This window comes from Paramisgurnus dabryanus, chromosome 19, assembly GCF_030506205.2.
Source record: "Paramisgurnus dabryanus chromosome 19, PD_genome_1.1, whole genome shotgun sequence".
In the NCBI taxonomy this organism is placed as follows: domain Eukaryota; kingdom Metazoa; phylum Chordata; class Actinopteri; order Cypriniformes; family Cobitidae; genus Paramisgurnus; species Paramisgurnus dabryanus.
In genome coordinates this window covers 3,859,763-3,931,851 of record NC_133355.1, presented here as the reverse complement: position 1 = coordinate 3,931,851, position 72,089 = coordinate 3,859,763, and the positions used below count along the sequence as shown (strand labels likewise).

At 39.4% G+C, this 72,089-nt stretch overlaps 5 protein-coding genes across 9 annotated transcripts in view; 4 read left to right on the top strand and 1 right to left on the bottom strand.

Moving 5' to 3' along the window:
* LOC135773731 (adhesion G protein-coupled receptor B1-like) overlaps positions 1-2,879 on the top strand; it is a 13,601-nt gene extending 10,722 nt beyond the window's left edge. For both annotated transcript variants that reach the window (XM_065283490.2, XM_065283481.2), the window contains exons 28-32: positions 1-617; positions 704-739; positions 933-1,037; positions 1,127-1,177; positions 1,266-2,879. The exon at positions 1-617 is cut by the window's left edge and continues 18 nt beyond it. In XM_065283490.2, the coding sequence (XP_065139562.1) occupies positions 1-617; positions 704-739; positions 933-1,037; positions 1,127-1,177; positions 1,266-1,463 (1,007 nt within the window). In that variant the 3' untranslated portion in view covers positions 1,464-2,879. The remainder of the gene's footprint in view (positions 618-703; positions 740-932; positions 1,038-1,126; positions 1,178-1,265) is intronic.
* An 11,675-nt stretch (positions 2,880-14,554) lies between these two features.
* Positions 14,555-15,945, top strand: atp5if1a (ATP synthase inhibitory factor subunit 1a). The gene is made up of 3 exons (XM_065281451.1): positions 14,555-14,715; positions 14,966-15,078; positions 15,562-15,945. Exons 1-3 carry the CDS (start codon positions 14,644-14,646, stop codon positions 15,701-15,703), a joined length of 327 nt encoding a protein of 108 aa, XP_065137523.1. The 5' UTR covers positions 14,555-14,643; the 3' UTR covers positions 15,704-15,945.
* A 1,689-nt stretch (positions 15,946-17,634) lies between these two features.
* hnrnpr (heterogeneous nuclear ribonucleoprotein R) lies at positions 17,635-23,098 on the top strand. Of its 2 annotated transcripts, none has more exons than XM_065283536.1 (11): positions 17,635-17,735; positions 18,774-18,929; positions 19,524-19,642; positions 19,785-19,892; positions 20,030-20,143; positions 20,219-20,395; positions 20,510-20,645; positions 20,734-20,939; positions 21,031-21,180; positions 21,441-21,562; positions 21,689-23,098. In XM_065283536.1, the coding sequence occupies exons 2-11, from the start codon at positions 18,776-18,778 to the stop codon at positions 22,296-22,298; spliced, it is 1,896 nt and encodes a 631-aa protein (XP_065139608.1). In that variant the 5' UTR covers positions 17,635-17,735; positions 18,774-18,775; the 3' UTR covers positions 22,299-23,098. The 2 variants fall into 2 exon arrangements, with proteins under 2 accessions (XP_065139608.1, XP_065139603.1); XM_065283531.1 differs by having other exon boundaries at positions 17,677-17,811.
* A 1,434-nt stretch (positions 23,099-24,532) lies between these two features.
* Positions 24,533-28,050, top strand: dnajc8 (DnaJ (Hsp40) homolog, subfamily C, member 8). Its single transcript, XM_065283544.1, has 9 exons — positions 24,533-24,624; positions 24,912-25,013; positions 25,965-26,021; positions 26,143-26,209; positions 26,898-26,992; positions 27,066-27,137; positions 27,359-27,450; positions 27,522-27,597; positions 27,715-28,050. Exons 1-9 carry the CDS (start codon positions 24,556-24,558, stop codon positions 27,835-27,837), a joined length of 753 nt encoding a protein of 250 aa, XP_065139616.1. The 5' UTR covers positions 24,533-24,555; the 3' UTR covers positions 27,838-28,050.
* A 333-nt stretch (positions 28,051-28,383) lies between these two features.
* LOC135773742 (collagen alpha-1(XIV) chain) lies at positions 28,384-67,930 on the bottom strand. 3 transcript variants are annotated; one of them, XM_065283502.2, is made up of 48 exons: positions 67,793-67,930; positions 65,709-65,777; positions 59,021-59,137; positions 57,920-58,063; positions 57,544-57,621; positions 51,247-51,402; positions 50,905-51,024; positions 50,610-50,774; positions 50,378-50,539; positions 49,977-50,140; positions 49,755-49,884; positions 49,468-49,613; positions 49,160-49,289; positions 48,888-49,027; positions 48,679-48,805; positions 47,492-47,631; positions 47,252-47,384; positions 47,103-47,153; positions 46,653-46,795; positions 44,639-44,768; positions 44,260-44,382; positions 44,017-44,166; positions 43,786-43,902; positions 42,102-42,248; positions 41,927-42,001; positions 41,715-41,854; positions 40,346-40,469; positions 39,664-39,807; positions 39,419-39,583; positions 39,300-39,338; positions 39,017-39,155; positions 38,064-38,206; positions 37,866-37,975; positions 37,548-37,706; positions 37,332-37,409; positions 36,954-37,040; positions 36,803-36,856; positions 36,399-36,494; positions 36,231-36,284; positions 33,896-33,949; positions 33,764-33,817; positions 33,404-33,475; positions 33,292-33,327; positions 32,757-32,823; positions 32,468-32,656; positions 32,271-32,348; positions 31,984-32,139; positions 28,384-30,750 (listed from the first exon to the last, which is right to left on the bottom strand). In XM_065283502.2, exons 2-48 carry the CDS (start codon positions 65,767-65,769, stop codon positions 30,485-30,487), a joined length of 5,553 nt encoding a protein of 1,850 aa, XP_065139574.1. In that variant the 5' UTR covers positions 65,770-65,777; positions 67,793-67,930; the 3' UTR covers positions 28,384-30,484. The 3 variants fall into 3 exon arrangements, with proteins under 3 accessions (XP_065139574.1, XP_065139583.1, XP_065139592.1); XM_065283511.2 differs by having other exon boundaries at positions 28,384-30,705; XM_065283520.2 differs by lacking the exons at positions 57,544-57,621; positions 57,920-58,063; positions 59,021-59,137.
* Positions 67,931-72,089: the final 4,159 nt, after the last annotated feature.

Sequence of the window (72,089 nt, the reverse complement as noted above, 5' to 3'; positions counted from 1 at the left end):
CAGAGGAAAAGATGCCCCCGCCTCAGCTTCCTCTGCCCCTCGGTCCAAACTTCCACACGCTTCCGTCTAACCCCGGCAGTAAGAGCCACATTCCCCCCGTTCCCGAATACTCCAGCCACACTCTTACTCTGCGCAGGGAGAAGGGGCGCGGGGTGGACCCGACCTGCGGCAAACCCGTGTACGTGTGTGACAGTGAGCTCTTCAAGCAGCTAGATGCGGACCTGGCCCGGGTTCAGGCCGAGAGCGTCTGTCCGGACGGCAGCGGTTACGTGCTCTTGCCGAACACCACCTCCACGCTGCGCTCCAAACCCAAAGACGACTCCAGCGGCTCCGGCAAGTACAGCGTGAGCACCGAGCTGCCGCAGGCCCGTCTCATGCACCTGAGCGGAACCTTCGCCGAACCGCAGGCTGCATACGCCGTCAAAACTCTGCCTGCCGACCGCGTCAGCGTGTCCTACTCCGAGCGCGACTCGCCCATTCAGAACATTCACAACATCTCTAGCGAGAGTCACGTGACCAGCAGCTTGGGCGACACCTTTGACTCGATGAACTCCATGATGTCCAAGAGCGAAACCATTTCCACGCTGTCCATGAGCTCTCTGGAGGTCAGCGAGGGGGTAAGATATTTGACCCATACACTTAGACGATAATGAAATGATTGAACAGATTAACTTGACACTCGTCTTTTCTCTCTCTTTCACAGAGACAGAAGTCTCGCTATGCAGAACTGGACTTTGAGGTAATTGTTGTTATTCACGTAAAATACGGCTCAGCTAGTAGCTTGATTAACAGCAGACAGGAGAACACTGTAAACCTTATTTAATAACACATGCACAGCGCTTCGAACATTAAAGTTAAATGACAAAACAGAAATGAATTGGATGCTGATGTGAGAGAGTAACATTTCTCATCTGTTTCTTTTACTCATGTAGAAGATCATGCACACGAGAAAACGCCATCAGAATATGTTTCAGGATCTCAACAGAAAGATGCATCATGCCGAGAAAGACCGAGAATCGCCAGCCTCCGACAGTAAGGTATGTAAAGTGAAGCGATGTGTCAGGATTGGATGCGGTGGAGTGACATCATCAGAAATTGAGTTAATCATTCTCTCTTCTCTCTCCAGTCAATGAGATGGAGCGTTTCCTCAGCGGGAAGCGACAAAACAAACCACAGCGTAAGTGTACCAGTCACTTATTAAAGTATTAGTTTTCTCATCCGTGGAAAACCCTTTAACTCTCTTCTCGATGTCTCTCGATGTCCAGGATAAGCAGCAGGGTCCGATGGATCGATCATGGGAGACCATGAGCAGGTCGCAGGCGTCCCCTCCCGGCTGGGTCAGGAAAGACATGGAGCCGCTACAGGCGTCTCCTCTCGACCTCCAGGGCGTGGAATGGGAAAAGGCCGGAGCAAGCATCCCTCTCGTGGGCCAAGACATTATCGATCTGCAGACGGAGGTGTGAGGGCTTTATTTCAGACCCCAAACATCTCATCTGCCGTTGATTTGGAAAGAGAGCCGTGCAGAAGAAGCGAGGGCAGAGGGGGACGTGCCGTACCCGTCTGTCTTTTGAATCTGTGTCTCTCTGGCTCCAGTAGCAGCTCTCGGCTCAAGATGAGTCGGTATAGGGCATCTAAACAGAGCAGAAGCTTTTCCAAACTGTTTTAGGTGCTCCGTGTGAGGAGAAATTCCAGTTGGTTGATCGAGAGCTTTACCCGACGCTCTTCCATCTGCTCCAGGAGGGGTGTGGATGCCCGCCTGAGCCCTTTCGTTTTTGTGACTCCAGCTGGGAATGGCGAAGCTTTCCTGAGGAGGGTCGACCGATTCCTCGGCCGTCGGGAAGCAGACGTTTCCTGCAAGCCTCCGAGGGTTTTCTTTAGGCTGTGCCAAATGGACACGCGTGAACTGAAATCGCTGTGGGTTTCGTTGATTTGCGTGGGGAACTTCCGGACACTTCCGTTAAACTGTTAGGGGATATGTTTGTACTGTAAAACGAGCTGAGCGTTTACTTTTCTGTTAGTATTATTATGATTCATTTAATGTTATTTGTTCTTGTTATCAACGACATGATCTGTTCAACAACCTCGTTTTTAAGTGCGTGTGAAATAATTAATTCATCCCCATATCAGTAGCAGAAAGAAGCAACTTGAGCGCGTCTGACAGTGAAGAATATCAAACAGAATTTTTGCTGAACGGCATTCTGGGCGATGTAGGCTGAGCAACATGACTGTCAGTGTTGTTTTCCTCTTCTGCTTCATTCCCACCATCAGCTCTGTCTCCGGTCTCGTGAAGGAAAATCCCCAGCACAGACTGTATGGATTTCCCATCTGTGAACTTCCACAGTGCCGGCGTGAGACTCCTGGTAGAATCGATAGCGTGGCATCAATATGAAACAAGGACAGATACTTGATATCTGAGTATATTTTCTTGATATCTGATATATTTTCTATCATGTTTATAGAGCATATAGACACTTTGTCAACATTGACTATATTAGCAATTCAATGAGATGGGAACATAATGGACAACAGAAGGCCTTGCTGCTAACAGAAATGTCAGGAAAGCAAAAGATGACATCTCTAAAGACAGAGTTATAGCATAGAGATTTATGAACTGTGCCCTTCAGATTTTCTACTTGATCTCATCATATTGTTGAGACACTGAATCCTTGTTCACCTGTATGATCTCTTGTTTTATAAACGTGTGTGTGTGCGCGCGTGTGTGTGTTTATATTTTTGATCACATCTGAATTAGCGTTAGCTTCCTGAAGTCTGAATCTCCAGTATGTCTCTGTGGATTTGACATCCTGTTGTGATTGAAAGTTTAATGAACTATAGGTGAAAGTGTCTGGTTTCTAATAAAATAAATTACAGTAAAATTACACTGTGTCCATTTTTCATTTACCAGATTATGCTGGGAGGTGTTAATCCAACACAACTACAAGAAATAAATTAACATTTCATCTGCATAGTCCCACCTCAACTTCCTGACATGGGTCTTAACCAGAACTTGACATGTCAGACGTCTAAACATAAAGAACAACATTCTGAGTGACTAGTTATGGTTGACTCTAAACATTAAACTGAGAAGACATTTTAACATACAAAAATTCTAATTGTTCTTAATTGCCCAGTATTAAAGGTAGACAAGCTTTAAACATTGTATAAATTGTTAAGAGCAAAATGATAAGACAATAGAAAGTGAAGCCAAAATCATTAACATTTTGAGGGCTAGATTTTAAATCACACCAAAATTAAAGTAAGAATTTAAAAATATTGGCTATTCCAACTCACAGCAAACCAAACTCGTAGGCCCCGTACAAACTGCAAAGTTCGAGGATTAATATTCAGGAGTGAATCCCCTAAATGATCGTTTTATGTGTACAGAACAAGACTGGCTCCTGAAACTGTGATGATTGACACAGCGGTAACCATATCAACGTTCTGTCATATAGTGCGTTTAGATTTCACTATTTTGACCAAAGTAAAATTGCAGTATTTCATCCTCTTGTGTGAGCATTTAAAAAAGCTTTCAAATTGGGACAGCCATCCTCACGCTACAGTGACATCATTGGCCTTCAGAGGACACAGCCTCCAAATTGGGATGCACCTGACGGCTCCTTCACATTAAAAGAAAAGAGCACATTTTGCAGATAAAGGTTCCTTGTCACTGTTATTATTGTTATAAATGTGGTTTTGAAATAAAAATATTTCTGCAATACTGTGCATGCTGCGTTTTACTTTTGTATAGTTATTCATATTAAGATTGGATAGATTTGATATAATTTTGGATAGTTTACCGTTTTTCTGAATTGCTATAACATATTTTTTGAAACCATCACTTATTTTCTCAAAACTTTAAATACAAATACAAATTGTCATACTAAATTTACAGAACCCCTGACTCTTCTAGCAAAACTCAACAATTCCTTCAAAACCATTTCACTTGTGCTCAAAATCAAACTAAGCTATCAAATCATGCACACATAAAGTCTAGAATAAAAAAACACTAGAGAGCATTCATTACCTTAAAACATGTAAAACACAACATACAGAACATCTGCTTACAGAAAAATACATGTTTATAACAACACACTTGACAAATACTGTTTAATATCTCTATTACTGTAATCACAAGTCTAGTTCACTGAATATAGTGAATACTTTAAGTACTGCAAGTAAAATATTACTGTAAGCAGCACTTGTATTTTGTAAAAAGTCAGCAGTCCAACTGCAAATTTTGCCAGTTGCATCGTCTGTGGTGTCCTGCTCTTCCTCATACTCTTCATCTGAATCTCAGACTGTTTCCAACCAACACAATTGGTAAAAGTTTTTGGGTTTAGGCCAATATGAATTTGGTTCAGAGATTGTGGTTTAGTGTTTTAGCAATTCAGAAAAGCTGTAATCTACATCAGTGTTTCTGCTGCTGTGGTCCACTGACAGGCACGGTGGGCGGGAACAGCAGGCATCTCGCAAAACAGCAACTAACACCATTCATTAATCTGTTTTGCCAACCATTTTCACTGAAAAAAACATCTAATAATGCAGCATAAGAAAAATGACAGTCTGAACGACATCTTAATTGTAATTTTAAAAAACAAGAGCCATAAAACTACTCATTATGTCTCAAAGGGTTCAAAGCATATCCAATACGTTTTTTCTTGTTGTTTCTACCTTTTCACCCCTTAAAGACTTTTCAACACAAGTTTGATCTTTAAGGACTGTAATCATAAAAATGCCTTGCAGTTGGCCAATTCTACATCACATCTCTTAATCTCAGATTTACTAAATATTCACTAACATGAGTTTTTCATAAATAAGTAGTTTTACGATACAAATTAATTAAAAGAAAATTTTAACATTTACATATTTTCGATGCAGAACAAGTGATTATTGATTTAATTGTACTGAGTCAACAGCAACCCTTTAATTACAAAGAAGGATGATAACTAATCTGCTGCAAGGAAAATCTGACTTTTTCCATTTTTAATTGGGTCCCCAGTGCCTCTATCAACCTAGAAAATGTGAAAAAGATCAACCCAGTAACTTAGTTTTAGTAAACCATTCTCTGTAAGCATGTGAAAAATAACTCATTGAAATTTGGCTCCCCTTGTGATGTCAGAAAGGGAACAACTTATAATAACAATAATAATGCCCCTTAAACTGAACTATCCAACCACAGCACTGCCAGAGATCAGCTCATTTGCATTCACAGGACACAGCCAAAAAACGGCACATTTTTGCTTGCACCTACAAAGTGGTCATTTTATCATCTTATAATAAATTATCTATATGGTAAAACTTAACATACGTACTCTGAGGACACCAAAGATTTATTTAACATCTTTAAAAAGTCTTGGGAAATGTGTTAACCCATCCAGAAAACTGAGTTTGATCCCGCTCCATTAGAAACTGGACTTCAACCTAGAGTTTAGGGAATGTTTCAAATCCAATCACTATATTTCTGCTCATGTCCAAATGAGAAAGATAACTTTATATTTCCAAAAAGATCAAAGTTCTTTATGAACACAAAATTTGGAGCTAATGGACTGCATATTGCCACTCAAACATTAAAAATTTTTGTCAAAACAAACTTAATCATCTCATCTTCAACGGGTTAATAGGCATTCTTTGTGATGATGATGATGATGTGTTGTTTTTCAGATCTGGCCTGATGATATTCAATGATAATGGCGAGTTAACTCTTTAGGGTCACAGACGTCAGAGCAGCGCTCACTCACTGCTGAATCTTTCTGTGAGTTTGTGTTATAACTGCACTGTTGAAAATTGAGTCATGTGATCTTTCTGTTTAATGTTAAAGTGGCTCTCGGGGGAATACAGCTGTGAATTTACGTCAGAGAGAAATGCCAGCACAGTTCAGACATTAGAGGAGAGAGCTTGCTACAGCCAACATACAACATCAGGAGTGAAATTTCAAATATAAGAATTATATATCTGCTGAATCGAATGTCACACATGCCTGATCAACTTTTTAATTTTGGAAGGTACACAGAACTGAACACACACTCATGTGGTTTACAGGGTATTCCCCTAACCTACAGTCCCTAACCCCATCACATAAACCGTCTTTAATCTATGATAAACTATCATTTAGTATGATTATTAGGATGTTCAGTTTACAGGGACACTTCCTAAACATGTCATTATAAACTATTCATGTCACACACACACACACACACTGCAGTCTTTAATGACGCTGTCCTGCTGGTCTTTACTTACATTAATCATGCTGAACTTACAAATGAGTTCAAATTATTTGTATGACTGCATTTCCTTTCATTAGAGAGCAGAGCTTTTATTTCTTCTGGTTTTATGTAAAGACTATGGATTGATTGTGAGAATGACCTCACTACATCATCTCTGCAGACTGTTGCCAGGATACCATTGCCATTGGCAACAGTAGAAGTGGAGCGGCGAGAAGAAAAGAGAACAAATCATCTTCCGGAAGTCCATATAAAGAGTCCGGATGCTCTCCGAGTTCAGCTATATTACACAGTTACTCATCAGGTTAGATCTTTGGAGCATCTCTGATGTTTTACTGGATGTGTTTGATGTTTACTCTATGCAAATGATGTGTGTGAGTGAAAATAATGTTTGTGTGCATGCATGTGTCTGGCATGATCTTTTATTATAGTTTTTCTGGATTGTTAACACAATATAACTGATTCAGTCCCATAGCAATAATTCAGTTCCAAATGCCTTTATTTTGCACAGGTTTAACCATGTTTTCATTCAGAAATACAAATATACAATATAATTGATTCAAGTCATCACAAACTCAACACAATCAACACACAATTATGAACGTGTTAAAAAAGCTACATAGCAAAATGAATGACAAATCCATCAGAATCTCAAGTAAAATATAAAGGACCACAGGTGAATAACAATGGTTAAAGAGCTGAAAGGAAACAGATCAAATACACTAGTTGATAGTGTGCATAGATGAACATCAAGAGAAGCGGTCAATGAGTTCAGACAAATCTGAACCTTTTCACAGTCACATCATTTAAACATTTAAATACGAATACAAGAACCTGAAATTAACCAAAGACACTACAATACTTAGATATTGAAATTTAGATGAGAAAACCTTCATTCGTCTTTCTATGTAGATTCATGATGTGTGAATCAAAACAAAAATGTTTTTTCAACTTTTTTACAGTATTATACAGTAGTCTAGAGATTTCTACTGCAGTAACGCGTTTGATTGAACACTTCATTGTTCTTGGTGCTATATCACTATGGTGCTATACAGCACTACTGTAAAGATGTGTGCATTTAGCATCATTACTTTTTTCTTAACCCTTTCTGGTAAAATTTGAGTCCTTTTTAGGCATATTTTTAGACTTCCTCACAAATGCTAAGGGGTTAAACAAGTTTAAGTAGTTATACACTGTTTGCAAAACTCTAAACACAAACTTCTCACTAAAACACATTTTACACTGCAATACACTTGTTTTCCAAAATGCTAAACACATGCGAGCAAAAGTTGAACACAACTAACACAGTTATCATTAAGTAAACACAACAACTTAAATTGTTCACACATTTTTATACAAATTATGTGGATAAAAAACAGTCCGAGAGGCAGAGGAAGAGTATGATGAAGAGCAGGACACCAGAGACGATGCAACTGGCAAACTTGTGCAGTTGAATTGCTGAATTTTTACAAAATACAAGTGCTGCATATAAAGACATTGAACAAACACTTACTTTTTTTACAATAAAGTATTCACTTCACTGAACTAAACTTGTGATTACAGTAATAGAGATTTTTAACAGTATTTGTCAAGTGTGTGTTGCACTATTCATGTATTTTTCTGTAACCAGATGTCCTGGGTGTTGTTTTTACAATGTAAAATCTTTGCTGTAATTTTGCAGCTGGTTGCCAGTAACTTACTGTATAGATTAGGGTACTGTAGAAGACTGAAAATGTTTCATGTTCATTTAACTTTGAACAAACTGTTGCCAGTAAATAACATCAATGTATAATCTACAGTAATTTACTGGCAGCTAGTAATACTGTAATTTTTACAGATTTTTTTTCCGGGTACCCTTTGTCAAATCATTTTCTTTTTTTGCAAAACTCTAAACACAAACTTCTCACTAAAACACATTTTACACTGCAATGCACTTATTTTATAAATGCTAAACACATGCAAAGTTGAACACAACTAAAAGTTGTCATCAAGAAAACACAACAACTCAAAATTCTACACACTTGTTTTCTAATGTTTTTTTTTCAATTGTGTGGATTGGAAACAGTCTGAGAGGCAGATGAAGAGTATGATGAAGAGCAGGACATCAGAGACGATGCAACTGCTTATAATTGAATTGCTGACATTACAGTTTTTCGCGATTGCTAAAACACTAAATCCTATTTTCTGCACCAAATGTTTAGTTGCCTGAACCCACTGATTGAATCAGTCACTCTTTTAGCAAGCACTTTTCACCTGTTTAGACACAACTTGTCAACACATTTTCATTGTGATGCACTCTTGCTGCATAATGGTGAGCACAGGTGACAAAAGTCAAACACAATTACAGCACAAGTGTCACCACTTGAACACAAAAACTCAAACTTGATCACACTTGTGTCTAAAGATGTGAGTGAACATATACAGTAAGACAGTTCAGAGAGCACTGGTCTATGAGGGCCTACAATGAATAGAAATCTGTGTGGAAGAGTTTGTGTGAGAGGAGGTCGAGGTGTTCAGCCAAGATAAAGAACAGTAATATCTGATGAAATCATGTTCTGCATAAGATTTCTGTTTTGTTTTTTTTGTACAAGTGCTAAATGCACAGTTTTTTGTTTTGCAACATGCATTTAGCCTACAGTGAACAATAAACATTTATTTCTCAAGCTTCATGTCCTGAGCATTGTGTTTTCTATTTTTCTACGTAGTGTTTAGTGACTGTTCCGTAGTGTTTTTAATTTTGATTGACTCGAGGCACGATTTGACAACACAGTTCAGTTTTGAGCACAGATTGAACTGTTTCGAAGTGAAAGTTTGGTTTTGCAAGAAGAATCTGAGGTTTTGTGAATGTAGCTTGAAAATTGGGTTATGTGTTCACAGTTTAGACAAAAGGAGAGTAGCATTCAAGAAATGTGTCTTAGCAATCGTGAAAAACTGTATTAGACACAAGTGTGATCAATTTTGAGTTGTTGTGTTCAAGTGGTGACACTTGTGCTGTAATTGTGTTTGACTTGTCACCTGTGTTCACCATTATGCAGCATGGGTGCATCACAATGAAAATGTGTTGGCAAGTTGTGTCTAAACAGGTGAAAAGTGCTTATGGTTTTGCCAAAAGAGTGACTGATTCAATCAGTGGGTTCAGGTCACTGAGCATTTGCTTCAGACAATAAGGTTTAGTGTTTTAGCAATTGAGAAAAACTGTACACAAAATACAAATGGTGCTTACAGTAATATTGAAAACTGACTATTACTTGCAGTACTTACAATAAAGTATTCACTATATTCACTCAACTAAACTTGTGATTACAGTTATAGAGATATTATTTGTCAAGTGTGTTGTTATAAACATGTATTTGTCTGTAAGCAGATCTGTATGTTGTGTTTTCCATGTTTTAAGGTAATGAATGCTCTGTAGTGTTTTTTTATTCTAGACTCATGTGTGTATGATTTGAAAGCTTAGTTTGAATGTGAGAACAGGTGAAATGGTTTTGGAGGAATTGTAGAGTTTTGCTAGTCAGGGATTCTGTGAATTTAGTTTGACAATTTGGACTTGTGTTTAAGGTTTTGAGAAAATGATTGATGGTTTCAAAAAATTAGTAGTGTTTTAGCAATTCAAAGAAACTGTGTAAAGGTTTCATGGTATTTTTTAGAGAACATTGCCCCCTTCTGAACACATAAAGAAGCCTCCTCAGATATCTGTTTCATTGCTGTGAGTACAATATGCAAACAAAATCAGCCTACAGTAGATCAAACAAATACAGTTTACAAAGTTATCAAAGCATAGATGTATAGCATTGAAAGTGAAAGCAAGAAATGTTACTATTAAAAACACTAACAGTGAGCAGAACTGTAGTCTGTACTGAATTCTGATATAGAAAGAAGAATGAATCAGAATATGAAGTGCAGGTGAACATTGTGGGAATTGAATGGCATTACAGCCGTCCGATGACGTCACAGCCGGGTCATTATCTCTGATGATGCCGATAGATGTCGAGGTCAACTGCTTCCGGAACGCGTTGCCATGGCAACCTGTTTCATATTGTGAATGAGTAATACAAGCACGAAAACTCTGAGCACAAGCTGCACTGAACTGTCGTGAACTTTTACATTTTTTATAATTTAGTTTATTCGTTTCTGTCATAACGGCTGCTTTCACAGATAAAATGACATAAAAGTATTTATTTCTGAGTAACTGCTTGACTTTCAAATAACAACTTGATTCATTTGATGAATCCTGACAGGTGATTAAGCGTACCTGACAACTTTTCAAAAAACTTTGGAGTGAGATTTTGTCAGGGGTGATCAAAATAATGCCGCACACGCAGCCATCTGAGTTAGTGTTCAGAGAATTGGAATGAATTTGATGTTGTACCCTGCATTCTTGTGGTTTGTGGGGAGGCCTAAAGCTGTTGATAGGAGCGGCCTACTGGAGATGGACAATATACTTCTTAAATTAGCTGAAGGTCAACCCCAATGAAATTTAGGATTAAGTAGATGATTTCCTGCATTCTAGTGGATTTTTGGGTGGTCTGCTAAAGATGTGCAATAGCTGAACTTATTCTGATTCATGTTTGGCATCATGACTTGTTGGGCCTTCTGGACTTGAGCTAAACATTCAACCAGAAAACTATTGTTGTGCCCCAAATGACTGCCTATGTACCACAATAAAGCTTTATTTATAGACCAGTGTTTAAGATTTTACCTAGGTAGGTTAATTGAATTTTTTTTAGAATGGTAAAAGCTGTCAGCTGAGTTTTAAAATTTAGAATATATGAGTGAGTACTAAATTGGAGGACATTTCATTGTTACATACTTATTAGTAAATGTTACAGGTCCAGATTTATTAAATGGGCAAATTAGCACGAGAGGGAAATTCCCAAAAAAAGCGCCAATAGGAGTGATAATATCTGCGGGGTTATTTTCTAAAAATGTGCAAATTAAATAACACAGGCGCAACAGCGGATTTCAATAATGACCAACAATCTAAGAGCAGTGGAAATTAGTCACAAATAAGTAGAGCTGATGAGGTGCGGGTGATCTTACACCTGATGAGCTTGAGTTCAGCACCACTGACATCTTAGCTAAAATTTGGGGTGAAATCCCAGCTAATAAAACCATAAAAAAATTATGGGTTACAAGAAGTTTTGAAACACCTGCTGTTGTGTGACTTCTCCTAGTCACTCCTCTTTTATTTCCTCCAGCAAATAAAAAATAACATGGCTTGGCAAACAATATTTGGTAACACTTTATTTTACGACCCGCAAAGTACCGCGTAATTAAACCGAATTTACAGCGTACCTATTTGTAACAACAGGGTAGGTAACCTGTAGGTATAAGGGAATAATATTTTAAGTTTGGGGTAATAAGGGGGTAAGAATATGAAGAATTATAAATTATTTATACTCTAAGTATTTTATAACAACAGGGTACCTATTGTAATATTACGTGGTATGTATGACTTAGTCAAGTCTATGGGGAAATTATGTTTTATTTATTTTTTATTGTGAATTTTTCATATTGACTACTGAATGTTGTATACAGTCAATGTCTACGAGCCACATCGGCAAATAAATATAACAGCACATCACTTTTATTTTAGTAGCCTATTACTTGCTTTTAATAACAAAAGTCCAGCTGATTTAATGTGGTTATCTTTTTTTTAAGGTAAGTACAATAAAAATAGCAACTTATTCCCTATTTACCAGGAAACTCCTACATTTGCGGACATATTTGAAGTGGTGCTTTGCAATTTATTTACTGTAAACACAAGTATTTTAGCCAAATATAATTTATGCAATGGTAAACCAGAATGAAACAACAGCAGATATCAGCTCCCGCTAAAGCAAAAGACGACTACATGCGTAGGTTAGTGCGCAGGTGTAGAGCGCGCGGCCGTCTGCTGGAGGTTTGCCTGCTGGAACGCGATCCTGAGGTGAAATTTCTTTAAGAGGTTTTAAAAACGTTCTACACTGTGGAGTACGGCTGCGAGTGATGTGAGCAGGATCCGCATGCTGGATAAGGTGACTGGTTTTGTTAATACATGACTCACGCATTTCAAACAATGTTTTTCAAGAAAGTTGCTAGCTAACGGTAGCCGGTTAGCTAGCACATAAGTAAGCCTAAAGTTATTAACGTAACTGGCTCAGAAAACTCTGTTTCTGTCAAGGCACAGTGAAGAAACATTTACTGAAGGCTTTCATTTATGTTTTTTATATGTAATGCAGAACAGCATTTGTGAGACGATATCAACTCATCATCCGAGTGGACAAGAACACCATCAGAGGAAGCCAAGCCGCAAAAACAATGAAAAATTGTCATGACTTTTTATTTTAAATAAAAGTTATGTGATAATAAACATTAAGTGTTGGCTTAATTATAGTGTTTTAAAGATGTTTTGAAATAAGTTGTTTTAAAATAAAAATAACAATATTCTGTATGTTTATGGTATTTACCCTATAACATTTATAACAAGAGGTGAACAAAGCACCACTTTAGTTTACAGCCCGCAAATATGTGAGTTACCTGGTACATAAACATAACAATCGGGGAATAAGCCCCACTTCAATTTACAGCCCGCAAATATAAGAGTTACCTGGTAACTCCTGTATACATATACAGATCAAAGAGGTACAAGTTGCTATTATTTTTATTGTGTGTTATATTTTATTTGCCGACGTGGCTTGTAGACATCAACTGTAGGCTATACAAAACACTTCATCAGGTAAGTAGCAAATATGAAAAAAAAAAAAACATATTACACATAGACCATATTACCCATAGACGTAAGTCATACATACCACGTAATATTACAATAGGTACCCTGTAGTTATGAAATACTTAGAGAATAATTTTCCATATATTCTTACCCCCTTATTACCCCAAACTTAAAATATTGTTCCCTTATAACTACAAGTACGTACTGTAGAGGTACTCTGTTGTTACAAATAGGTACGCTGTAAATTCGGTTTAATTACGCGGTACTTTGCGGGTCGTAAAATAAAGTGTTACCCTAGAGATAGTTTGTCAAGTGTAGAGATGTCAGTGACAGTTAGGGTTAGGTATTACAGGTGTGATGGTCTGCAGGTACACTGCTAGTGCTAACTGATGTCAGTGTGTTAAACAGACTGAATTGTGGGTGACTGGGGTCAGCTGTGATTTTGTTAGCCTTGGACTGGGGAAGGATGGAAAACTTCTTGAGTCTCTGTATGAAGTGGAGCTGCTGATGGGCAGATTCATCAGTGATGTGAAAACCAAGGAACTTAATGACTCCTGACTCTTAACACAGCAGTGGATGTGTAATGAGGGGTGTGTGTTCGTGTGATTTCTTTCTAAAGTCCTCGATCATATTCTTGGTTTCACTGATGTTTAGGTTTCTATCTTTGCACCATTGTGATAGCGCCTAACCTGATCTTTGTAAACTGTCCCATCTCTGTCTGTGATGGGGCCCAGGATGGTGGAGTCATCAGCAAGTTTAAAGATGATGTAATCATGCATTGACAGGGAGTACAGGAGGGTGCTGAAAACCCAACCCTAGGTTGTGGAGCTCTTGTGCTGACCAATTCTCACCACTTGGGGTCTGCCCGGCAGAAAGTCCAAGATCCAAATCCAAAGATGAGTGCTGTTCACTAACAAACACAGTTCAGCAATCGAAAGCAGCAGGTCATCCCTACATTTCAACATTCATATCAACTTTAAAATACACGTTTCATCAATGTTGTGCAAATAATATAATAAACAAAGACAAAACGTAAGAATTATAAAGGACCAGAAATATTGATAAGAGGGACTTCTTTCCGAGAAATTTCCATTTGTGGATAAAGAATTTGCCGAATAAAATAAAAAGTTTTATAATATACTCAATACAATGTTTTGAACTGTGATAAAAGAAAATAATATTAAAAGTGTTGATGCATATTTTAACATGTGAATTTTTTCTGAGAGATAGGTACATAAATCATTCCAAAAAAACTTTGTACAAACAAAAGATGTGCAATTGTCTCTTACAAAATGTACATTTTTTCAATGCTTTGAATCTACTTATTGAGAACACCATTACAAGAGTAACATCTATATAATATTTTAAAGGTGAATTAATCTTGTTTGAGCATAAATATTTGTGTGAAATGACCAAACCCTCGTCCAATCAATGTCATATAGCATCATCCATCTAAATTAAGATGCTGGAATAGATTTTTTATTTATGAGTCTAAGAACAAAAAAAATTATCATCAAATTGCAGCCTCCAGTCCGGAGGCAGAACGTGGTCTGATAGCAGTGATGTTATTTGTCTCCGGTCCTGTAGAGGGCAGCAGTTGTTTGATGTTGCGCACTTTTGTGCTTTCTGTTTCTTCACTGGTTCCTCTATTTCCGTGGTCCGCACAAGGACAAATTTACCATAAGCACCGTCCGTCAGGCTTCATCGGACATGGCCCGACTGCTGTTGAGAAGTGGTTTGAGAGGATATTTCACCCCTCAGATCCGGATGGGATCCGACCAGGTACTGAGTGTGTTACCGGTCTGATTTTCAATCATGACTCGAGTCTGATCAATAACAGAACTGAATGAATGAACCACAAACATTTGGCAGCGTCGATGTCATCATAAATACTTAAACACCACCAACACCATTTCACCAAACACACAACAGAAGCAGTGATCAGAAACAATAACAGTGCTGGTTGACTCCTAACTTTACTGTTAAGTAAATGTGTGTGCGCGCGCGTGCGTCTTTGTTTGTTTGTGTGTAGTTGGGTGAACTGGGTGCAGGTGCTGGTAAAGGAGGAGGTGCTGGTGGATCTGTGAGGGAGGCCGGAGGAGCGTTTGGAAAAAAGGGGGCGGCAGAAGAAGAGCGATATTTTAGGTAAGTTACAACTTCATTTATTTTTTTCATTTCTACTGTCTGGATTTAAAACATTTTTGAGTCAAGAACTTTGTGTAATAAACTCTGGTGTGTTGATGTCTGGTGTCATGATTTAAGCATGTTTCCATTTAAACTACTTTAATGATACAATGTATGTTTGTATTTTGTGAGAGTCAAATTTAGCGAAATAAGTACAGAATGTGATGAAATAAAAATGACTTTAAAACAAGTTTATGAGCTTTATACTTTAACAGGGTTTTTTTCACTCTTTTATTGGTATGTTTTGAGAAACTTGCACATCTGTCTATATTCCAGAAGTATTTTTGTTATCCATGTTGAATTAAAACTCTTTGTTATAGTACAAATGAGAATTATAGGTAAAGGTTTGGATGTGACATTGCATCTTGAATTTGCTTCTAATGTTGGTACTGTGGGTGATAAATGTGTGGGTTAGAGTGATGATGACACAGTGTTGATTGACAGGCAGAAGGAGAAAGAGCAGCTGGCAGCCCTGAGGAATCATCATGAGGAAGAGATCGACCATCATAAGAAAGAGATTGAGCGTTTGCAGAGAGAGATCGACAGACACAAGGGCAAAATCAGAAAACTGAAACACGACGACTGAAGCACTACCATCACTATCACATGAGAAATATATCTCTCCATCTCTGATCTCTGTAGGGCCTGAGGATCTCTTTCTTTTCTTACTGACTCCAGTCCATCGTGATTAGATGGTTTATGAATAAATGTTTGCAAAAAACCTGCTGTCTTCTGTCATGTTGAAGTAAACCTTTATCCTGTTTTTTGCTGAACAAAAAAAATGTTGTGTGCAAGCACCCTTGGCAATAAAGCTCCTCTGATTCCTCATTAATGAGAGCCAGGTTCATTACTGATGTAATACAGGGTTCCCCAAATCTTACCCTGGAGGGCCGGAGCACTGCAGAGTTTAGGTCCCACCCTAATCAAACCTACCCATCTGTGATTGTCAAGTGACCAAGAAGACTTTGATTAGGTTTCTCGGGTGTGTTTGATCAGGGTTGGCGCTAAACTCTGCAGTGCTCCAGGGTAAGATTTGGGGAACCCTGCTGTAGGTCTATGACAAATTTGTTATTCGTAAATGTTTATTGTTAAAAAAATTCTAACACACTTACTTTTTGTAATAAAGTCATGAAAAAGGTTGAAGTTATTTTTTAGTTATTATTACTTGGCTCTCTAAAATGCTTGATTCTGATTGGCTAGTCACAACATTCCACCATTCGTTCTTTTCAGATAACCATCGTTCAAAACTAATAACACACGGTAACCTGATGTTGCAAATAATTTTGTCAGGTACAGTTTAATATTACACAAAACTAAATATAAATATGTATTTTAATAACATCTGGCATTATATTTACAAATGATTAAGTCAAATAGTGTGTTCGTGCCTTTGATATCTTGTCTCATCTTAAACCCGAAAGTAAAGTGTTCCTTCCAGAAGGTCTGTATTCGTTAAAGGGGTCATAGCATGAAAATCTGATATTTTCCATGTTAATATAATATCATTTTCCAGTGCTATAATTGGATCCCCAGTGCTTTTATCAATCTAGAAAACATAAAAAAGAACAACCCAGTAACTTTGTTTTAGTAAAGCATTCTCTGCAAGCCTGTTTTGTGACGTGGGTAGTTCAATTAAAATAATACCGCCCCTTAATCTGCACTATCCAACATTGGCACTGCGGGCTAGGGTTAGTTGCGGCAGTTGGCAAACCTAGTAGTTAAGTGGACTGCAAGTGTGGGTATTTGGACAAAGCCAATTATCGCAGCATAAAGCAAGTATGTTATAGGCCAATCGGTCTGCGAAGTGCAGAATAAAGTCGAACACACTTCGTGGCTGCCTTTGTATTTTGTTTAAAGAGAACAAAACTTTAATGGCCAGGTGTTTAAGAACGAAAATGTTTATCATATTAATGAAATTAAAAATTACATTTATTTAAAACACACATTTTTAAATTTTGATTTGAAAATGAATTTAAAGGGATAGTTCACCCAAAAATGAAAATTCTGTCATCATTTACTCACTCTCATGTTGTTACAAACCTGTATAAAAATCTTTATTCTGATGAACACGAAGGAAGATATTTTGAGAAATGTTTGTTACCAAACCATTTGTGGACCCCATTTACTTCCATAGTATTCTTTTTTCCTACTATAGAAGTGAATGGGGTCCACGAACGGTTTGGTTACAAACATTTCTCCAAATATCTTCCTTTGTGTTCATCAGAATAAAATAATTTATGCGGGTTTGTAACAACATGAAAGTGAGTAAATGATGACAGAATTTTCTTTTTTGGGTGAACTATCCCTTTAAAACATTTCTCAATGATCTGATTTTCTCAGTTATGAGATAACTGAATAAAAAATATAATTTCACTGATCAAAAATCAATGATAATCAATAATTTCCTTGGTGTAAATCACACATCTTTTCATCAGTCCGCTGCAGTCGTGCACGAGCATCCCGATCCTGCCTATTAGCAGTCTGTGCGTGCGCGCTCCAGGGTCCCGTGCGCCGTGACGCAGCCGGTCTGCCGCGCGAGGAAGTGGCGCTGTTGTTTGAGCGACGGGACTGTCTCGGGCTGTCTCGTGGGTTCATCTGAGGAGATTTTACGTGTTTCGGTGAGTTCTGCTGTTCATGAACCGAGACTGAGCGCGCTCAACCGTTCTCTCGTGCCGTCCGGTGAACATAATCGCGGTAAGTGCGCACAATGGGCGGGTTTGTGGTGCATGAATTGTGTATGTCTGGAATTGCTGTGGCTGTAGGCCGCGCGCACGGCGCGGGAATCTCCGTCTCTCTGATTCGATCGTTTAATGGGATTTTTGTGTGAGCAGCGCGAGGTGTGAGATGTTACAGAGGTCAATATGAGCTAGAAAAAAAGAGTAACGTGTCCAAATGAGCGCGAATAAAAATATACAAGTGTAATAGCATCGCGCACTCCTAGCTTCATGCGCGAGGGGGGCGGGACGCTGCGTGCGCGTGTGTGTGAAAGAGAGCGACGTTGTATGTTTTTGTTTATGCCTGTGTGTGTCCATGAATCTGTGTGCATGTGTGTGTGTTATTGTGTCTTCATAAAGGTGTGTGCGCGTCCATGAATCTGTGTGTGTGTGTGTGTGTGTGTGTGTCTTCATAAAGGGGTTTGTGTGTGTGTGTGTGTGTGTGTGTGTGTGTGTGTGTGTGTGTGTGTGTGTTCATGAAGGTATGTGTTTATGGGTGTGTGTTTATGCAGTGTATATGAATGTGTGTTTTTATGAATTAGTGTGTGCAGGTGTTTGTTTATGAAGTGTGTGTGTGTGTGTGTGTGTGTGTGTGTGTGTGTGTGTGTGTGTGTGTGTGTGTGTGTGTGTGTGTGTGTGTGTGTGTGTTCATGAAGGTATGTGTTTATGGGTGTGTGTTTATGCAGTGTATATGAATGTGTGTTTTTATGAATTAGTGTGTGCAGGTGTTTGTTTATGAAGTGTGTGTGTGTGTGTGTGTGTGTGCGCGCGTTTATACATTTTTGTGTTTATGAATTTGTGTGTTTATGCCATGAATGTATGTATGTTTGCATGCGTGTGTAATATTCATTTATAAAAAATACAAAAGTGTTTTTTTATTAATATCAATAAATTATATTATAAATAAATATATGTGACCTCTTGTCTGTCTGTTTGTCATAGTAATGGCTGCTGAGGTGAATGGCAGCTCTGGTGTGTTGAAGGAGGAAGAGGAGCCCATGGAGGTATCGGGCACACACTCGGAGAACTATCAGACGCTGCTGGACGCTGGATTGCCACAGAAGGTTGCCGAAAGTCTGGACAACATTTTTCAGACAGGTGAACACTTCTGGAGTCTCACATATTATCTGTTAGTCGATAGATAAGCATCAATATGCTGTCTTTTTTCATACATATTCACATCTTCAACCCTTCAGATCAGCTGTCTGTTGACATATTAAGCTGTAGGGAGCTGTTTGTAAAGTGTCAGCTCAAATATCCCGCAGATCATTTATTATATTGCATGTTAAAAATGCTCATATTTAGGTAGGCACTTTAGTGCACAGTGATTGGATATTTTTTTCTCCTGGATAGGTGTTTATTAATCTCTTATGGACCTTGGGCAGTGTGATCGACTTTATGCGGCACCGCAAGAACCGTCAGGCAGATGGCATCAAAGAAAAGCAGACTTAACCGTAACATTTCTTCAGTCGAAGTACTTTGATGTCTTCTGCCTGTTGATTCTTATGCCGTCGCTTAATTTATGAGAGCCTTCAGGTTTTATGGGGATTAAAATAAAAGTTTGGGTGTTTTTTGTATCTTTTGTGTATTTTGTATCACATTTGTTTTCAGACACCACATTAAAGTGACTTTTGCATGATAGGTCCCCTTTAAAATGGCACTTTTGGCTGAATGTTTGCCCCTGTGTTTCAGGTCTGGTGGCGTACGCTGATTTAGACGAGCGAGCGCTCGATGCACTGCGGGAGTTTAATGAGGAGGGGGCACTGTCGGTCCTGCAGCAGTTTAAAGAGTCTGACCTCTCCCATGTGCAGGTGAGCCACGGTTTGGAAATGATTTGAAATTTTTTATGTTCTCCTCAAGCTTGTGTTTTATTTACTCATCCTGCAAACTTTCCTATAGTGCTCTCCTGTGATTGGGTACAGAATAAAAGTGCTTTCCTGTGATTGGTTACAGAATAAGAGTGCTTTCCTGTGTGGTGTGATGAAGACTTACAGACAGAGAGAAAAACAGGGCAACAAAGTTCAGGAGTCGACAAAAGGCCCTGATGAGTCCAAGATAAAGGTGAGATCTTGTTATTTTATTTATTAATGTTTTGCAGCAAATCTGCCAGCCGTTGTTACCGAGATGTCAATATAAAATCAGTGCATTACCGCTCACATTCTCTGGTCTCGTGTTGATGTCATTTGTCGGATCCCCAGGCGCTGCTGGAGAGGACGGGATACACTCTAGATGTCACAACTGGACAGAGGAAGTACGGCGGACCCCCTCCAGATGAAGTGTTCGCGGGTCCGCAGCCGGGCATCGGCACTGAGGTTACTCCCTTACTCTAAATTGAACACGTGAGGTACAGTTCTGTAGCAGGTCTGAAGAGTCTTTAAATCCTGCAGGTGTTTGTGGGCAAGATCCCTCGGGACCTGTATGAGGACGAGCTGGTTCCTCTCTTCGAGAACGCTGGTCCTATCTGGGATCTGAGGTTAATGATGGACCCGCTTACGGGTCAGAATCGTGGCTACGCCTTCATCACGTTCTGCAGTAAAGATGCTGCGCAGGAAGCTGTCAAACTGGTCTGTGTTTGTTTCACATCTCATTCTGTCACTGTTCATCCAGCTAAAAAACCTGATGCCCTTCAAAGCTTTGGCTGTTTTTGTGTATCTTATGTCGTGTGCATCTCTCCTCAGTGTGACAACTATGAGATCCGTTCTGGAAAATATCTGGGCGTATGCATCTCTGTGGCCAACAATCGTCTCTTTGTCGGATCTATTCCAAAGAATAAGACGAGAGAAAGTATCCTGGAAGATTTCGGCAAGGTGACAGGTCAGGACCACAGAAGGCAGAAGTGATGCCGCTGGTGTACTGTAATGACGGACACTGACCTGTGTGTGTGTTTGTGTTTGTGTGTCAGAGGGTTTACAGGAGGTGATCTTGTACACTCAGCCAGATGATAAAAAGAAGAATCGCGGTTTTTGTTTTCTGGAGTATGAAGATCATAAATCGGCAGCTCAAGCTCGCCGCAGGCTCATGAGCGGGAAGGTAAAGGTTTGGGGGAACCCTGTTACAGTGGAATGGGCCGATCCCGTTGCTGAGCCCGACCCGGAGGTCATGGCAAAGGTGAGTGACTGACGATGAGACTTTTACGTTGTGTTGTTGCGTTTGATGATTACTGATGGATGCTGGTAATTCCATGTGTGCGTCCCATCAGGTAAAGGTTCTGTTTGTTCGTAAACTGGCAAGCCCCGTCACAGAGGAGCTACTGGAGAAAACCTTCTCGCAGTTTGGTAAACTGGAGCGTGTCAAGAAGCTGAAAGACTATGCGTTTGTTCACTTCGAGGAGCGAGACGCTGCCGTCAAGGTCAGATTCTCAGCAACAAATCACAACCACCCCTGACATCAGGCCGGTTTAGATTGGGGGAAAAGTTGTTGTGAACTCCCGATGAAATATTTAATCTGAAATTTCTCTTGTGAGTAAACGACAACGAATAACCAAGCAAAACAAAAACAACTCTTTAAAGTGTGATCAAAATGTATACCTTGAATGTACCATAAGTGGCGTCGGGTTAAAGGTCATGCCTAATGCATGAATGTAAATTTGTGTGCTTGTTTGTTTTCCAGGCAATGGATGAAATGAACAGAAAGGAGCTCTGCGGGGAGGAGATTGAGATTGTTCTGGCAAAGCCTCCGGATAAGAAGAGGAAAGAACGACAAGCAGCGAGACAAACCACCAGAAACACAGGGTGAGACTTGCAGTTGTTGATTGAACATAACGTTTTTGTGTTTAAGAAACTGTCCAGAAACATCTCTGTCTGTCACAAATGTTTATTAAAGTGCTTAACGAAAGTGTTCTGTCTCCACCTGTGCAGGTATGACGACTATTATTACTACCCTCCCCCTCGCATGCCTCCCCCGGGGCGCGCCCGTGGCCGTGGAGGACGGGGGGCCTACACCTATCCTCCTGATTACTACGGTTACGAGGATTACTACGATGATTACTACGGTTACGACTATCACGACTACCGAGGCGGCTACGACGACCCTTATTACGGTTACGACGACGGTTACTCCATGAGGGGGCGGGGAAGTCGCGGCAGCCGTGGAGCTCCGCCTCCACCCCGTGCGCGTGCCGCTCCGCCGGCTCGTGGCCGTGGCGGCTATCCTCCGAGAGGAGGGGCTCCTATGGGAGCGGGTCGTGGGGGGCGCGGGGGACGCGGCGGGCCCTTTCAGCCTCCGAGGGGCCGTGGCACTCGAGGCGCCCGGGGGAACCGCGGCGGTAACGTCGGCGGGAAGAGGAAGGCGGACGTATTTAACCAGCCGGACTCTAAACGACGCCAGACCACCAACCAGCAAAACTGGGGCTCGCAACCCATCGCTCAACAACCCCTGCAGCAGGGCTCCGATTACTCCGGTATGTACGGTTACAGCAACGACACGCTCGAGTTCTCCCAAGATTCCTACGGCCAGCAGTGGAAGTAGATGCTCGACGTCTGTGAAAGGTATTCGAGAGTAAAAACGACGCATCCAGACACCTTCCTACCTTCCTCCCAAGAAACGAGACCTGCGATTGGCCGGCAGTGTTTGTTTGACTTTTCTATTCCCCAGTCCCCGTGTTGATTCTGTCTGTGGCCCACAACTGACTTCTCACGCATCCCGATTGGCTAAAGAGCAGAATGTATTTGACGTCCCTGAGCTCTGCCCTTGCGCTCTGAACTGAGCGGGACTTTTGTCTTAGATCACTTTTATTCCTTCTTTTTTTTTCTTGTTTTAAAATCAACAACGAACGTTTTAAAGAAGATACTGATTTGCGTACGTGTGAGAGGACATTAAAATCATGAAATGCTCTTCAGAAAGATGGTGTCCTACTTCCCACAGTCCTCCATTTTCTCTCTCTCTCTCTCTTTCTCTCTCTCTCTCTCTTTCTTTCTCTCAGTACTAGTGGCGTTAGGGACTCGCTGTAAATACTGGCTGTTGACTAGAGCTTGATTTTCATCTTTGTTTTTTGGGGTTTTTTGCAAAAGTGGAGAAAAGAATCCACAAGAAGGAAAAAAAAGTTTTGTAGCAGGAGTGCTGTTCAATGTGTCTGTTAGCATTTCTAGAAGTAGTTGAATTGTGTTTTTTAAAAACTGATATACTGATATTATAACTTCAGATGTTTTCTTTTTATTTTGGGGTTTGGTCTGGCTTACCTTAAGAGCTGCGGCCGGCTGGTCTGATGTTTGTATTTATAACTTTTTTTTTGTTGGTTCAGTTTCAATAAAACTCAATCGAGCAACTTCCACTGGTTAAATTAGCTTTAGATTCAGTGTATAATAATGAATGTTGATATTGTGTTTTATTTCACGGGTATCAGCCCGTTCTCTGCATTAACATTAAAGGTTGAAGTGTGTAACACAACAGAATCAATCAGTAGGATTTAACCGGTGGGGAGAGTTTAGGGTGGCTTTGGGTCAGTGATTAAAACTGGTTCGAAATTATTTAATTTTTATCTGCGTGGTGTTGAAATTACAAACTTCACTTTAAACAAAACGTGCAGTCACAGAAATGTACCAACAAATGAATCAGAGGTCATTCAGAGGTGTTTTTTTTTTATTAGAAATAAGGGGGAGAACGTGGGGCTAGTTGTCACAATATCTGAAACTCAGTAAGGTAACTTAACTTGACATAATACACAAATGTGCTGCCTGTTACTTTAATGCATCAGAGACTTTCTTTTCACCTGTGATTATTCATTCAGTTTGATTCCTCATACTTTACTCTTAGTGTTTGACATCTCTACATCTGGACCTAATGATGCTTTAAATGAAACTGCTCAGCAAGGATTTTTCAACTCTAAAGGGATAGTTCACCTAAAAATGAAAAGTCTGTCATCATTTATTCTCGCTCATGTTGTTACAAACCTGTATACATTTCTTTGTTCTGATGAAAAATAATATGAATATATGTTTGTAACCAAACCAATCATGAGCCCCATTCACTACCATAGTATTCTTTTGTCCTACTATGGAAGTGAATGGGGCTTGTAAACGGTTTGGTTACAAATATTTCTCAAAATATCTTTCTGTATGATCATCAGAACAAAGACATTTAAACAGGTTTGTAACAACATGATGACAGATCTCTCTATTGTTTATTACAGATAACATTTAGGGATGTATTTGTTAACAATTAGTCAATACATTAGCAGTGAACAATACTTAGTACTGAATTAATGCTAAGCAATGAATTAATACTTCAGCATTTATTCATCTTAATTAACATTAAAGTTAATGCACCACGAACTAACATGAACAATTGCTTTGACAACAAAAGAATAATAAATTCTAATAAACTGTACTGTTCATTATTAGTTGATGTTAGTTCATTACTGATGTTATGGTAAAGTGATACACGTGCTGTAGGGAGATCATCAAGTAAAGAAATCTGTCACACAAAAATAGGGATTTAAATAATAATTAATATGCACATATTCTGGAATACAAAGAAGTTCGTCTGTCAATCTACTTTGAAACCAAAGCTCTTTAGAACACATTGACTTTCATTCCCATTAAAAGTTTTTAATTGTGTTTATTTGACACAGTTTGATGTGTGCTGCAGTAGTTTTCACCTTATTTGGTTTCGGGTTTTATGAAAGCGAACAATAGTAAAATTAGATGCGTTATTTGGACAGTTGTGACGTGAAAGACTTTAATTTTGTGCAGCGATGACGCGTATCCTGTGACGTCACTGTGGCAAGATGGCGGCTGTAGGCGGAGGCGCGCCGAGCGGTAGCGGCGACGACGCGTTTCTAACCTATTATTCAGAGGTAAGAATAAAAGAAACACATCACAGATAAACAAGACTCGATGCGATACAGCGGACTACAAATCTACACAAAGTTTCTATCCAGAGCATTAAAACTGAGACCTAAACAGAATGTGTGAGCGCGCGCGCGCGTACGTGCATGCATGTGTGTGAGGGAGACATGAATCCACACACACACACTGATCTCAGGACAAAAGTGATGGAATTGGATCTCTGTGACCGTGTGTATCTTGGGTAATGGCTGATCTCAGAACAGAAGTGATGCTATATCTGCTGTGTGTTTTACAGGTGAAACAGATCGAGAAGAGAGATTCAGTTTTAACATCGAAACAGCAGATCGAGAGATTACTGAGACCCGGATCTTCATACTTTAACCTGAACCCGTTTGAAGTGAGCACAGAACTTCATGTTGTTTACATTTCATCTCTGATGTCCATCTGAACAATAATCACACAACCCTGAAGAGTAACACAACTCAACTCGTGTGTTCATTGGCAATTTGTGCAGAACAGATTTGTATAATGTTGTATATACTAAGCTTATTTTGTAAGTTTATACATTGTTTTGTCGATATTTAGTTTGGTAACTTAAAACATGTTTATTATTATGTTATCGTGTTTATTGTGCTACTTGGCTTTATTCACTGAAAAGCACAATAAAAACAAATTATATCTGGTTTTGGAAGCAAACTCTTTATATTGTCCTACATTTCAGTATGTTATGGTGTCTATGTAGTGCTGTATAATCTGTTATAACATCCATATGTCCTGTTGTGCACACATACGGTCCTGAACAAAAATATTAGCACCCTTGGTAAAATGAGCAAAGAAAGCTGGAAAAATAAATCTGCAGTGTTTCTCCTTTTTAGCTTTTATTTTAAGAAATTCACAAAAATCCAATGTTTTATTGATGAAAAGTATTTGAAAGTAGGGGGAAATCACATCATAAGAAAAAACTTCTCTAGTGAACACTATTATTCAATTGTATCCTCTTTACTACCTCTGTTTAAGGATACCAGCGGTGAGTCTTGTATTATATATTATTATAATATCTGATGAGGTTGAAGTGATGTTTGATTATTTCTTCATATGTTGCTCTCTTTTCTCTCCTCTTCAGTTATTTTCTGTAAGAGATCTGGGACGGCTGTGGCTAAACCTTCATTTTGTGCTCAGTGACCCACTCATTGTATTTTTGTGATTTGATTTTCATTAAAGCTCAAAAGAAGAAACATTGTAGATTTATCTTCACATAAATTGCTCATATTTACCAAGGGTGCCAATATTTTTGTCCACAACTGTATGTTTGGTATTTGTGTGAAGTAAACTTTGACTTTATGTGCAGGTGCTTCAGATCGACCCTGAAGCCACAGATGAGGAACTAAAGAAACGATTTCGACAGGTAGTTGCTAAAAAGAAACTTTTTATTTATTTATAAGTGTTTTACTTTAAGTGTGTTTGTGTGTTTTCAATAAACGGTGTTTGTTACTGGGAATGTCTCACGGCTGTCTGTCTGTTTTCAGTTGTCTATCCTGGTCCATCCAGACAAGAATCAGGATGATCCTGATCGGGCACAACTGGCGTTTGAAGGTAAGCTGTCATGAGTGATGTCATTCACAATGACTTCAGTAATCAATATTCAGGACTAAAAGTTAACTTGGCACTGGTGCTCCCAAATGTAAGAGTTATAGGAGCATCAGCACAAATGTAAGAGCATCCATTGAAAATTATAGGAGCACCACAACTTTATCCTTAAGATTAAAAGCTTGAACAATCAAAATTCATCTTAAATTATTTGCCACAGACTTGACTTGTGCTTGGTTTATTTTTGAAAAAGCCTTGAAAAGTAGATTTATGGGGCCCTATAAAACATTTAATGTTATTTTAAATAATTTATTTTAAATTAAGCTTTTTATTTCCACCAATTTTGACAATTGCATTTCTCAATAAAAATCTATGTGAACCCTTAAAACTTCATGTATTCGTTTCCTCAGATGCTAAAAACAGCACGAAACTGAGTCATCTGTGTTAAGTTTCATTGGTCTCTATGAGACGTTTGCTAATTATTTCACAGTATATGCAAGTGTTTCATAAAAATACGTTAAGGTCACATCACAACAATCTTTTGCACTCACACAAACGCTTCAAAATAAATTTCAATGGCATGTGTGAACAAAATGGTCTCAATTTTGAGCCCTGAATATGCAGCTGGTATTTGTGATATGTAATAAAGTAATACAATCATTGTTCAGGACTGTTTGTTTGTGTGTTTGTACAGCGGTTGATAAAGCTTATAAGATGCTGCTGGAGCCCGAGCATAAGAAGAAAGCTTTAGATGTGATTCACGCAGGGAAGGAGTACGTGGAGCACATGGTGAGAGAAACATCAGACAGCTTCTGCTTTGAGTGGGTTTATTATCGTACTCATGTGACGTTTGACTGCTCAGATGGCCCAGAAGAGGAAACAGTTGAAGAAGGACGGGAAGCCCACAGACGTGGAGGAGGACGACCCTGAACTGGTATGCAAACCTGACCCGTTGTGTATACACTTCAGGACTGTTTGTATTTAAAGTCTCTGGAATACTTGATTCTGATTGGTCGGTTGCGTCATACAGTAGTCTGATATACGTTGTATCAGATCAGCAGCTCATATAAACAGCCCGAGGACTCGTTTCAAATATGATGTTAGATTTAAAGATACAATAGCAGCTGAGCTGATGTTTGTTGTGTGTGTTTGCAGTTCAGACAGGCAGTTTATAAACAAACCATGAAACTCTTCGCCGAGCTGGAAATTAAGAGAAAAGAACGAGACGCAAAGGACATGCATGAAAGGTAACGCACACATACAGAGGATCTGTAACACCCAATGATCTGCTGTGATTTAAACTGATTTCCGATTCCAGAAAGAGACAGCGAGAGGAGGAGATCGAGACGCAGGAAAAAGCAAAGAGAGAGCGAGAATGGCAGAAGAACTTTGAGGTTCAGCTCATTTTCTACTTTAACACATTTTTGTTTTTGTCAGTCTGACTCGAGCTCTTATGAAAAACCTGCCGCTTTTATTTCATCTCAAACTCTTGTTTTTTTTGTCTCGTTCAGGAGACTCGTGACGGACGCGTGGACAGCTGGAGAAACTTCCAGGCCAAAGGAAAGACTAAGAAAGAAAAGAAGAACCGAACTTTCCTAAAGCCGCCTAAGGTGAAGATGGAGCAGCGAGAATAACAAACACACACACACACAGACTTCATTTTGTACATATTTATGAATAATTGTGATTCTCATGTAGTATGAAACAGACTTTGATCCCATCACAGTTTGCTGTTGTTGTTTTTTCTGTTGTTTTATGTTTCCTCTACAAATAAACCTTTGTTTGTAGATATTTGCCGTTGCTAGTTTTTAATATTGTACATAATTAAACTTCTGTTTCTGATCTGATTTTGAGTTTATGTTCATTTAACTAATGGGAGTAATTGTAATCTCATGGTTATGGGTTTACTATCACATTATCATCATTTGAACTTTCAAGTGTTTAGCTGACATCAAAGCAACCTGATGAGAAAATCAATCAAGTGTTTTAAAGTGAAGAAGGCAATAAAGTGCTAAACAGTTTTAATAAATGCTAGAGATCGAAACTTTTTGATGGAAGAAGAGATTTTTTTTTATTCCTGTCGAGCATTCATGGCAAACTTTTTTGTAAATGTTTTTTTTTTCTATATTGTGAGGGGCGAGACTGACCTGATTGGGCCTGGACATCATTTTACCGTTAAGAAAGAGTGAAGGGGAATGAACAGAAGACTGATGCTCATGTACTGACCACAGGGTTCAGATGAGGTGTAGATTAATCCAGAATATGACCAAACTGAAAAGAAAGATTTCTAGATAAAAGTAGCCAAAAACGTCAAATAACACAATAACTAAATGAAACCTGAATTCTTTGAATGATGTGATGCTGTTTGTCCTGCAGGTGGTGCTGTGACATCACAGACAAGATCTTAAAAATCACATCTGTCTTTATACAGTTTGTGTTTAGATTCAATCGGATGACTTTCAAATCTGAAGTCCTGTGTGTGCCAGCACTAAATCATCACAGCTTTATTATTGACAGCTATTCTAATGAAGTGTTGTGTGAGGCCAAACATTTGCACTTCATGCTTTAATTCTCTGATTCATCTGGTTCAGATAACTGTCTGTAAAAACTCAGCTTAATGCGCCAAACCCTCACAAACCTAAAAGACGACAACATTAGACTTTAAAACATCAGTTTCTCAATCCATGTGTGTATGAGCTTTTCTCTTACATCAAGTATTTAAGGACATAAACACACTCACAGATTTCAAAAATGTATAATAAACACTTTTAATTGATAAAAAAAAGTTTGGCATTGGCCACATAAAGCCCTTCTGTGATCTCTTTAACACCACAGATAATGTTTAACTCTTTAACATCTCAAATACTGCACAATAATTCATCAAACTTAATACAATCATCCATTGTAAACCTATAGCAATATTTTATACGTCATGACAATGAGACTTTGAGACAAATGATTGTAAACCGTAAGATCTGCATTTAAAAAAACATGCTTAATATGACTTAAATAAATTATTCTGAAGGTAAACAAAGATGCCAAAAACTTCAGAGATCAACTGAAAAGATTATGGTGGTAAACTGGGCACATTGCGTTTATAAATACAATACAACAATGTATTTACCTTCATATTCAGTCAAAACTAATCTGCATATTTTAAAGTGTTATGATGACATTAAACCCTTAAAATAATCTCAGGGAAATAAAGAGATATTAACTCTCTTATTCATGTTTTCAGAGAAATTATATTTATCATAAAACAAATCACTGTAGCCAAGCAGATTTAAAATGTTTGATGTAAGAAATAAAACAAAATTAAAATCATCAAGGCATCCATGTTTCATTAATAATGTTAATATGTTTAATATAAAAAAAGTTTCTTAAAAAACATTTGGAGTCATTTTCAAATCACTTTGAGTGATTTTGAAGCATTTAAAATGTGATTTTGATGACATTTTTCACTCTTAGTTCTCTAAACTTATTCAGACCGATCTCTGAAATCGTTTTCATCGAGTCTTTGAGGAAAAAGCGTCATCTCAAAAGAGCTGAGATTCATAAACAGTCTTTATAAAACTATAAAACACATTATTATTATTATTATTAGGTATATATGATATTTAACTCTTTCCCCACCACTGAGGAGTTACCAATTAAGAGAAAATGTTTTCCTCCCAATGAAGCTTCCTTGAGTTCCTCTATTATCCACTAGGTGTCGCTCTTACACAACTTATAAAACACTGAAGCATCCACTGATCCAAAAACAGTAAAAACTCTGTGTATGTTTTGATCGTTGTCAATCTCTGTTCTGACAAAAGTCCTTTACAAAAATCCAATTCTACCCATATTTGAGAGAACAGATGAAGGTAGGATGAAATGTTTTTTTTTTTAAAGAAGAGGGTCTGTTCTTTCTTTTTTGATATTTTTGTATGTTTATATATTTATAAAAGAACATTTTCCTGGAAGGCATTTTGTGAAACTTTTATGTAAAAGACAAAAAAATGCTGCCGTGCAGCTTTTTAAAATAACACTAGTGGGGAAAGAGCAAATATATTTCATATACATCACCAGCCCAGGTCACATCTGACTGAAGTACAGAAAACTGTAGATTGTGAAGTCTCATCAGAGATTGTTTGTCATCATCTTATATTCTGTTGTTATGTGAAAGTCAGCTGGGATGTCCTCGTTCTCTCTCTCTCTCTCTCTCTCTCTCGCTCTCTCTCTCTCTCTCTCGCTCTCTCTCTCTCTCTCTCTCTCTATCTCTCTCTGTCTCGGTCGCCATGGTTACGACAGGTCAGCCTCTCGTATTTCGGGCTGCCGTCTGCGTCGGCCTGCGAGGCTGCGTGCGTGCCGCTGTATCCCGGGCGAGCGCAGCTCTTCCTCGTCTATGATGGGATCGTCGGGCTGTACGGGGCGAGGCACGGGGTAGTTTGGCTGGTAGTAGGAGCCGTAGCTGCCGTACGGGTCGTCCTCTTCGCCGTCACCCTCGCTCGGTGGCAGTTGAACTACAGGAACATCTCTGTCAGTCAGCTCGCTGTCATAGGTCGATTCTGACCCGCACACCGCGCACAAGCAGCACGTACAGGACACACAGTTAATGATGCACCACAGCACAAAGCTCAAAGCAGAGGTCACCCAAATATTATAAACCAGGAGTTTGATTTAGACATCAAGGGGTGGTTTCCCAGACAGGGATTAGTTTAAGACAGGACTAGGAAATATAACTAGTTTGAACAAACATGCCTTACTAAAACATTACTTGTGTGCATTTTGAGGCAAAACAAAGGTTACTGATGTATTTTAAGATATGTCAGTGCAAGTTGTTTTTTAGTTTGGACGGCTCTTATATACTTTAGTCTAGGACTAGTCTAATCCTTGTTCAGAAAACCGCCCCCAATTGCAAAGGATTTGACTCCTATGAGCCAGAAACAAACAAACACTTGAATTTACTGATCAGTTTCATTTTTGGGTGAATCATTAATGGCACTTTCCACAAACAGGGTACAAAAGGGCCAGAAAAAACCTTAACCTGTTTAACCTATCTTTACTTTCAGTTTTAATAGCAGTTAAGTTGACTCACGTTCATGTGACATCACATTTGACCTTTACACCCAAACATAAATCATACTGTACCCTATTCATGGAAAATACTTTGTTAATTAAAACCATTAACAAACAAACACACAAAATAGTTGCACAAGACTGAACAATGTGTGTAATGATTTCATGCAGCACATGCACAACTCAACATGAGTGTAACACATAACCCCTATCAGCATAATGTAGGTTAGTGAGCACACACACACACGTACACACATACACACACAAACACACATACACACACACACACACGCACGCACACATGCGTATATGCACACACACGTGCACACAGTGTATCCATATAGAAATCATTCATGAATACACACACACACACACACACACACACACACACACACTACTGTAAATAAATGCAGCATGAAGTTAAAACAACTTGGTTTTGCAAGTCATTTCAACTTCCTATTTGAAGTTTTGGTTTGTGAGTAGTTGACATATTTTAACTTATAAAAACAAGTTAAATTTTTTGTATTTATTTTTATTTTATTGTAATTCCAAAGATTATGTTGATTTGACAAAACTGCTGCATATTTTTTACAATGTTTAGTAAATGATTGACAAGCGTTCTTCACATGCAGCCCTCATGCATCTGTAATATTTAAGATCATTGTTGTGTTGTGTTTGTTAGGTGGTCATAAAGATTTATAATGCAGATACGTAAGGCTCACCTCCACCATTGTATCCTAGGCAGGAATTCTGGTCGCAATATCCGGGCGGTCCGGGCGGACCCACGGGTCCTGGAGTTCCAGGTCTGCCAGGACTACCAGGGTTACCGGGGCGACCGGAAGGTCCTGTACTTCCTGTTCTCCCTTCACCAGGGGGTCCTGTGGAGTGAGATTACAGAGGTCAGAACGCATACAGGACACAAAACACGTCAACACACAGAAACACATTTAACTCTCCAGCAGAATCTAATCTCAGTGACTGAGCGCGTGTCATATGCAGATGTGTTTACCTGGAGGACCGGCAGCTCCTCTGGGTCCCTGTACTCCCACACCTGGACTTCCTTTATCTCCTTTCTCACCTGGAGGACCTGATGATGAAGACAAACAATCATCAACACACACACACAGATGAATCTGTCAGTTTCCTGTTTGAATGGAGTCAGTGGTGATATATAAATCATTTAATGTCATGTAGTTTTCCTCAGACCTCTGGCTCCGGGCTGCCCGTTCTCTCCATTACTGCCGGGAAATCCCGATCGCCCGGGTGGGCCCTGCTCTCCTTGAGGTCCCGGGGATCCCTGTCGTCCGGGCTCTCCGGGTGGGCCGGGCACAGTGCGGATTGATACCGGCTGACTGGGAATGTGGTTGAGAATGGAATTGTAACGTGCCATGTGACCTGAGAGACCACAGAGAATGACACGTAAAGATTCATGGGTCATGTTCAGTGTGTGTGCGTGTGTGCGTGCATGCGTGTGTGTGTGTGTGTTTAGACTCACTCTGAATGAGTTGCTCACACACTTGTCTTGCGATGGCCTGAACAGATGCTGAAGACTGAAGATCACCCTGTTTAAGATCAACACTTGTTTGACACAGTAAAGTCTTTCTTCACTTTAAATGCAGGCCTGAGATTGTGTAAAGTTTCTCATCCCTGTCCTGTCACCCCATCAGCACAACATTATCTTTATCATAACACACTGAAGTTTATTATCCAGATGTTTATGCAGCGCTGCCCAACACAGTGTTGTGAATCACAGCATTATTATATAATGAGAAGTGTTAACTCATGGATCTCTATTAATGTTCCTGGAGAGCTCCTGTCGTGCAGATTTCAAACACAACCCTAACCTGCTAATCAAGTTGTTCAGGGATCCCTAAATATTACAGGCAGGTGTGTTGGGGTAGTGTAGAAACTGAAATATGCAGGACTGATGCCCTCCAGGAACAATGTTGGAGACCCATGTTTTATAAAAAAAGAAGAAATAATCAGTTCATGTCAAATCTATCAGTGAGGAATGATAAATGAGAACTCACCCGCTCACCCCTCTCTCCTTTAGATCCTGGGATTCCCTGAGAAACATTTAAAGAGAGTTTTAACATGATTTTACTCGTATGTGTACTCATACAGACACACAGTGAGACGTACCGGAGGTCCCTGGTGTCCTGTGGGACCCGGAGGGCCGTTTTCACCTGGAGCGCCGGGAGCTCCTGGACCTCCCTGACAAAGAGACCAATCAAAGTCAAGCAAAAGAGGTTTCGATGGATTTATACGTGTTCTTATATTTGTGATTACTGGAATAAATGATTTCCATGACTTCTCCAGGTCTGAAAAACCCAATTCCCTGATATTTTAACACTGACTGAAATACTGAAGTACAGTAAAGAAATTCTGTTGCTTTTGTTGATCTACAGACGTGACAACTGTATTTTTAATGCATAGGTGAACTGTAAAGTGGTGACATCACAGCCCGTAAGTCAAACGTGTGATGGATATTTCTGGACTCACTATAGATCCTGGAGGTCCTTCTCTTCCCTGAGGACCGTCTTTACCTAGCAGGCCCTGTGGAGGATGAGAACAAGTCGTCATATAATCACAAAGTAAACCTTGCTGTAGTATCAGTTGTGTTAAGTATCTTACCCGGGGTCCTGGGGGTCCCTCACGTCCCGGTGACCCTGGAGTGCCTGGAACACCCTACAGGAACACATCACAGAGATTTAGAGAAACACATCAATGGACACATGGATTAAAGTGAAAAAAATTCTTCTGACTGAAATTTTTTTCAGGCCAAGTCATATTCCTTGTAAATAGGCGATACCAATAGCATTCTAAGGGGAGATGTTTTTTGCCATTAATGCCATATTAAAGTCTACTGTGGCATTTATAGGGTTGCCAACTGTCACTATGAAATACAGCAGCAGTGCGAGTATGTTTTTTGTGAATAAACAGTGTTAACACTTAATTACAACATATGATATAGGTTTATTAATAGTTTGTTAATTTACAGCTTTACTTTTAACACAGTTCTTTAATTGAACCATTATCTTTAATATCTGCCTAAAACAAAACACTTGTGACTCCTGCATTAAGGGTTAAAAACGTTATCCCGTCATGTTAATCTACTTGTTGTGACAAACTAAAAAAAATTATTCTGTAAGATGTAGTTTGCAGGGCATTTCAGATTAAGGTGAAACAGCTAAATAACTCCCTATATAAAAAGAAATATGAATATCACCACCTTTAATGAATCTTAATTATTTATTCATTGTAAATCTTAGTAATTTTGGCATTTACTTATACATTTTTTTAAATCAAGGTTGAAACTGTTAACATTAGTTAATGCACCATACTGCATTACTTTAATCATCTAACTAACATCAATTACTTTAATGACATAAACATGAATTAATAAATGCTTGTATACTCTATATAACATGAACAAACTATGGAAAATATAATGCATTTAAAAATGTGAACAAATACAACTTTTTCATATCATATTATTCAGTACACATAAACGAATAATCCAGGGTCTGTTCTGTTCACAAAACAGCTTACAGTCACAGCTCTAATACAGTAACGTTATGTATGAATATAAACCCTGAACGAGTAACTCAAATAAAACTTGTGTACAATTCGCACAGGATGCCTGTAATCAGTGACAGTTGTACATTGAATGATTGTACCCTTTATCAACAAATTATTATTTTACAATAGAGGCAGAGCTGAGGTGCTATTTTATGCGCAATGTTATGCACTTAAAACAACGCATTGTGCGCAACGTGCGTATATTACACAAGAACAAAATTCAAGCTCACGGATAAACAGTCAGTGATGAAATAAGGATAATAAACAATAATGTATATATCTTAGTAAATTGATTTAGTCAAGAGCAGTGAGAGATTAATTGTCTGATCAACATTAGTGACAGATAAGCAAAAAAGGTAACTTTTTTCTGCTGTTTACTTTCTCCTAAGCCCTAAGTGGTCGCGTTTGAGGATTCTTGCAAAGACGGGATTTTTGACGCATAACCTTATGTGTATTTAAGGACAATAAAGCGGCAAAAATACTCACAAGCTCAAAGAGAAGCGAATGCGCGACTTGCTTATTCCCCTCATACAGAAACAGCGCATTTAACACTGTTGTTATTGTTTCAATTTAAAATCACTTGTTTTTAAATGCGGATACATGTACAAACGTCAACATTTCTTGACCATGTGCACATGCAACTGCAATAACTGACAGGTGGATGACATCAAAGTACTGCGAGAGCATTTCGGAAGCAGTCTCGTCTAATGAGTTCTCGGTTCGCTCTCACGGGATTTTGATGTCATCTGACTGCCTCTTGATTCTTGTGGCGCCAAGTGAAGTTTACCCATGAGATTAACAAACTCGTTGTATCAGCCACTGGTTAGATCAGCGTAGCATTCAAAAACGATCATGTACGAGACAAATCAATTACCCCCAAAATACAGGACCCTAGGCTTACTGTGCAAAGACACGTAAATTACCTGGCTGTTTGATTTTCTTAGCCCACGAACTGAAAGGGTTGCCGATCTTCCTCATTTCGCTAAATCAAGTTAATCTCCATTGGTCTTATACACCTTTATCGATGTCCAAAACATCGGATCCTTCCTGCATTACAAGTATGTCCATGCTAGCAGAAAAGTTTTACCTCAGCTTAACGTGATACAGTCAGAAAACCCGGAGTGGATCTGGTGCGTATGATTACAGAACGCTTACAGTGGAGAGAGGAACGTGATTTCGCTCCACTCCAGGCTTTGATCACATTCCACTTAACAAGGTGGATACACTGCGTCTTTATGAAAAGTTAATTTAATAATTTTGCAGCTGACGGAAATCCGTCGTAGACTCGCTGCAATCGACGGAAATCCGTCGCTACGACGGAGAACTTTAATCCATGTGGACATTTAAAAGATGATCTTTTCTATAAAGGTAAGTGAAGTGAACTAACCTGACCACCTGGAGGGCCTGCATCACCTTTCAGTCCAGGCTCACCTGGTGCCCCCTAAAAACAAACAATGAGTCAGTCTTGAAAGAGCATCGCATCAGAAACTGTAAACAACACAGACAGATCAAATGTAAAGCTTGAATGCAGTGTGAAATGAGTAAATATAGTTACCGGTGGTCCTCTGATGGAACGACCGCTGGGTCCAGGAGGACCTGGAGGACCCTGAGGACCTGGAACGCCAGCATCACCTACTGGACCACCAGGACCCTACAAAACACACAATCATCCTATCTAGTCACTAATAATATAAACTGATATTTCACAACACACACAAATATCTGTGATGTTATGTCAGGGAAGTGATTTTCTGCTGGTCATATTTCACTTCATTCTCTTCTCATAGATTGGTGTTTAATTCTGATCTCCTGTGTTCGTTTGCTCAACAGTCAAGTAATAAATTACATTTATATGAAGCAGGTTATTATCAGCTTCACTTCAGGGTTATGGTTTGGTTTATACTGTCCACTTACTCATACTCATGTAATATTAACTGGAGATTATGAGTAATACAGTACCACAGCTCCGGGTTCTCCTCGATCTCCTCTAGCTCCTCTGATACCAGGACCTCCCTATAAAGACAGACAGACAGACACAGACGTTTAAATGTTGTCCATCATCTGTAAGTTATTTTAGGATACATCTCTATGTCTCTATAAGCTTTCATACAGGGGCTCCAGGGGGGCCGGGTGGGCCCTTACTGTCCTGTGTACAGGTGCAGGCACGGGGAAGAGCGGGGCAGTCTGATTCCTTCCTCTGAAAACACACAAAAACAATGACATTAATCATCACCTGTTTGACAAATGAGATTTTGACCCTTCACATAAAACTAAACGCTCCACCTGTCATAGCAAAATAACAAATGTCAATCACAAATCAGTTCCTGTGGCGTCCCTCCGGCTGTCTGGAGACACGACTGCTAAATGTTGCCCTCTTGTGTTGAACATCAGACTAACAGACGGACTTACTAACTAAATGTTGTGACACACACACACATATGCATGCACGTACACATGCACACAAACACACACACTCAAACACACTCACCAGACTGGGCAGCTCGCAGCATTTGTCCCGTCGGGCCCACGATGTGCTGCACACAATATCAAACGACTGCAGCTGAAACTGAACACACACAAACACACAACTGTTTTTATTACAACACTAAACTCACTGTATGCAGAAAACTGACTTCCCAAAAACAACACAAATAAACACAGAAAGCATCACACAGACAGACAGAGAGAGACACAGATTCAGTACCGGTGCAGAGTTGTCCTTAGAGCCTCTGGATCGAACCGTTCTCCCCAACACCTCCACACCATCAGTGCTGATGTTACTGGCAGCGTTAATGGATTTCTCACCCACTGACTGACAGTCAACCATCACAAGAGCTGAGGTCTTACTCACGGCGATATTCAGCTGTGTACACAAACACACACACAAACACACACACACACCAGCAGAGATCAGATCCACATACAATTATAGCTGCAGCACAAACTACTTTAATCCTTAAATCACTTAATGCTTTCATGTTAAACTGTTTTGTTATTAATACATTTATGTGTGAACTCAAACCTTGTGAAAACTGCCGTAAAAAAGTTTTTGGATTTCTGTCCCCTCAAAAGTCACCGCCTGGAAGTCCCCTTTATAGTCCATGTTAAAGAAGGTCAAAGTCTTTCCTGCATCTGTGAAGTGAGGAGACAATTAAAGTTAGGAGTGACATGACATTAAAACATTTTCGGGTCTCTTAGGGTTTAGATAATCTTTACTCACTGTCCAGAATCACTCCCACTAATGGCTCATTGTTGCTGTTGAGGATTTCCCACAATGCAAAAGGCTCCTTTGGAGTTTCTGGAAGCAACCGGAAAACCATTGTGATGGTGTAGTCTGATGGCAGACCCTCCGGATGGATAAACCTGAGGAATTCATTATATTGTGTATGTGAGGAATAACTGACGACGGGCCGTTGAATTATTAGAAAATATACTGTAAGTATGATTATGGCTACATACTTGCTTAAATGAGTTTAAAATGTTAGTTTCTATCGTTGTTGTTATTGCTTGGATTAGTGATAAATGATGTCATTGTTTAAACTCTTAATTTACTGTCAGAGAGTCACGTTAGCAAACGGCTAACGCATGCTCACTTTTGGTTTTGCTATGTCCCAGTTAGTTTACATAAATGCTTAAATGAGTTTAAAATGTTAGTTTCTATCGTTGTTTTTATTGCTTGGATTAATGATGAATGATATGTATTGATGTCGATAATGTCTTGTCAGTAAATCATGTTAGCACTAGGTCAATACATGTTGCACTATTGTTGGTCTGTGCCACTGATCTGTGGTCTGTGCGGAGACTCTGTCAGTTGACCAATCAGAGCAGAGTAGGCTACTGAAAGGTGGGGTTTAGGCAGACTGAGTCGTTGAACGGCTTCACACGAATCGTTTGGGGATCTTTGAGAAATGGGGTAACCCTTTTAAATTTATATTTTGAGAAAATCACAGTGTTTTTGACCTTCATGCATTTAAACCTGTTGTCCAGGACTTATAAACAGTGATAGGACGCTTAAAATTGTCATCTTACTGGCTCTTTAAGATTTAGGGTTACAGTGCAGCACAGACATAACAGCACCTGACCACTGCAAAACTGAGACAACACAAATCATGATCTTCACTGAAGAAACCAATCTTTATAATCTCATGTCTGTCAGTGTGTGTGTGTGTTCACCTGGTGGGTTGTGTTATTGGATTGTCACTGCTTAGTCTGTAGCTGCTGTAACTGTTGAAGGTTCCAGGCTTCATGGAGACACCATTGACACTGCTGTACATATGATCCACCAACCCAAACATCTCCATCATCCTGAAGCCTGTGTGTGTGTGTGTGTTTGAACAGATAAAGTTTGTTACATGGATGAAGGTCAATGGCGTATGCAGGAATTTTCTCATATTTTGAAGCATATTAATATTTTTCATCAAATTTCAGGTTTGAATAAATGTGTGACATCATATACCTGGTAATGTGCTGCCACTCATGGGTACAGATGGACACGCTGTAAAAAAAACACACAAACACTTAGTCATTCACTAACAAAAGACACAAATATACAGGTGCACACACACACACACTTACTTGCTGATGCCGCCTCACAGACAAAGGTGACGAGTTTCTCTTCTATTTTTTTGAAGGCATCGAGATCGTCCACGAAGAACACGTGCCTCTCGCTGGGTTTACTGGCAATACTCACTAACTCGCTGTAATCCGCATCAGAAAACCCAATGGCAAACACAATATAACCTGTGCAGAAACAACACAACAGATTACATGTGCTGATCTCTGGATCACAGGAACTAATTCAGTTCAGTTTCCTCTCTGACCTTCTGTCTGGATCTCCTGAGATATGAGATGAACGTCATCTTGGGAACGACCATCGGTCAGCACCACCAGGACTTTGGGCACGCCCCTTCTGGCTCCGCCCACCGCAGTGAACACAGTATCTTTAACATGTTTCATTGCTCGACCTGCAGAGATCAGAGATGAGTGCTCATACAAATCTACACCAACCAAAACACTTCATTCATGACCAGTGTTGGGGAAAGTTACTTTTAAAAGTAATGCATTACAATATTAACTTACTCCCAAAAAAGTAACTTATTGGGTTTTTTAATTAGGTAGATTTATTTTTGTCTTATTTCTAAATGTGTTTAGGCTTGTTTTCGCTGTTTAGGAGTAAAACTAGTTTCATTAAAGATGATTTACCGTATTATAATAATAAATCCCACAGTTAAAAAACTAAATCAAGAACTTTAGTCTGAATCTTCATCTTTTATGGATCACGATTTTAATTTCTGCATATAATACATAAATGATAAATTCATCCAATTACAATTGCATAAAAGCAGGGTAATATCTAAGATCACACAATAACATGTCAACATTGAATATATTAAATCATCAAAAGACTGGAAAACAAATGCCAGCAGTGATGGATGAGTGAATGATTAAAGGATTGAATGAATGTGATGGTGTAGAGAGAGAGAGAGAGAGATTTGTCTTGACCTGTCTTGGTGTTTCCTCCTTTATAAGTGATTCTCTGAATGGCGTCCAGTAAAGTTTCTTTATTATCATATGAGCTCAATTTAAACTCAGTACGAGGATCATCACTGAACTGAGCTATAGCCACCTGATAGAGAGACACATTAAACATTTTACACATTACTTTTAATCCATTTTCTTTATGAGGTCCACTTAGAATACAAATAATCTTTTCTTAAGAGCCAGAAACATCATTTAATTTTTGAAGATCTCAGACACTATAGAGAAACATGACTGTCAGTGGTTTGACACAGAGGCCCTGTTTACACGTACATGGTTATTTTGAAAAACTGAGACATTTCCTTTCGTTTACACGCAAACTGAGAACTTGCCTCTGAAACCGATTCTTTCTTAAAACTCCGGCCAGAATGAAAATCTTCGGTTACACGGTTGAATGTAAACTGAGACAAACGGATTTTTAACCAGCCAATGTCACAGTATGCACCAGAGCTCACACCTACGCCACAAGTGTGACCGTGTTCAAAAGAGGAACATGAAGTGATTTGTTGCTGTTTTCAGGATTCTGATTGGCTTACGTGGGCTTGAGCTTCATGTTTCACCGCCACCTAGAAGTCTGGCATGCTCTTGACAGCATATACACGGGTACGTGTCAATGAACACTTTTCTGAAAACTGACATGTGTGTGCGAAGTTATTTTTGAAACGAGAGAGGTTGAAATGTCAATTTATGAAAACAGCTGCTTACGTGTAAACATAGTCAGAGACTCTTGTAAAACATCTCAACCAGTATCACTGTTGGGACATTTAATTTCACAAAACATTGTTTTACCAGTCAAAACAAAGCATGCCATGACCTGATGAGACAATAGATATATCAAATATATTCTGATGTTTTTTAGACAGATACCTTCTCAACCCTGGACACACTTAAGGGCTCATTATAGTTGTGCGTAGGTCCTACGGTGTAGCCCTGACACCATACAGTACAAAACTACAGATGCAGACCACTAGTAGTCAGTATCCACGCGTGTAACCCACAGTAGCAGTGCAACAACCAAAGAAGCAGCAGCAGCAGTTTGTTGTGTATGATTTGAGAAGACCAGCAGTGATGGAGGTAAATAAACAGCGACTTTTGTTGCAGTTTAAGAGTTAAATCACTCCTCAACTTGACCCATCTTTATTATTAACGACGCAAGCAGAAATGCCTATGAAGAAATGCGACACAGGTTTTTTCCCTGATGGCAGCGGTTCTAGTGGACCAATCACAGCACTTGCAGTCCATGTAGAACAGACGCGTTGTTTAAATTTTGGCAAAGTGCAGAATCTACACACGACTATAAATGACACTTCATGAAGAAAATCTCTGTCTGTACCTGTGTCCCATCAGGACCGATCCGGTCCAGAGCACCTGTTGTGCTGTAGAGGAAACGAATGATCTTCTGGAAGTTATCATCTCCAATACTCCACGAACCATCCACCAGAAACACCAGGTCCGCTTTAGCCGCTCGGCACACTGATGGAGAGAGAGATGTGTTGAGTATTTTAAGATGTTTCTGTAAGGTCTGATGTTTGTTGGCTGTTGTACCTTCTTTAGCAGGGGGTAAAGTGGGTTCAGGGGTGGTGGTGGTGGGTTTGGTGGGAGGAGCTGTGGGTACAGGAACTACAAAACAACGAGATCATAGATAATAAAATCATCTCAGTAATTGACATAACAACAGCTTGTGTGTACAAACTCTGACTGCTAATATAAGTTCACACACATGTTCTCTGCGTGATGGTGACGGCGGGTCCCTCCGTGTCCTGCAGCTGAGCGTGAACGCTGATCTTGTACTGCGTGTTGGGAGTGAGGTCATTAAAGCAGTGTCTGGACGTGGAGCCACCCAACCTCGCTTCCTTTTTCTCACCGTCTGAAAAACATCAGGACATCAATCAACTACAGACAATCAGACCTTTAGAAACCTGATCCTGAAAGCGTTTAGGAAGAAACAGACGTTTGAAAGCAGTGTGAATATTGACAGGCTGTGATGTGGGGATTATACCCAATCTGGTCTTTATATCCCTGCATCTCAAGTCTTTATTATTATTTTATAATTAATTAGATTTTCATCAAACATTTAAATAATTTAATTTAATATAAAGTAAAGTTAATAACAACGCTGCCACGCAAGAGTGCAAACATCAGAAGAATCAGGAATGGAGTATTACTGTCAGTGCTTCTGCTCCTGTGACAATCATGATCCTTTTTAATTCATGCACGGATTTTTCAAATGTTGGCAAGCACAAATAGTCTATTTCAACACGAAAACAGAATAAAAGGACTACAGTTAAAGGACTCCAAGCAGCAAATCATCACATCTTACAGGACTGTCACAAAACAAATCTAAGAAATATTACCACTGAGAAAGCAGAAACTACCGACATGAGAATAGAAGGAAACTCCCAGGATAACACAGGAAAGCAAAAAGAGGTCAAAGGTCTGTCTTCAAATCAAACAAAAAAGTTATTTTCTTACTCTGATGTCTTGTCCAAGTATGCATATAGTTTATATATTGAGAGTACATTGTGCATTGAGTTTTATTATGATTATAAACAAGTGTTTTGCATGTCTGGCACAAAGCATAAAGGAGGAATTCATTCGGTCATGTACAGTTCAGTTTCTCTGATTGTTTTATGAAGTTTCTCTCAAGAAGTCAGATGACAGATGTAAACGCTCATGACCTTTAGCCTCCTTGTCAAAGAGTCAGACTCTTATGCTGGACTGCAGATAATAATTTGAAAAACATCTCCTCTCTGATTGTTACACAAATCACACCCTGAGTCTAGACATCCACGACTTTTATTTTAGAGAAGTAATGTTCACTGGTAGAGAGATATGAGTGTCATCAAACTGAAACTTAAACTACAGCCACACAAACCCCAGTAAACTATAATCACATAAAAACCACTCTCATTGCTTTCATACCAATGCTATAATCACACACACACACACACACACACACACACACACACACACACACACACACACACACACACACACACACACACACACACACACACACACACACACACACACACACACACACACACATTCTGGTTTCCATGTTTTCTGGGGACATTCCATAGACGTAATGCATTTTATACTGTACAAACTGTATATTCTATTCCCCTTACCTGCCCCATTCCCTAACCCCAACCATCACAGAAAACTTTCTACTACCTTAGATTTTCAAGAAACATCATTCTGTTTGATTTATAAGCTTGTTTCCTCATGGGGACATCAAAATGTCCCCACGAGGTCACAAAAACACTGGTATTCCTATCTTTGTGGGGACAATTGGTCCCCACAACGTGATAATTACCAGGTACACACACACACACACACACACACACACACACACACACACACACACACACTCACACACACATACACAGTACTGAACTCACTCAGCTGTGACTCAATGATGACCCGGTACTGGTTAGCATGTCGATGTGGCTGCCACTGGGCACACATGCTGGTCACCTGCACCTGGTATGCGTTGAGATTATTCACTCCAAGATAAACTAGAGACAGAGAGACACACATATAGATACAGTGAGGTATGTTTCAAAACTCTGATATTTGTGTGTGTGTGTGTGTGTGTGTGTGTGTGTTCGCATCCGTGCGTGTGCTTTTACGTGTTTTGGCACGTCCGGTCAGCGCCTCACTGGATCCTGTGGTGTACGTGGCGATGACTTTAACGCTGTAATCCGTCCCACTCAGCAAATTCAAGATCAACATTGTGTTGACATCATCACCTACAAACGTCTCCAGTGCTCGACCAGACACTATCAGGAGGTCACATGACATCATCACTCACACATAACTGATGGACATGTTACTGTATTAATGTGACGTGAGTGTGGAGGCGGGTCACACACCTGAGATGGGCTGGTAGACGATCCGGTATCCCATGGTGGGAGAGGAGGACGAGTCCCATGTGATTCTGAAGCGATTGTACCATTCCTCTGACACCCGGAGGTTGCTGGGTGCAGACAGAGGCACTGCATGAAAGAATCGTGATGACATCATTCATTTTCTGTCGTTTAGTTTTTAACATTAACTTTTGTACATCAGTTGTCTTTAAAAAACCTTAACCTAAATGTGACTAAACATCAATGTACATGCACTGTGTCCTCGGAGAATCTGAATATTAATGAATTTGTTTAGCTTTTTCAACATTAAGATAATTAAAAACACAATGACAGCAGACTTCAGTTCCCAAAATCCCCTTTCAGAGAGACTACAGCGGAGACTCACATGTGCGTGCGACGCGTGTGAGGACAGGACCGTCTCCATCGCTGTAGACCGCTGACACACTGACACGATACTCTGTGTCTGATAGAAGAGGCTGAAGAACCGCAGACATCTGACCCGCAGGAACCAACGACTATAACACAAATCACACATCAGACACACAACACACAAGCACAGACAACTAAACACTTCAAGATGATGTGATACCAGATTGAGCTGTGCTTCACACACACTGACTTTACTTGTCTGATCTCTGTCTGATCTCTATCTGTATATCAGACAAGTATTTGCTGTGTGTTTATTTTCCTAAACATATATTCATATATGGAATAAATACGGTCTATTATTTAGATATAAAGAGACTCAAAGGAGTCAATATACCACAGTAAAGGAAATAGACTCATGTAATATGATATTATTTTAACACGTAAATTAAAACGCTGAAAGAGTCTGAAGAATTTGTATTATTAATAAAGATATAAAAAAAAAAAAAACTCTTCTTTAACCCCCCCCAAAAAGTCTTATTTATTAAAGGGGGGGCTTAATGCTATTTCATTCATTTTGACTTATTAACACAGTTTAAGAGTTGTAATCCTCCTCATAGTAAACAAATGCAAAGTATCAAAAAAGCATTTGAGCGTGTGATGGAGTATTTCTGGGCCTCCTCTTTCCTACACGTTTCTGAAAGTTTTTTTCAAACATGGGTACCTGTTACGCATCAGTGACCCCTTATTCCTTTTATGGGAACTTCCTCTGGAAAAGCACGCCCACACATCAATCATTGTTCATTTGAGTTGAAGTCAAAGACATCACTACACGAGACAGCTTTGTTTTATGACAAGACTCAACAATGACACAAAAGAAGAAGAAGTGTGTTTTTGATGTAAGGAGAAGAAAGCCTTGTTCAGCTTTCCAGTCTTATGGAAACAGTGGATATAGTTTGTTTATTCGGGATAGCAGATGAGTTTTTCGTGTGTGTTTGTTGAACGCTGGATTTTGTTGATCAGTACCAACCGGTTCATGAGTAGCAGGCGATAATTAAAATTGAATCAAATGTCTGTTTTGTTGGCAATCGGTGTGTAAGTGTTTATAATGTAAACGACACAAACATGAAGTAAATCATGTGTTATCCAGAGATAATAAAGTGAGATTATGTTTTGTGTGTGTCGTGACTCGCTCCTGACGCTGGACGCCTCGAGAGGGTCGGGTTTCTCCAGAAACAATCACTAGAGCTGAGCTCTCGTTTATAAATCTGATAAAACTAAAGACTCTTTGGGAATATGAAGAATGTAATATTTACTCTATAGGTAATCCAGATTAACATGAGATGAGCAGAAACAGGGTGGGTTCTGGGAGGTTTAAAGTGTTTTGACGAACGGTGACAGTTTTGTACAGGCTACAGGTGAAATCATTATAAAAGTCTTGTGTTAGGTCACACAACATATTTGGTTGTAAGTCATGTGTAGTAGACCAGTTTTTGTCAGCATGTAATGACCGCCGGCTAACACCGCAAGTATATTTCAGATCTGTGAGAAACACTGATGATGAATAATATTTATGTTTAACATTCTGTCTCAAAAGTCCAGCACAAGTGATTGAAAGTGTTTTGATACGGAGATTGTTTTTGTAGTTTGCACCCTGAGGTTTAGCTAAACATATTTCACAACCATTGCCTGAGAAGAAAAGCTCAGTTTAGTTTTGCTGCATAACTCTGTGGTCTCTCACAAAGATGAAAGTCAGGTCATAAAGACCTAAACACAGGTTTCCAAACTTGACTTTGGCACAAAATACTTTTACAATCTTCAATTTTGTATTGAAAAAGTTGTGTTTTAAAGCAAAATGTCAGGGATTGAGAAGATCATGAACTCAAGAAGATCAGCAGAAATCAGTTTCAGTAAACAGAATATTAACATTTACATTCAATCCACAGTGAAGAGAAATAATCTTTTATCTTTAACGTCTTTAACCATGAGAGAGAGAGAGAGAGAGAGAGAGAGAGAGAGAGAGACAGACTCACCAGCTGTTCGGCCCGGTCACCTCTTGTGCTGATGTATGACACTTTGTACTGACGCACATTTGGTCCAGCTGAATCCCACGACACACGCATACTGAAGGTCGTCAAATCACTCAGCTTGAGATTCCTGACAGCCTGTCGCACAACTACACACACACAAGAATACACAAAAACACACAATGGCTGTGATCATCATCAGATTAGATTTCAACACTCACGTGAGCGAAAAGAAAAACTCAATCTGTAAAATTGTTCAATTCTATCAGAAGACATCAAATGTGCAAGTATATTTAAAACAGTACGATGCTGACAGTCAGATCAGTGTGAGGTTTATTTCATTATGATAGGAAAGCTCATGTGTGTAGTTTATGTTTTGTAAATGTAGTGTATTTATGATTCAGACTGACAGATCATCAGATCAGACATGTGATCAATCATATGTAAGTGTTTTACCGGCTGCAGGTGTGCTTTTGGTCGTTGTGGCAGCTGTTGTTGTTTTGTCAACTTTAAATAAAATGAAAGAAAGAAATTGAACACATTTAAGGTAAAGTATTTAATAATAGTATGTTTGTTCATGTTGATTTAATCCAGTACTGATTCACCTGTAGATTCAATAATCTCCACCTGATCACTCTCAGATTCATCGCTGTAGATCCCAGACAAAGAGACTTCATATTCAGTCAGAGGCTTTAAACCCGTGATCATGTACCAGTTAGAGTTATCATTAATGAGAACCTGCAGAAAAAACACAGCTCAAACTATGGACACAAGATGTCCTGTGTGTAAGGGTTTTATTGTGTCAGAGCATGTGTATATATTATACTGTATGTGTGGTTGTGTACCTCTTTAGTTTCTCCTCCAGCTGCAGGTCTCCAAATGAGTCGGTAGACAGAGACATCAGACGCAGCGTGCTGCCATGTGACTTTAAAACTATCAGTGGACACATCACTGCTTCTCAGATTCACAGGCAGAGGAACCACACCTGTGTACACACATAATGATGACATACTTAACACATGTCATACAGACGACCTACTGACAACCTACTGAACACCTACTGAAGACCTACTGACGACGTACCGACGACATACCGAAAACCTACTGATGACATACTTACACCCTACCGACGCCATAGCAACGACCTACCAAAGACCAACTGATGACGTACCAACAACCTACCAAAGACCAACTGATGATCTACTGACGACGTATTGACGCCCTAATGACACTCTACTGACGCCCTACTGATGACCTACTGATGCCCTACAGACAACCTACCAACGCCCTACTGATGACCTACTGACGACCTACCGACGCCCTACTGATGACCTACTGATGCCCTAACGACAACCTACCAATGCCCTACTGATGACCTACTGACGCCCTACCGACGCCCTACTGACGACCTACTGATGACCTACTGACGACCTACTGATGCACTACCGATGCCCTACTGATGACCTACTGACGCCCTACTGATGCACTACCGACGCCCTACTGACGCCCTACTGATGACCTACTGACGCCCTAGTGACGACCTACTGATGCACTACCGACAACCTACTGATGACCTACTGATGCCCTACTGACAACCTACTGACGACCTACCGACGCCCTACTGATGACCTACTGATGACCTACTGATGCACTACCGACGCCCTACTGATGACCTACTGACGCCCTACTAATGCACTACCGACGCCCTACTGATGCCCTACTGATGACCTACTGACAACCTACTGATGCCCTACTGACACCCTAATGATAACATACTGACGCCCTACTGACAACCTACTGACACCCTACTGATGCCCTATCGATGACCTACTGACATCCTACTGACGACCTACTGATGACCTACCAACGACCTACTGAAGACCTACTGACGACCTACTGACACCCTACTGACGATGTACCGAGAACCTACTGCTCAAAATGATTTCACTCTAAATGACAATTAAGTCATTTTCTTTAAGACCATCAGTGTGTATGTGTGTGTGTGTGTGCGTGCGTGCGTGCGTGTTCTCACTGGTGGTGAAGCTGTCAGTCAGTGGGTCCGCTTGTCCCTCGTCATAGATGGCGAAGAGGGCAACGGTGTACTCTGTCATAGAAGTCAGGTTGCGTAGTACCAGTGTGGTAACCGGACCCACCTCAACCTGAGGTTAAACAGAAGGTCGAAGGTCAACAGACAGGTGAAAAGCAACATCACAACATCCAAAACACTGTGTGCATTCTCACCTGATCAGTCTCGACAGCATCAGTTTTTACATAAACAATACGGTAACCTTTGACCTTACGAGACGCTGAGTCCCAGGAAAGTTTAGCGGAGCTGTGACTGATGTCAGAGATGTGTAGGTTACGAGGCGGAGTCAAAGGAACTGAGTGAGATCATACACATGGTTAAAAACTAATGAACTCTTTCCTGCTTTACTACAACTGAAAATATTAACCACAGACAGACAGACAGACAGACAGACAGACAGAAAGACAGTGTTGTGTTTGTGACTCACGTGTGGTCTGCTGTGCTGTCATGGGATCACTGGCCTCTTCTCCATACATCCCATATACAGTTACTGTGTATTCAGTTTTAGGACTCAAACCTTCCAGTTCAACCTGAGTCACAGAGTCATCGACCTTGACCTAAACACACACACACACACACACACACACACACACACACACACACACACACACACACACACACACACACACACACACACACACACACACACACACACACACACACACACACACTTTAATATACAGACATAGGGGTGTGTTAGACAATCTCGAACCTGTGATTGTGTTTGTGTAACACCTCCTTCTCATCTACAGCATCTCCTCGTGTCAGAGGAGCATACAGGATCATGTACCCAGAAGCTCCTTCAGCCACACGCCAGCGCACACGCATCGAACTGTGAGTGATGTCATACAGCTCCAGATTATTCACTGTCGGCAATGCCACTGACAATCAGACAGAAAAATGATTACATACGGTCAATAATAGATCAGAATATCTAGAACAACAAATCAGGAAAAACTAATAGATCAGACTGTTTAAAACATGAGATCAGTTAATAATATCAGATCAGATCAGATCCTCACAGGTGGTCTCGCTGCCTCTCAGAGCTTCACTGGCTGAGTTGCTGTAGATGGCAAACACAGCGATCTCATACTCCGTCAAAGAGTTCAGATGGGTCAACATCACAGAGTTCTCATTCCCGTTTACCACCGCCTAAACAAAACAACTGTTATTACAACACATATCACACATGTCACAACATTTAACAAATACACAGACAGACAGACAGACAGACAGACAGAGACCTCCTCAGGTTTGGATCCTTTAGTAGCATAATAAACCACTCTGTACTTCTCCACGGGTCCTGAAGGGTGAGTCCACGACACACGAAAACTTCTGGCTGTGACCTCAGATGTAATGAGATTACTGGGAGCATCAAATGACCTCGCTGTATACGCCACTGTCTCACCTGACACAAACACACAAATATTACTGTCGTGACAATCAGATACTTTAAGGAAAGAGTTTTTCTAAACAAACTTCATTTCAGCTAGCACTTATTTTTATTTTGGGACACAACTATGATGTTTGATTTTGATAAGGGAATCATAATGTTTTCTGTGGTAATGGATCTGATGAAGTCATTTTGAAGCAAGAACTTTCCTTAAATAAAGAGATCTTTCTAGAAGAAGAGACAGAAACTAACCGCTGATCTCTTTGCTGAGATCATTCACGCGTTCACAAACAGTTTTTGTGAGTTCCTCTACGATGGAGCTCATCACACTGAAATCAGCCACATTATAAACGTGAGTTTCTTCTGGAGGAGAGGCGATGGTTCTTAGTTCGTTCTCATCAGCGTTCTTCACTCCTGTAGAGTCACACGGTCAGTCACAAAACCTCAAATAGTTACAGTACATTTATTCTTGATGTTGTCATACCGATAGCAAACAACTCAATTCCAGAATCTCTGAGTCTCTGAGCTGGGGAATGAACATCATCCTGTGACTTCCCATCCGTGATCAAAATCCCAATTTTAGGAACATCAGGTCTGGATCCAGATTCAGGCTTAAAGCTGTTCTCCAAAATGTATGTCAAAGCAAGACCTGTAAACACAATGAGTGTGTGTGTGTGCACAAACATTCAGTGACAATTTCATTTAAATCATTGTCATCTAAATTAGAGTTAGCGTGTGCGCGTGTATGTGTGAGTGTGTGTAAATCTATGTGTGTGTACCTGTGAGTGTGTTTCCTCCTTTATAAGGAAGATTCCTTACAGCGTCTATGACAGACTCTTTAGTCCTGTGAGCGTTTAAATTCCATTCAATCCTGGGATCACCGCTGTACTGGGCCAACCCTACACACACAAACAAACACACATTAGGCATTTTTTAAAGAATTTAACACATGAAAACTATGACATCACAAGAGAACATCAGGAAGTGATGCGGTGGGAAGCAGCTGTGTGTACTTTGCTAACCACATTTATCACAAAAACATTCAGGGCACAAAACTCTATTATAACAGTCAACTCAGACACACACACAGAGTTTAAATAGTTAAAAGTCTGCAGACGCACCAATGCGAACATGTTCTGATCCAACAGAGAAGGCCTTCACAAGACTTTCCAGGAACATCCGCACCAAACGGAAATTTATGCGGCCGATACTCCACGATCCATCCACCAGAATTACAATATCGGCAATGGCTGGAGTTTTACACATGAAGATGTCCACTGTAGAAGACACAGAGACAGGAACACGGAGAGACACAGAGACAGAAACACAGAGAGACAAAGAGACAGAAACACAGAGAGACAAAGAGACAGAAACACAGAGAGACACAGAGACAGAAACACAGAGAGACACAGAGACAGAAACACAGAGAGACACAGAGACAGAAACACAGAGAGACAAAGAGACAGAAACACAGAGAGACACAGAGACAGAAACACAGAGAGACAAAGAGACAGAAACACAGAGAGACAAAGAGACAGAAACACAGAGAGACAAAGAGACAGAAACACAGAGAGACACAGAGGCAGAAACACAGAGAGACACAGAGACAGAAACACAGAGAGACAAAGAGACAGAAACACAGAGAGACACAGAGACAGAAACACAGAGAGACACAGAGACAGAAACACAGAGAGACACATAGACAGAAACATAGAGAGACACATAGACAGAAACATAGAGACACAGAAACACAGAGAAACACAGAGACAGAAACACAGAGAGGCACATAGACAGAAACATAGAGACACAGAAACACAGAGAAACACAGAGACAGAAACACAGAGAGACACAGAGGCAGAAACACAGAGAGACACAGAGACAGAAACACAGAGAGACAAAGAGACAGAAACACAGAGAGACACAGAGACAGAAACACAGAGAGACACAGAGACAGAAACACAGAGAGACACATAGACAGAAACATAGAGAGACACATAGACAGAAACATAGAGACACAGAAACACAGAGAGACACAGAGACAGAAACACAGAGAGACACAGAGACAGAAACACAGAGAGGCACATAGACAGAAACATAGAGACACAGAAACACAGAGAAACACAGAGACAGAAACACAGAGAGACACAGAGACAGAAACACAGAGAGACAAAGAGACAGAAACACAGAGAGACACAGAGACAGAAACACAGAGAGACAAAGAGACAGAAACACAGAGAGACACAGAGACAGAAACACAGAGAGACACAGAGACAGAAACACAGAGAGACACATAGACAGAAACATAGAGAGACACATAGACAGAAACATAGAGACACAGAAACACAGAGAGACACAGAGACAGAAACACAGAGAGACACAGAGGCAGAAACACAGAGAGACACAGAGACAGAAACACAGAGAGACAAAGAGACAGAAACACAGAGAGACACAGAGACAGAAACACAGAGAGACACAGAGACAGAAACACAGAGAGACACATAGACAGAAACATAGAGAGACACATAGACAGAAACATAGAGACACAGAAACACAGAGAGACAAAGAGACAGAAACACAGAGAGACACAGAGGCAGAAACACAGAGAGACACAGAGACAGAAACACAGAGAGACACATAGACAGAAACATAGAGAGACACATAGACAGAAACATAGAGACACAGAAACACAGAGAAACACAGAGACAGAAACACAGAGAGACACAGAGGCAGAAACACAGAGAGACACAGAGACAGAAACACAGAGAGACAAAGAGACAGAAACACAGAGAGACACAGAGACAGAAACACAGAGAGACACAGAGACAGAAACACAGAGAGACACATAGACAGAAACATAGAGAGACACATAGACAGAAACATAGAGACACAGAAACACAGAGAGACAAAGAGACAGAAACACAGAGAGACACAGAGGCAGAAACACAGAGAGACACAGAGACAGAAACACAGAGAGACACATAGACAGAAACATAGAGAGACACATAGACAGAAACATAGAGACACAGAAACACAGAGAAACACAGAGACAGAAACACAGAGAGACACATAGACAGAAACATAGAGACACAGAAACACAGAGAAACACAGAGACAGAAACACAGAGAGGCATAAAGACAAAGAGACAGAAACACAGAGAGACAGAAACACAGGGGACACAGAGAAAGAAACACAGAGAAACACAGAGACAGAAATATAGAGACACAGAAACACAGAGAGCCACAGAGACAGAAACACATAGAGACACAAAGACAGAAACACAGAGAGGCATAGAGACAGAAACATAGAGACACAGAAACACAGAGAAACACAGAGACAGAAACACAGAGACACAGAAACACAGAGACAGAAACACAGAGAAACACAGAGACAGAAACACAGAGAGACACAAAGACAGAAACACAGGGAAACACAAAATCAGAAACACGGAGAGACACAGAGACAGAAACATAGAGAGACAGAAACACAAAGAGCCACAGAGACAGAATCACAGAGAGACACATAGACAGAAACACAGAGAGGCATAAAGACAAAGAGACAGAAACACAGAGAGACAGAAACACAGAGAGACAGAAACACAGGGAGACACAGAGAAAGAAACACAGAGAGACACAGAAACAGAAAAAGACACAGAGACACAAAGAGACAGACACAAAAACACAGAGATACACAGCAAGACAGAGAACCACAGAGAACCACAAAGAGACACAGACACGAAAACACAGAGAGACACAGAGACAGAAACACAGAGAGACACAGAGACAAAAACACAGAGAGACACATAGGATGAAGTCAGATGAATAATCAAAAACTCTGGATACATCATTATAATAACTGTTTACTAGCATCATGAGGTCAATAACGTTAACACTGACATTATTCAGCTCTTCAAGAGTAAAATCAGCACAAACTAAAGTCATTTTTATAATCTTGATATCTTGAATACTGACTGAGCAAGATCACGACACTTATTATTAAAATCAATAAATAAAATCAAACTCTGATGCTCCTGATCACATCAGTAGATTATGAGACTTTAGTCTGGATTACACAGACAGGATCACAAATAATTTCACAAAATACTGAATTTGCAGTATCATGATAATGTGTGTGTGTGTGTGTGTGTGTGTGTGTGTGTGTGTGCGTGCGTGCGTGCGTGCGTGTGTGTGTGATTACGAAAACAACAGAGCCAGAGGAGTGAGGAATGTCTTTATTTGAGACTTTGTCTCCAGTACACTAACATGATGTCTGATATTCTTCCTCAATAACACAAATCTGTGTGATCCAATAAACAGAAACATTTGTTAAAAAAAACTCTGAAACGCAGACATTACAAATACTATTCATTTACTTGACTTCTAAATTCAACAAAAACACAGCAACAAGTGGGTGTGTGCGTGTAATGTGTGCATTTGTGTTTGTGTTATGGTGTTCATGTTTTAACATGTTCATCTGCACTATTCAGTATCTTTTACTCAGAGTGTCTTACTGTAACTTAACATTACCCATAATGCCGTGCTTTATCAAGTCTCTACACATTTGGAGTGTATGCCTTGAGAAATCTTAACTTACAAACACAAACACACTTCCAATAGATGTCAAAATTAACAACAAAGCTTTAATGTTAAATGAAAGTAAACACACACAGACACAATAAAGCAGTACACACATCAATCAGGTGACATTTGAACACTAAACATACATAACAACTCATTCCAATCGTACAGAAGTTTTATATTAGTTAAATATTAAGCCAATGAAGAAATAAACTGTTGTGCATTAGTTGAATTTTAACTAGTATTAGAATGGATATGTAAATAACGTGACAGCTTCAAATACGTACAGGATCTTTAAACACACACAAGCACATAAATGTGAAGGAACATGTTTAAGGGTTCAGAGGCGGGTCAGCACTGGGTCAGAGGCGGGGTCAGGGATGGACCAGAGGCGGAGTCAGAGGCGGGCCAGTGTCAGGGTGTTGGGGTCAGTTGGGGTTAAGAGAGGTAGTTTGTAGCGTGTTAATGATTCTGACTTATAACCTTGACCCTCAGGCAAACAGTTTTACATCATAACCACATTTACAGATCAAGAGGCTGAAAACTGTAGTGTGGCCCTACAGACACACACACGCAAACGCACACACATGTCTTATCATGTAACCTGTGTCACAGTTACATGTAACTAAAGGGCAGCATTAAAAAACATCAGCTAATTACCTGAGAAAGAGAGAGAGAACGAGAGAGAACGAGAGAGAGAGAGAGAGAGAGAGAGAGAGAGAGAGAGAGAGAGAGAGAGAGAGAGAGAGAGAGAGAGAGAGCGAGAGAGGTAGAGAGGGAGAGAGATTCAGGGCACACCTGCATGCCTACAGGGCACAGAGACAGAGAGTCATATAGACACAGATGATGTAGGATGGCAGTGAAAGTATTTTAAAGGTATTTAGCGAGTGTGGACTCGTGCACGCACTCATTTTCTATCAGAATCTGGCAACATGACAATTTAATAAAGGACTCCTTTAATTCATGAATGGGAAATCACTGAGATTCTGTCCTATATTCACATTTAGCATAAACTACACACACAGATATTTAACAGATCGTTTTTTCTACACTAATGTCATGTTTTCTCAGCCAAAACCCACAAACCTCTAAAGTGTGTCTGTTTATATCCTCACATCTGACATTAAACTCTTACATACGTTTACATCTGACATCTTTTTCTCCCGATGCTTCATTTGATTCATTATTCTGAAATAAAATGATTTAACCTACAGATATTCGACCTGTATTGAGATGGATTCTCCTACAGATCTATTGTTAAAACATGATCATGACAGGTCATGTGGTTTAAACAGTAGACAAACATTAACCATTACCGTGATGTGCAGGGCTTGACATTAACACCCGCCAACCCACCAAATGCAGGTAGACTAGCCACTTTGGCTGGTTGAATATATTTTTTTATTGTAGTTTTCTTAAAAGTTAGTGAAATGATAAACAATGCACAATTGCACTGGGAAACTATAACTCCCATGAGCACTCCCTGCACCCAGTGCAATGCTCGGAGACCGTTTGTTGAGACGCGCGCTCTCGTGTTGCGGACCAAAGCGCCACCTTTTTACCAGAGAGAGCGCGAGAGCTGATGGATTTGCGAATGCACAAGAGGACGCAGTCCGAGGGCACACACGTACACTTCGGGAAAGATCAAAGAATTGCATGGAAGTGATTGAAGAGGTTTAAATTGTGTGCACACTCTCTGGGCAAGAGCGGAGAGAAATTCATAGCACATACATGAATGCACACATCCTAGTTTTGTCCAAAATCAAAGGAAACCCAGAAGTGGAGAGGTTCGCGAATTTTCAATGTAGGCTACTTTGTGCAACAATAATGCCCTCTCAACATTTGCCATTAAAACTCTTAAATAACAGCAACCCTGATTTAGCTTATAAATTAACTTCTATTGTTAATAAATATTTAAAGTGTTTGTCTAGAGTTTTTCTGTTTATCTTTTCAGTAAACCTTCTACACCCTGCTCCACTTTTAATGTATTAATTATAAGTTGATCTATTTATGCCTTACTAGCATGTTTTTCATGCACCTAAATATATGATAGGATCTGATATTACCAGCTAAATAATGTAGTCTTCATTTGGGTGGTCAGACTGCATCTAATCTAGCTGAAACGAGTACAATTAGACAATTTAGTATGCCAAAATCAAGTTTAATAATATAAACTGTATTTTACCAGCAACAAAGTGGCAGGTAACTTTGGAAAACAACTAGCTACTTTGGCTGGTAAGCAAAAAAGTTAATGTCAAGCCCTGATGATGTGTAGTCGCTCATGTATCCTCTTCAGTTTTATTTACAGATAATCCAAAAATTACACACGTCACTCCTTCTCCAAGTGTTTTTACTAGCCAACTTACTCAAACATCTCATGATTTACATTAAATACAAAGCCAAACTCTACAACATTTGTTAATAAACTTGACAAATTTTGACCGTCTCTTAGTTTGGTTAAAAATAGTTAACGGTTTAGAGATATAATAAAGACTTACCAACAATGATGCACCCAAATGAAATTCTGGATGCACTTTCTGCCAAAAAGACTTAATATTGAAACAATGTTTTCATATAATTGTATAGTATGAGAGTCGCTGTGATAATGGATTAGCACTGACAGAAGAGACAGAGAGACATTTATTTTCAGTTGGTATTTTTGGCTGAAACCGATGCCATTTTTGGTCTAAATTTCGGTGCCTCCCTTCACAACATGCAGTGTTTATCTTTACAGCTTCATGACCATTGCTATAATTATCATTGTCAGAGTTGAGAAATGACTGCTGGATTATAATTTTGGGATGAATTCCTGCCAGACAAATGTGTGCAGTGTTTATGGCTCACCTTCAGAGATCTGACTGTCATGTTCAGGGTCTCTGGGGTCCTGACGTACACTGACTTCACTCACCTCTGACCCTACACCTAAAAAAACATCATCACAGAAACTCATATAAGACACTTTAGACTATAATATAATCTATCATTCATCATGACATCTATATGGAATAATGAATCAATAAACATCACGTGCAGCTCATTAGTACAAATCATCTTCAATGTATTCTGCTCATTGTCAGGAATATAATGTCAGACATTAAGAAATGTAACAGTCCTGCATTCTTTAAGCATATACAGAAGTGATATCTGATTTCATGACTGTGTTTATAAAATGATCTGAGATCAGCATACAGAAGTCAAGTATTTATTATAATTTGCTCACCTGTGTACGTGGCCGTGAGAGGTTTACTCTCCTCTGTTCCTCTAACAGTCATTATCTTCACCGTGTACTCTTTACTGGGGTCAAACCCTTGGATGACGGCTTTAGGATCATTTTTATTCACTGACACCTCCTTCTCAAATCCTCCTAAAGGAAAACAAACCATGATCTTATTATTTCTGGTGTATAGATAATTCACATAATGACTTCATGCACATTTTCTTCTTTCAGTTTCAGAATAAAATGTTTTGAATTGTTGTCATGTGAAAGGCCCGTGACAAACTATCATAGATCTAATAATGCGATTTGTTGATTATTTCTCTATTACTCAAAGGGGGGGCAGATTTACTTAAACTGGAATTTAGCTTGAGATGGGAGTGCAGGTGATTTACTGACAAGATTCAGGTTAAAAAAACACAGGTGCAAAAATCTAATTTCCATATTAACCAACATAATTTACCAAGAGAAGCAGGCGTTAAATAATGGCGCAAATACCAGCAAACTTAGTAAATGACATTGTGTGATACATCTAAATACTATCCTCATAGGTCAGTCCCAGAAACAGCTGTATCCACGATTTTATGTGCCAAATGTAGTAAGTCTTTAGTTAATCCTGTGGGGAAAATCTGATTTTTATTGTTGTTTTGATGTCTATGTGGTGTTTTTAATATTTTTTTAAGACCACCCTTGTGCAAATTCATAATTCAACAGCATTGCTGAGTATTTTCTCGATAAAATAGTAGATTTTAGTAGTTTTACTAAAAACATTACTTGTGTGCATTTTGAGTCAAAACAAAGGGCACTGATCTATTTTAAGATATTTCAGTGCAAGTTGTTTAAATCCAAGTTGTTTCCCCTGTCCGGGAAACCACTCCAATGATTTTTACCAAAATAATTCAGAATTATGATTTTTACCAAAACAATCAGGATTATGAGGTTTACCAAAATAATTGGGAATAAGATTTTTACCAAAATAATCGTGAATATGATTTTTATGAAAATAAATAATCAAGCAGCCCTACATGCCCTCTTCAGTTCTAAGATGGCCACTTGCTTTTTAAAACCTACATTAAATGAAGTCTTTGAGATGTTCAGAGCGCTCACCTGAGTCAGTGCTGTACACCAGCCTGTAGCTGTCAAACTCTCCCTTTGGTTCTTTCCAGGTCACAGCGAGTACTCCGGGGCTCAACACTTTAAACCGCAGCCTTCTGGGGCTCAACACTGCAAAAGGAAGGACAGCAAAGATCTGATGGACTGAACGCAGCTTCATCGAACATCAACCATCATCAAACACACAGAGTCACGTTCACACTGCTGTTTCATACAACAAGTGCATCCCAATCACTCTGTGTGTACAGAACTGAAGATGTTTATTGTTACTGGTGTGTTTGTATTATTGTGTGTTTGTGAGTCATATTCTTCTTCTTATGTTCTGTACACAGAGGATTCAATGCAGTTTATCTCATAAGTTTGCAGTGTGCACATGGCAGAGAAAGAGTTTATCAAGCTCATGTGTGTTTCAATGGCAAACAGATGAAAAGATGTTATAATACAGCAAGTTTCCCACTTTCCTCATCTATGAGTAAGATTACCTGGCACAGAATGAGAAGAGAGGGAGACTTTTGGAAAGAAATCCAAAACGAAAAAGTTTTTATAAATCATTCATGTGAGACATGAGACGGTTGTAGATTGTTCATCTACAACAATAGAAAAGACCACAGTCACCCACCAGCCGCTAAAACACATCCACACATGCAAACGCACACAAACTCGTATGATATCATTCTGTGCACTACACCACAAATCAGTGTTTGTGTCTCGGTTAGCAGGCAGGTTTGTCTTTACAGACGTACACAGGCTGATGTGAGCCGTGTTGTTTTGTAAAGAGCTCATGATGTTTCCTCTTGAGGACGGTCGGATGCAGCAGGCAGAGATATAACAACAGTATCAAGAGTACCAACCTTAATGCAGGACGAGTCTGAAAACGAGTCTCCTCTCTCTCTCTCAACGGGGTAAAAACACATCCAGGCTGTCCGACACTCGCACGGCTCGACAATAACGAGTGCCCGATGGCCTGGGGTCAGTGTGAACGAGTGCTGCGTCGCCAACAAACTTTATCGTTTGCACGAGTTTTAGCCTTGCCAGACAAACAGACGCATCTCACGCAATGATTCAGAAGGCATAATGAGTTTGTTTTCTTGGCCTCAATCAGACATTTTTACACAAAATTATCTCAAAATGCCACAATTATCCTTGTAAACATAGTCAGATATGTTCCAAAACAAAAAACTTGTGTCCAGCAACCCAAATAAACCAGTTATGGTCTGTGTTTATTGTTACTCAAACAAAAACAAACTACGAGATAAAAATCTGTCTTTCATTTCTACACTGAAGACTATGCAGTATATTTCATCACTTCAATTTATGTCACTAGTGTTCAATCAATCAATTAGAAAATCCTGAACAGCACTGTTTATTTCATTTGCATGTTTGTCATGTTGTATTTATTTGTGCTATTGCTTATACTTTGATTATTTTATTACTGAATGTTTTCCTGTCTTTAACAATATTTGAAGTTTATATGAGTTAGGCTGGTAGCTTTAAGGCCAGTGGTTCAGAGCCGACAGGGAGAAAAAATCTGACTTCTGAAATCTGATTTTCAACTGTATGCATTTTAAGATGACTCTTATTTTTTTTTAATACTGATAATTTTCAAAAGTGAGGTAGACCAAAGCTTAAAGTCTGTAAATAAACTGCAGTGCTTCACTAAGTGTCTTTGTCAGAGATGTGTTTTTTTAGCATCACATTTTAAAGCTATGTTTACTGACTGTGAGCATAAAAGAAATGAAAAGTGAACAAACCAGCAAACTGAAGCAGCATAAGAAACCAAAGAGAAAACTCAAAGATGCCTGGGACGGTTATATGGATAAATTGTCCTCCATTCAGAACATAATGTCAACTATCTGCTCCGCTCCTGCTTTCATCTCAGACAGGAATAGCAAACCTTTGGATTTAAGCTATGGATGAACAGCATCATCACATCATCCTTCTGCTGACTAATTGATAAATAAATAAATAAATACCATCAAAACATTCAATTGCCTCACAAATCTTTCTGTTAGATCTGCAATAACACCGTACAGTAGTAATATCAATGGTAAGATGATAATGATGTTATACTGTATATCATCATCCGTGGCTGTTTAATGATGCTTTTGTTTACTTCGGCACATTCAAACTACAATAAGAAGAATTTTAAAAGATGTCATTTCACCCCAGTGTCAAATATGCAGACATTAAAGGTGCTCTAAGCGAATTGAAGCGTTTTAGACCATAAAACATTTTTTGTTACATACCGGAAACATCTCCTCACTATCTGCTTGCTGCCTGTCCGCTGATCAAACTGTAAAAAAACGCGATCTCTGTAGACAACCCAGGCTTCACAAACGGCAATATCAACAAATGGCCAAACCTAGCCAGCACAAAACAAAACAAAGTATTCCAGCCAATAAACGACAAGAAGGATTTGGGGGTGGGGGTTGGGCGCGTTCATGAAAGCACGGAAGGGAGGGGGAGGGGGAGGAGTTAGCTACGCTCTGTCTGTTTGAAAACAGTTCAAACATCAACAGGAAGTGACGTCGCACATTATTCGCTTAGAGCGCCTTTAATGTTAAGGGCCTGTTGCAGTGCTTCTATAGCACTATTCGGACGGGATTAGTTTTCCAAACAACGTTTGAGTTTCAACGTGTCCCCCAGGACGTCTGTGATTTTATGTACCGATTCGGACGGGATTAAAATTCTCAGGCTATTCCAGAGATGGGAGTGTCTGTTTCTTCATTTGGGCGTTGCAGAAGAGCACGTGCTCTGGAAACGCGTGTTTGTAATGTTTAATATTTTGCTTTAAATGTAAAATTATGACAGAACATGTAATTTATTAATTTAATTTTAACAAATTAAAATAAAATATACAAATCCTACTAAAGTAACGTTAGCCTACGTGTTTTATATAACTGTCTGCTTATAATAAACCCAAAGAAATGAAGAAATAATGATTAATAACAATTTATTATCTTTAATAATTAACATTAACATTCCGGAGTTGAACAACATTAAACGGAGTTTCTTATAACATTAATGATATTACAGTGGCCAGTCTTAACAGTGTTTGATATTCAGCTCGTCTTGATTTATTTTTTTATTTTGCCGAATGCGAAAAAACATCCATATCTGAATGAATGGGACTCAGGAAATACAATATACGCGCATTAGTAAGACCTTACGGCAGATCACGGTGGCCAAAACACTAAATGAACCGCGTTTTCAAAAGATATTGCGGGCAAACACAGACATTTGCATCCGGACGGGATTAAATTTCTCAGAGGACCTCTGAGTTCGGCGAAAAACAGTAGGTAAATTGCTCTGGAATTCTTACGGAGGTCGTCAGAGAAAAACACAGACATGGCCGATTCGGACGGGACTAAAAACACAGAGGACCTCTGAGAAGCACGATTTTCTCAGAGGTCCCCCTGTAAAACTAATCCCGTCCGAATAGGGCTTATGTTTCCAAAGATCACAGTTTACTCTTCATTTATGTTTATATATATACTGTCTGTCAATCCATCAGTTTAAAAATGCCTCAATTGGCCTGAAATCGAACTGTGTGATTGGCTTGGGACATCCATAAGTATATTACACTCTTCAGGTTTGATAGATACAAATGCATTTTGGTTCTAGTAAGTGTGACGTCACCTGACTAAAAAACCCATACATTATCATCAAACATGTTGAATTGTTGTCATCTTTACTGTTGACAAGCACATGAGATGAAGTGATGTGACTGTTACACAACGTGTGAAGGGTTACATTTCTGTGCCACGACATCGCCAACAACAGAATTGCAAAAATAATCCTAAATATCACACAGAAACCTACAAATAGTTTATGTTACACTACATAGTAGGCTAACATTAAAGAAAATAACTAACTATTAAAAACCACAGATGTTTGTGTGATCATGAAGACTAAGAACAAAAAAAGCTTATAATAATAATAAACCAGCTGGATGAAAAAGAGTTTGTTTAAAAAATGAGTTTTTTTGCAGATTTGTCATGTGATGCATGTCAGTATAGATTGCAATGTATCCTGTAGACACCTGAGGTGAGACACATGGCAGGTATTTGAGTAACAGATCTGAACGTGTCCACTGGATGAGCTCCAGGTCTTTCTGTAGTGTGAACTAATGGAATGTGATCGCTCTCCCCTAAAACATCTCCTAAAGCTACTGAAAACATCAGCGACACACACAAACTAAATATAAACACACTTACAGGGGATTACAGGAGCTTTTAGCAAATCCAGTTGCTCCCAGGCGCTGCGGTGAAGCTGACCACTGCTCTGGGTGTATGTGCACGTCTATGTGTGTGTGTGTGTGTGTGTGTGTGTGTGTGTGTGTGTGTGTGTGTGTGTGTGTGTGTGTGTGTGTGTGTGTGTGTGTGTGTGTGTGTGTGTACATGTGTGTATGCGTTCAGATCACTACTCACTGAGATGTGTTAAATGCAGAGTTCACATTTCAATTATGGGCTACCCTGTGGTCTGTGTGGGTCCTAACACCCCAGTATTGTGATGATGACACTATACTTTCATAAAGCACCGTTATTCGGATGAGACGTTAAACTGAGGTCCTGACTCTCTGTGGTTGTTAAAAATCCCAGGATGTTTGTCAAAAAAAAGAGGAGTCATATTTATATTGTACCCTACCCGCTTTCTAGCCCACATTTTTATAATTGTTAATTGGCTTCTTCATTTTAAAGACCCGATCGACCGCGACCCAAATATCATACAAAATATTTATGGATGACTCGTAACCTAGGGGAAACTAGGGCTCAGCAAAAAATCCCCTGTGATTCTCATGCGTGTTTCATCAGTAAAGCCAGTTCATTGATTAGAAGTAAATCGTCATCAGCTGCTTTCAGATGGAGCGACATTTACTACACAGAGCCGTAGTTCACAGAGAAGCTTCTCAGAGCTGTATTTCACAGTGTAGTAAATGAACCGGCTTTACTGATGAAACACGCATGAGAATCGCAGGCGATTTTTTGCACAGCCCTACGGGTAACCGAGGTTGACCGCAGGCACCTGCTCATTTTGGATCAACCTGTGCATCACTGGTAGGGGTGTCCCATTGGCCTACTATTCATCCCCTCATATATCAATTGTCTATATCACTCTTTCTCCTCTCTTCTAATAAGCTGGTGTGTGGTTGACGTTCTGGCGCAATATGGCTGCTGTCACATCATGCAGGTGGATGCTGCACGTTGGTGGTGGTTGAAAAGATTCCCCATTCATATGTAAAGCGCTTTGAGTTAGGGCTGTAACGATTTATCGTGCACATGCGCATTTTCTCAATGAATGAATTTGAATGAATTACGGTGAAATCCAGGCACACCCAAAAGCCAGAGAGCGCTCTCATGAAGAAACTCCATTTGTGCCACAGAAGAAGTAGCATTACAACCACTATTCCAGGTAATGTCTATAGGAATATTTATATCGCTGCCATTTTTCAGGTATTTTCATGATAATAAAGAATATTTTGAATGATTTTGTTTAATGAGTGTTGCTTTTTAAATCCACATAATAAATAGACTCGTAATGATTTAGATTGATAAGGACTTCTTACTGACCAAAACGCACAAGCCAGGCATAAAACACAGAATCGGAGCCTTTCGATTCAGAATCGATTTCAGACAAATATTTTTAATGGGACACGCCATTTATCATTACAGCCCTTCTTTGAGTGCCTCAGAAAAGTGCTATATAAATGTAATGAATTTTTATTATTATTAGTATTAGGGATGCTCCGATCGTTCGGCCGATGATGCTTGCTATGCGTCTTACTGTGAAATTTCACGCAGCTCCAGGAAACGTCTTAAGCATATATTTATATTGATGTTCTTTAGGTTTTTTTCATGATGATAAAGAGTATGTTTAATGATTATGTTTGTTTATATATGTTATAAACGCCTCAAACTAGCAGTGATTTCAGATTGATGAGGACTTACTGATCAAAAGCTGTAGTAATAAAATAGCTGTGAATAATATAATTCAGAAGAGTTATCGTCCAGGTATTATTAATGTATACAGTATAAGCATTTATCGGCGCACCCCTAATTATTATTATTATACTTGAAACATGTCACACTTCTTTCATAGACAATGTGAGAATGATAAAACAAATAGGAACAAATCACAAACACAAGTAGATCAATAGCTAGAATTCATTCAAGTTTAAGTTTTGACACGATTTTAATTTTACTTCAATCTGGGATTTAAGATTAAGAATAGAAGTTAGTTCGAGTCATAGTGAAAGAGTGCAGACATCATCTGATTACACAGCACGGTTTGAAAATTAAACGGCAGCCATCAAGGCAAAATTTCAGAACTCCAAAACTATAGGTTTAGTTTTAGTTTTCACATTTAGGCTACAATTATATTCATAAACAATTACTGCATTATATTTTATAGAAGTGAACTGATTTTATATTTATGGAAAGTTATCAACATGCTTTTAGTGCACTCGGATTACAACTTTAGTTTCTGTAACCAGATGTTCTTGCATCTTATAAATATAATGAGAGTGCAGTTTTGATGTAGTTATGGTTCAAGTTGACTAGTTAAAAAATCTAATAATTTTTAAAAATCATCCAGCCCTAACTAGAATAAAGTATAGACAGACAGACAGACAGACAGACAGACAGACAGACAGACAGACAGACAGACAGACAGACAGCTCTACCTTGAGCATGTGTGTGGAGTGCTGATGTCACAATCAGGAGAAACAGCACTCGAACCTGCATCCTTACAGCTGAAGAGATAAACACAACAACATCATTTTCACAAACTACACAAACATCAGGCAGCACATGCACAACATCACAAACATCATTCAGCACATGCACAACATCACAAACTACACACACATCCATCAGCACATGCACAACATCACAAACTACACAAACATCAGGCAGCACATGCACAACATCACAAACATCATTCAGCACATGCACAACATCACAAACTACACACACATCCATCAGCACATGCACAACATCACAAACTACACAAACATCATTCAGCACATGCACAACATCACAAACTACACAAACATCAGTCAGCACATACACAAACATCATTCAGCACATGCACAACATCCCAAACTACACAAACATCATTCAGTACATGCACAACATCCCAAACTACACAAACATCATTCAGCACATACACAAACATCATTCAGCACATGCACAACATCCCAAACTACACAAACATCATTCAGCACATGCACAACATCACAAACTACACAAACATCATTCAGCACATGCACAACATCACAAACATCAGTCAGCACATGCACAACATCACAAACTACACAAACATCATTCAGCACATGCACAACATCACAAACTACACAAACATCATTCAGCACATGCACAACATCACAAACTACACAAACATCATTCAGCACATGCACAACATCACAAACTACACAAACATCATTCAGCACATGCACAACATCACAAACTACACACACATCCATCAGCACATGCACAACATCACAAACTACACACACATCCATCAGCACATGCACAACATCACAAACTACACAAACATCATTCAGAACATCACAAACTACACAAACATCATTCAGCACATGCACAACATCACAAACATCATTCAGCACATGCACAACATCACAAACATCATTCAGCACATGCACAACATCACAAACTACACAAACATCAGGCAGCACATGCACAACATCACAAACTACACAAACATCAGGCAGCACATGCACAACATCACAAACTACACAAACATCATTCAGAACATCACAAACTACACAAACATCATTCAGCACATGCACAACATCACAAACTACACAAACATCAGGCAGCACATGCACAACATCACAAACTGCACACACATCATTCAGCACATGCACAACATTACAATCTACACAAACATCAGTCAGCACATGCACAACATCACAAACTACACAAACATCATTCAGCACATGCCCAACATCACAAACAACACACACATCATTCAGCACATGCACAACATCACAAACTACACAAACATAACTTAGCGCATGCACAACATCACAAACTACACAAACATCATTCAGTACATGCACAACATCACAAACATCATTCAGCACATGCACAACATCACAAACTACACAAACACCATTCAGCACATGCACAACATCACAAACATCATTCAGCACATGCACAACATCACAAACTACACAAACACCATTCAGCACGTGCACAACATCACAAACATCATTCAGCACATGCACAACATCACAAACTACACAAACACCATTCAGCACATGCACAACATCACAAACTACACAAACATCATTCAGCACATACACAAACATCATTCAGCACATGCACAACATCACAAACTACACAAACTTCATTCAGAACTACACAAACATCATTCAGCACATGCACAACATCACAAACTACACAAACATCATTCAGCACATGCCCAACATCACAAACTACACACACATCATTCAGCACATGCACAACATCACAATCTACACAAACATCAGTCAGCACATGCACAACATCACAAACTACACAAACATCATTCAGCACATGCACAACATCACAAACATCATTCAGCACATGCACAACATCACAAACTACACAAACATCATTCAGCACATGCACAACATCACAAACATCAGTCAGCACGCGCAACAGATATATTTCTGTGACCAGCCTAATAAACAGAAGCGTGTTATGTTATGTTATGTTATGTTGTGTTATGTTGTGTTATGTCGTGTAAAGTCGCACTTACCTGATGTTCGAGCCTGAAGTGAATCAGTTCAAGTGAATGAATCGCGTGCAGCGAAGTTCACGCGCACTGAGATGAGATCGAGCGGCGCGCGTGCAGCGCGCGACAGAATCTTCCCTCCTTCAGGACCCGTCAATCAATCATCACAACTACATCATTCCGTAAGTTTATGAGTGAGTGAAATTAACAACAACTATTTCATTCAGTTTATATGTTTTTACAAAACATTTGATCAAAACAACTTGACACGCAAGAAAAGCAGAGAAGATTTAGACTCTGACAGGAACAAATACATCAATTACAAATGATTCAAAATAGTTTGCCACTTAATGCTTAATATAGTTCACCAAAATACAAATGAGTGCGATTAATCCAATACATCTCAACACTGTCATTGTATCCTATCATCAAGAGACTGGCATTATGAGGTCTTAAACTAGTGATGAAGACTTAAGTGATGAAGACTTTAGTGATGAAGACTTAAGGAATGCACTGCAAGTCACATTAGATAAAAACGTCTGCCAAATGCATAAATATAAATCATCAATAAACTGACAACTGACAGTGATATTAATCTTGACCTTTGACCTCATTCAGGGAACCTGCAGCTTTCAGGAGACAGTCAATCATTGTCAACATAGGCGTGGGTTTGCACATATGGACTTAGATTCATTTACTTCATTGGATGACATATTTTTCATATTTAAGATATAGATGACCAATAATAAAAAATCTTTGTAATTCTGGAAAATATTCCAGTACAGTCTCTCGACACACTTCAGTCTGAAATAAACTCATAAGAAAAGTAAGCTATAAATCATACAGTAACACAACAATGTTTATAAAGTTTTTATCAATGATTATTAATACAGTGATGCACGCACACACATCTGACTGAATCCAGAGGATTGATAGAGTTTGGGATTAACTTTAATATGTTTTATTTGTTGAAACACAATGAGTGCTGGTGTGTTTAGTGCATGCAGTGAGTCAGATTATGTGAAGTTTAGTTGTGTATTTGATTATTGACTCATGTCTCCATCTGCTGTTTAGTGTCTGAAACTACAGTGTGAGGACAGAGCGTCACCTGCTCTCAGTTACATCAGTGATGATCATTTACAGGAAAACATTAATGAGAACTGGGTCAGGTGTGTTCCCAGTTAACAGTGGTTAGTTCTGTACAAAAGTGCTGCAAAGAAAGATGATCATGAACGGACTCATTAATGCAAACTAACATGTTTTACACAGAAGAACCACTGTAGGCCAGTTAGCTGAAAACCATGATGATTGAAGCAAGATATAAAATGAAGTTTATTTATTACTTGAAGATATTTACATTTTTCCAGAAGACAAGCGAATGAACGTGAGATGTTGATTTTCTTTTCAACCACCAAGAGGCAAAAAACAAGAGACAAGGGCTGATACACTGTCAAAAAAATAAAGCTGTCACTGGGGCAGTACCCTTTAAAAAGGTCCTAATATCTATCATTTGGGTACAAATATGTATCTTTGAAGTACTAATAATGCACTCTTTGGGTACATAAGTGTACCTTTTTGAAAGGGTGCTGTCCCAGTGACAGCTTATTTCTGAGAAATACTTCCAGCGTTATTGGTGTCTGCTGAGGCATGTGTGATGATGTCATTACAGCAAACCTGACATGTCGGTACTATAGGCCTCGGGCTACAGGAACTACAGAGAATCAAGTATGAGACAACTTAGTTACTAGGTTCTTCCTCAGACCTTTAGATTAGAGAGAGAGAGAGAGAGAGAGAGACTCAGCTCTGATGGGAACAATATGGATCTTTACAGGTTTTGACATGTGTGTAATCTGTTGCCTGTGCACTTTTTAGGAAGTAAATATTTGTCCATCTCTGGTCAACGGTCAATGTGTCTTTTCAAACAGCAGTGATGGTGACCTGCTCTCTTTCTGATCAGATGAATCCAGATCAAAACATTTAAAACCAATAATATATTTACAAACATCTCAACCCAACACAGAAGAAGTCTTCAAATTAAACACTAATGGTGTGTCAGGATCAATCATTTTTACAATTACAAATAAAAAAGCTGGTGTGTGGTGGGCATCCGGGCGCAATATGGCTGCCGTTGCATCATCCAGGTGGATGCTGCACATTTACATATAAAAGGATGTTGATGGCACAGTAAATAAGACACTCGCCTTTGGTGTGAGAGACCCGGGTTTGAATTCACTGTAACACACCATTGTGTCCCTGAGCAAGACACTTAACCACTAGTGTGCCACCTCTGACATATACAGCAATTGTAAGTCACTTTGGATAAAAGCGTCAGCTAAATAAATAAAAAATAAAGTGTTTTGAGTACTACAGAAAATATATACTATATACTATATATAACTATATATATAAACTATATAACAAATTATTCTTAAAAACTGATGATAATGTACTCTGACTTGACCAATGTGATGACATCCAAGATGTAGGTAACATTTCTTCATCAGAACAATACAGATTTTTAATTCATGAAGCAATTAAATATTTTGCAATCAACCAGAAAAACATTAAAACGAGACTTCATATGAGATGGTCATGAACTACACACATATAAACAGTAGTCTTATCATATGACTTCATTACAGCACAAAACTCAAATACACTGTTACTTTAATTTAGTCAGCAACATTCATTTATTCCACATAGAAATTATTATTATTTCATATTATAATTCAATTTAGTGCAAAAATGTATTTTTACCCCATCAATGTTGCCCCGTTTTTAATGTATAATGAAATATTTGATTAATAACTGGCAGTAAAGCTGATAATAAGTCTGGTTAAGGTTAAGTCAAGCGCATTGCATTGTGGGAATGTAGAGGTTTGTTCGGATTGAACTTGGACTCAAGGGCTCACAATCCTCTCAGAGGACTAAACATTTAAAACTATAATGAATCTTAACTAAAGAGTGATCTAAGAACAAAAAACTTTCATCTTAGTGTGGAGGTGTGGCTGCTAGGTATGTAAGATTCTTTCAAAGACTGTGATTGGTTGCCCAAGAAAAACAAAATAAGAGCACTTTTAAAAAATGGCTTAATATTATACTTCTTTATACTTTTAAATTATAGGCCTGTTTTTGCAATTTTCTTATAATACAGGGCTCCAGAATGCCACCAAATGGGGGCATTTTGCCACCAAAATGTGAGAGTGTGCCACTGAATTTTACATCCAGTTGCACATGTGCGACCAATAAATTTGACCTTTTTTTTTGTGATGTGACACTGAATTTGAAAACAGCACATTGTACTTTCTGCATCTATCATTAAAGTATTTATTTGTAATACAGTGTAAATTAGTAGAAATGTGAATATTTGAATAGCATGTTGATTTACAGTGTGTGCCCCTAAATTTTCTGGTTGCGCCCCTAAAATTTTCAGTTGGGGGCCACTGTGCTCCTAGTGAAAAAAAGTTAGTCTGGAGCCCTGTAATATATATATATATATATTTTGAGCCTGTAAGGTGAGATTATCCAGTGGAAAAAAAACTGAAAAGCACCACAATAAGATGTTGTTTGTGTGATCATTCTGCATTGAAAATAGTCCCCTTGGTTACTTTCATGAGCAGGGGACTATTTTCGGGCACTGCGTAATATCATTGCCCTTCCTGCAGCCATGTTACAGCAGCAAAGTCACTGATTATTATTATTATTACGCTTGTTTTCATTTATTTTAAAATAACACGAGAAGTGCCAGATATAAAGTATGAATAATAGTTCAGAGAAATATGCAGGGAGTCACTGCAGTAGCAGAAACACTGAAGGTGACCGGGAAAGAACAGCACTGTGACTGCGCAGCCGCAGTGAGTGCCCTCGACCTTTGACCTCAAAGTATCGAGAGCGATTCGAAAGCACACAGAGCATCCCGATCTCAGATCATCATTGTGGTGCTTTGATGCCGATAGTTTGAATTGAAGATTTTAGCAGCTCAATGCAAGTGACCGCTAGTTTAAATGTTTTTATTCTTTTCAAAACAAGATAACAAATGCGACAGATTCATGGTGACGTCATGAATATACATGATGCCATCTAGCGGAGTTGTGTTGATAACAGTGAATCATGAATCATTTTTTCATCTATTCTTTTTGACACACGGAATAAAACTTTCATCTCTCACCCGTCGATCGGCAGCGCGTTGGTGCTTGAGAGAAAACGCGCGCACGCGCTTCTCGAGTTTAGTGCGTAGGTGGATGAAGCTTTTTTCCAAGAAATCTTCATCATGTTGGAGCAGCTGGGTCTCTGTCAAACTCCTCCGGGCTCAGAGCTAATC

Excerpts from the sequence above, each read along its gene's own strand:
- atp5if1a (XM_065281451.1), top strand. The coding sequence starts at position 14,644 with ATGGCCCGACTGCTGTTGAGAAGTGGTTTGAGAGGATATTTCACCCCT. Across the intron at positions 14,716-14,965 it reads TCCGGATGGGATCCGACCAG|TTGGGTGAACTGGGTGCAGG; the intron begins GTACTGAGTGTG and ends GTTTGTGTGTAG. Across the intron at positions 15,079-15,561 it reads GAAGAAGAGCGATATTTTAG|GCAGAAGGAGAAAGAGCAGC; the intron begins GTAAGTTACAAC and ends GTTGATTGACAG.
- hnrnpr (XM_065283536.1), top strand. The coding sequence starts at position 18,776 with ATGGCTGCTGAGGTGAATGGCAGCTCTGGTGTGTTGAAGGAGGAAGAG. Across the intron at positions 19,643-19,784 it reads CTGACCTCTCCCATGTGCAG|AATAAGAGTGCTTTCCTGTG; the intron begins GTGAGCCACGGT and ends GATTGGTTACAG. Across the intron at positions 19,893-20,029 it reads CTGATGAGTCCAAGATAAAG|GCGCTGCTGGAGAGGACGGG; the intron begins GTGAGATCTTGT and ends TCGGATCCCCAG.
- dnajc8 (XM_065283544.1), top strand. The coding sequence starts at position 24,556 with ATGGCGGCTGTAGGCGGAGGCGCGCCGAGCGGTAGCGGCGACGACGCG. Across the intron at positions 26,022-26,142 it reads TAAAGAAACGATTTCGACAG|TTGTCTATCCTGGTCCATCC; the intron begins GTAGTTGCTAAA and ends GTCTGTTTTCAG. Across the intron at positions 27,451-27,521 it reads GCAAAGGACATGCATGAAAG|AAAGAGACAGCGAGAGGAGG; the intron begins GTAACGCACACA and ends TTCCGATTCCAG.
- LOC135773742 (XM_065283502.2), bottom strand. The coding sequence starts at position 65,769 with ATGCAGGTTCGAGTGCTGTTTCTCCTGATTGTGACATCAGCACTCCAC. Across the intron at positions 37,976-38,063 it reads AGTGGGAGTGATTCTGGACA|ATGCAGGAAAGACTTTGACC; the intron begins GTGAGTAAAGAT and ends CTCACTTCACAG. Across the intron at positions 32,349-32,467 it reads CGGGCAGCCCGGAGCCAGAG|GTCCTCCAGGTGAGAAAGGA; the intron begins GTCTGAGGAAAA and ends CTTCATCATCAG.